Source organism: Triticum aestivum, chromosome 3B (genome assembly GCF_018294505.1).
Source record: "Triticum aestivum cultivar Chinese Spring chromosome 3B, IWGSC CS RefSeq v2.1, whole genome shotgun sequence".
Taxonomy (NCBI): Eukaryota; Viridiplantae; Streptophyta; class Magnoliopsida; order Poales; family Poaceae; genus Triticum; species Triticum aestivum.
In genome coordinates, this window is record NC_057801.1 from 552,855,117 (window position 1) to 552,927,205 (window position 72,089).

The 72,089-nt window shown below is 46.5% G+C and overlaps 1 protein-coding gene across 1 annotated transcript; it reads right to left on the reverse strand.

Annotated features, from left to right (window-relative positions):
* Positions 1 to 44,986: 44,986 nt before the first annotated feature.
* Positions 44,987 to 50,093, reverse strand: LOC123070853 (MICAL C-terminal-like protein). Its single transcript, XM_044494223.1, has 4 exons — positions 49,695 to 50,093; positions 48,889 to 49,290; positions 46,308 to 46,722; positions 44,987 to 45,586 (listed from the first exon to the last, which is right to left on the reverse strand). The coding sequence occupies exons 1-4, from the start codon at positions 49,924 to 49,926 to the stop codon at positions 45,397 to 45,399; spliced, it is 1,239 nt and encodes a 412-aa protein (XP_044350158.1). The 5' UTR covers positions 49,927 to 50,093; the 3' UTR covers positions 44,987 to 45,396.
* Between the last annotated feature and the right edge of the window lie 21,996 nt (positions 50,094 to 72,089).

Consider the following 72,089-nt stretch of genomic DNA (forward strand, 5'->3'; position numbering starts at 1 on the left):
CATTTGCAAGGATGGCATTGCAATGGCAATGGTTCCACCTGAATTTAATTCATTATATGTTTCATTATTGAAATGATTTACTTTATAATACTTGTTGCATTAAACTCACTTCATGTCATATTATTATTGTAGACAGTAGAGCTCATATTATATGCCATGATTTAGTATGATGCATTTTTTACTCATGTTCATGTTATCATGATCTCGTGCACCATATTGCATACTATGACTCGAATCATTTTCATCAGTGCAACCACACTTGCCTGGATAGGGAGGCCCTAATTCGATCTATTGTCATGCCTCTCACTGGTGCCTCCAATTAGGGAAGGTTATGCGCTCGCGCTACCCTGGCCCGTTAGGCGGTCATAACCTTGTGTGCCTGAGTTTTATGGTACCGATGTCCCTGTTTGGAATGATTATGTTTTAGTTTTGCCATGACAGTGGCTGCCACATAGGTGGCGGATGTCACAAGTTGACATCAGGGCCACCCATGACATAGCCCAAAGGGGAGTTTGTCGGAGTGGCCGGGAGAGTGTCATGCAATAGATTGGTTTTGTTGGAACGTGTTGGTCCACCCGAATGGGAGCATGAGGTCATGAGTTCCATGGTGTGTGTACGGTGTACTAACCTCTACAGAGTGTATAATATATCGATAGCCATGTCCTCAGTCATGGACACAGTTCGTAGTAGGTCACACTATGGGTCAACGAAAATAATTAACCTACACACTTAATAATGCCAAGATGGCACATGCAGAAGTTGGTGATCGGGTAAAGATCATTATGATTACTTTTGTTGTGATCGAGTGATGATCACGTTGGTAAGATACCGAGGGAGGTTACAAGGTAACCCCAGAATGGTAAGTTGGTCCAATGGAACGGAACGGTAATCCACGTGCACATCATGTCCATGCTCATGCTTTAATCTGTTAAATGCCTTGTTATTGTTTGTCGTATTTGCTTTGTTTGTTGTGAGCTAGCGAGTACATTCAAAGTACTCACCTAGTGTGCCATGCCAGATGCAGGAGAAGCAGTGCAAGGAGTTGATGTCGACCGGTACGTTGCATTCCGAGCCATGTCCTAGCAGTGTCCTTGTGGAGTGGAGTTCCATTGCCTCGTTCTTCCGTTGCCGAGTAGAAGTTTCCCTATTGTCGAGGCCTCTGACTTGTCTACTAAATAATGTACATAAGTGCAGTTGCACCATGTGTGCCTCTTGTCCTTGCTTGTTATGTAATCATCGAACCTATGTATCCGCAAGAGATCAATAAAGCAACTATTTTCTGTACCAAGTTGTTGGCGGGGAACCAGTCGCATCGCAACTATCGCTCGGTGACCATGACCATCAAAGCAGTCTTTTCTGCACCTACAACATTACCTTTGACATCTCTAGATTTTCTTATTGGTACTCAATTTACAAAGTTCACCCTGAAATTAGCATGACCATCTTGGCAAGCCTGAATTCATCATCGGCCATCCGCCAAACAAAACCATCACAACCATCTTCTATTTCATTGTCATTGTCTACAAACTTAGCAGCATCTTCATATTTAGTGCTAGTGATACGTCTCTGACGTATCTACTTTTCCAAACACTTCTAATCTTGTTTTGGACTCTAATTTGTATGATTTGAATGAAAATAACTCGGACTGACATTGTTTTCAGCAGAACTACCATGGTGTTGTTTTCATGAAGAAATAAAAGTTCTTGGAATTGGACGAAACTTTTTAGAGATTTTTTATGGATCAAATAAAAAATACTAGAGCAAAGACCCACTGGAGGGGCGCCCTGATGCTCACAAGGTACCAGGGCATGCCCTGGTGGCTCATGGGGCCCATGATGCTCCACTGACCCTAATTTGGATACTATAAATTCCTATTTCCCGATAAATAATAAGAGAGGAAGTTCCATCATGTTTTATGATACGGAGCCACTGCCACCTCATGTTCTTCATCAGGAGGGCAGATCTGAGTCCGTTTGGGGCTCTGGAGAGGGGGATTCATCATCATCATCATCACCAACCCTCCTTCCTCACCAATTTCATGATGCTCACCATCAAGAGTGATTAATTCCTTCATAGGCTTGGTGGAGGGTGATGGGTTGGATGAGATTTATCATGTAATCGAGTTAGTTATGTTAGGGCTTGATCCCTGGTATCCACTATGTTCTGAGATTGATGTTGCTATGACTTTGTTGTGCTTAATGCTTGTCACTAGGGCCCAAGTGGCATGATTTCAGATCTGAAGCTTTTATATTTGCACCAATATATTTGTGTTCTTGATCCTATCTTGCAAGTTATACGCACCTATTACATGTTATGATCTGCATACCCCAAGGTGACAATAATTGGGATTCTTTCCGGTGATTACCGTAATTTGAGGAGTTCATGTATTCACTATGTGTTAATGCTTTGTTCCGGTTCTCTATTAAAAGGAGGCCTTAATATCTCTTAGTTTCCTTATGGACCCCGCTGCCACGGGAGGGTAGGACAAAAGATGTCATGCAAGTTCTTTCCATAAGCACGTATGACTGTTTACGGAATACATGTCTACATTACATTGATGAATTAGAGCTAGTTTTGTGTCACCCTAGGTTATAACTATTAAATGATGAATGTTATCCAACATAATTATATATCACTAGTCCAATGCCTACGAGCTTTTCACATATTGCTTTTGCTAAGTTACTACTATTGCTACTACTGTCACAATTTCTACAAAACCATTACTTCTACAATTACTGTTGCTATCGTTACTATTGCTATCAAACTGTCATACTACTGTGCTACTAATTCCTCCAATGCAGATATTTAGTCTCCAGGTGTGGTTGAATTGACAATTCAACTTCTAATACTTGCAAATATTGTTTGGCTCCCCTTGTATCAAATCAATAAATTTGGGTTGAATACTCTATCCTCGAAAACTGTTGTGATCCCCTATACTTGTGGGTTATCACTAGCGTAATATTCTTTGTGTACTATGGCAACTCTGAGATTAAGTGGCATCCCAATTTTGACTTGCAATATTATCCCATACTCTCAATAGTATATGAATCTTTAGATGCCTCGGTACAATTGGTATCACACAATTGTTTGCATACTTTCTACCCTATATAGATTTAGACTCTTGGTGTGGCTATATTCTCTGTAGAACTTGGCACCTTCTTCGCAGCCAAGAGAGGAAATGAAGCAGGCGGTGGCTCGGCTGCTTTCTGCCATAAATGCGGTGATATAGAAATGCAAAATACTCGGGTTCTAGGGCACCTTAGTTGAAAACGAAGGTTCTCATCTCTTCTGCCAAAGGTACATCTGACGGACGATGGGCTTCATTTGTGGGAGCGCCAAATCTCTATGTGTGGTAATGCAGAATTTATTATCACTTCAGATCTTTATTCGTGTACCAAACATTGTATTAGAGTATAGAGATTTCGGGGAGGTGGGGGGGCAATGCCCCCATGTTGACCGCATAATAGTGTTCAAGTTTTGTTATGCAAATCACTTTTTTTTATTTAATTAGGTATGTATATGTATTGGGTACTTATTTGATATGGTCCCTAGGCCGCCGCACCTTTTGCAGTGGCGTAAGACCGACCATGGTTGCATGCTCATAGGCTCTGGCCAGCTCTACCTAGGAAGGACCTGAGGTCCGTTCGTGAGGGTTGCTTACTCGGGTGCTCCTTCAGTAGTGTTGTCCTCCTCTCTCCGAGGGTGGCCATTACGGAGATCTCATACTCAACAAGGTATGTGACTTATAACTCTTGCATGGTTACGAGGGATGTGATAGAGATAAATGAGTAAAAAAATAAGAGCAGACATCCGCCAAACAAAACCATCAGAACCTCCATTGTCACTGTCTACAAACTAAGCATCATCTTCATAGTGTTGGAAAATTTCTTCGTGTACGATGGTAGCCCCCAGGTTAAGTGGCATCTTAGTTTGCACTTGCAATATTGTCCCAAACTCTCAATAATCTAGGTATCTTTAGATGCCTCGGTACAAATGTTATCACACAGTTATTTGCATACTTACCCATCTTATGCATATTTAGACTAGGTATGGTTATATTCTCTACAGAACTCGGCACCTTCACCGCAGCCAGGAGAGGAATGAAGCAGGCGGCAGATCTGCTACTTTCTACCGAAAAGGAGGTGATACACAAATGTAGAATACTCGGGTTCCAAGACACCTTGTTTGACAACGAAGGTTTTCATCTCTTCAACCAAAGCTACATCCGATGGACGGTAGACTTCATTCGTGGGGGCGCCAAATATTTTTACGAGGTAATGGAGAATTTATTTTCAGTTCAGGTCTATATTCGTGTACTCAGTGTTATGTTAGAGTATAGATATTTTATATACATGAACTTAGCCATAAACAACTATTGAATAAATACAACATGGTGAAGTGGGGGGCAATGCCCCTCTGTCCATTCAAGTTATGTTATACAAATCACAATTTTTGTAATTTATTTAGGTATGTATATGTATTGGGCCCTAGGCCGCCGCACCTTTTGCAATGGCCTAGGACCGACCCTGGTTGCGAACTCACAGGCTCGGGCCAACTCTACCGGGGCTGAACCTGGGGCTGTTCGTGAGGGTTATCTACTCGGGTTGCTCCTTCACCAGCATCGTTCTCTCTCAGGCGTGGGGCACTATTAAGATATATATGTGACTTGTAACTCTTGCATGGTTACAGGGGATGGGATAGAGATAGACGAGTGAAAAAATAAGAGTGTGCCACCACATCCTCTCCTTCAAGCTAAAAACACACACCAAAAAAGCCCTACAAAATTGGAGTAAAAATGTATCCCACACAACAACCACATAATCTCCCTCCTTAACCACCTTTTGAAAGGACAACCTTATCAAAGCAATCCAACTACCATCCATGGTCATGTGATTCATCACATCTCCCTCCCAATCAACAGGAACAACCATAGCATCTCCCTCCATGACTGCCTCATGTTTTACTGGTAAAGGGAACACTCTCCGTCTTTGGCATGATAACTGGAAAATGTTACTCTCTACTTCAAACACAAGTTCTCGTGGTTCCCCTCCTCTGCTATGGGTGTTAACATTTTAGTCACCCAAGCCCTAGGGCAAGGGGGCCTTCTCAACCTTTTCCACCCCATGTCGTCCCAAGCCTTTGATAAATTCCAAATCTTCTAAGATGTGATTGATGGATAATGAGGGTATGACATTCGGGCACCATAGTTCATTCCATGTCTGTCAGGACCCCGATCCTAAGTCACACCGATCTAGCATGTAACACATCATATCACTTTGCGGCCTCACGCACGGTATTCCCACGGGTGCCACCTTACCTGGCCCGGGACCATTTGCACCTTTTGGCTCACGTATATGATAGTGCCGCTAGCATCCATATGACAAAGAACCCGGGCTGACATGGCTAGTCATGAACCCAAAGTGGCACTAACTTATAGGGATAGGCATACATGACCCAACAACGAACGTGTCGGTCATCAGCGAGTGAATCCAGGCTGTAGCACTGGGCTAGCAGGACTCCGGTGAACCGGGCTGTAGCGGGCTAACAGGACTCCGGAATTCATCGCGTGACATTTCCCCGAGGGGACAGACATAGGAACGAAGAAGGACACATGCCGGCCAGCCTAAGTGTTCCGGAGCAGTAGCAAGCTACCATGGCTCAGTGGAAACACTAGGAGACATTTCCCGGTAAGAGAGGCTACTAAGGATAAACAACTAGATAGTCAGATCCCACACATACCAAGCATTTCAATAACATACACACAATATGCTCGATATGTGCAAATACAACATGGCATCACAACATGACTCTACAACTCAAGTATTTATTCAATAGGCTCCGAGGAGCGAGATATTACAACATGGGTCACTCGACCTAGCATTCAGAGCATACAAACAACAAGCACACAGAGAAGCTTAACATGTCTGAGTACAGACATTTACAAATGAAAAGGCTGAGAAGCCTGTCTATCTACCAGATCCTGCTGAGGGCACAAGATCGTAGCTGAGGTAACAAGCTAAACATCGAAGTCCACGTGGAACTACTAGCGAGACTGAAGTCTCTTTGCAAAAACATAAATTAAGCAACGTGAGTACAAATGTACCCAACAAGACTTACATCAGATCTATCTACATATGCATCAGTATCAACAAAGGGGATGGTGGGGTTTAACTGCAGCAAGCCAGCTTTGACTCGGTGGCTATCCTGAACTACGACTGCAAGTAACTCTTTGAGGTGGCGCACACGAGTCCACATATTCACCATATCAATACACCACTATGGATCCGCTCCCGTCTCCCTACGAGAACGCCATCCATAGCACTCACGCTTATCTTGCGTATTTTAGAGTATCCACTTTCACTTGTCTATGAACTGTACATGCAACCCAGAAGTCCTTTACCACGGACACGGCTATTCGAATAGATCATATTAACCCTGCAGGGGTGTACTTCTTCACACACTCTCTCACCACTTACCGCCGTTTACACGACATGTACTCGGCAACCTTCAAGCGGAAGCCCAGCGAGGGTGTCGGCCATGACCTGACTAACCACACAAGTCTCTCGTCCAGGTGTATCGCCTATTCGGTTTCCATCCGCAAGGAGATCCGGCCGAGGTGTCGCTCATGGCCCCAAACGATGTGTGTAGGGTTCCCAATCCCACCTCGACGGGTGGATCTACGCTTGGTACACCGTGCCATGGTGCCTAGTCTGTCCCAAGCCCACCTGTACCGGGTGCCACTTGGTAGACTATTAACACTACCTACAAACACCAGAAACTAGTTGCAACTCCTGGACAGAGATCATGTTGATTAATAAGTCGAGAGAGTCAATTAAGGATCCCAATGTGTGGTAGTAGCTGTTCATGGATCACAAACACAGAACTCAGTTCCTGAGGACGGCTGCGATGAGACAACCCACCATGTACTCCTACATGGCCTCTCACCGCTACCTTTACCAAATCGTGTTCACACACTTAGCTCACACACAGTAGGACATGTTCACACGCCTTTGATTCATCCCCGATGAATCAGACCTAACTCAACTCTAAGCAGTAGCGGGCATGACAAACAAGCATGAATGAGTAGGCACAACAGGGCTCAAACAACTCCTACTCATGCTAGTGGGTTTCATCTATTTACTATGGCAATGACAGGTCATGCAAAGGATAAAGGGGTTCCGCTACCGTAGCAAGTAACAGATGAATCAATGTTGTCCTAATGCAGTAAAAGAGAGCAGGAGCGAGAGAGTAGGATTGTATCGGAATGAACAAGGGGGTTTTGCTTGCCTGGCACTTTTGAAGATAGTAATAGTTCTTCATCGGTGTCATCAAACTCATCGTCGGAACCACGTCTATCGAGAGGGAACAGTTACCGGCAACAGGGAGGAAACACAATCAATGCAATGCACATTATGATGCATGATCATGACATGGCAACATGCTGGTGTTTTGAGCTAATCCAGCTAGCAACAAAGTTAAATGAAGTTGGTTTGAACCCTAAGTTCAAATCCAAACTCCATATGTGATTTCTTAAATGCCATTTAATTGAATTGTCCTAAACAGTAGTCATAAGTTGTTCTAACATGCATGAAAATAGTACAGATGGATAGATTTGATTTTTCTGATCATTTTTCATATATAATTTGTTTGATTTGGAGCTACGGTTGATTTTCTATGATTTTTAGAAGTTTGCAACAATTTCTGGAATTTTCTATATAAAAATAAATCCAGAAATTAGTTATTGCATCAGCAGTGCGTCAGGGTGACGTAAGCGGTCAAAGGGGACGTCCAGGTCAACCTGACCAGTGGGTCCCGCGTGTCAGCAGTTATTTAAACTAACTAAATTTAGTTAGTTCTAATCTAAGTTAATTAGCAAAGGTGGGTCCCACTTGTCATGGACTCAGGGAGTCAACCTGGGCCCACCCGGTCAAGGTCAACGGGTCAAACCCGCCGGCGTTTAGCCGCCGGCAAGGCCAGACGCGGTGGTGAGAGTGAATTAGCGCGTTTCGGTGACCAAATGAACGGCGGAGGGCATCTACGGGTAGCTGGGAACAAGCCGCAGCGTTTGGTGGCGGTGGTGGAGCTTGGGGTGGCCGGAAACGTCGCCGGTGACGACCTTGGCGGTTGTCAGAGTTCGGCCGAGGTCGAACACGGCGCTAGGGGGCACGGCGAGGCGCGTGGAGTGGTGCTACAGGTTCCTGAGAGTGCGATGAGTGCGTTGGACATGGTGGTGTGGCCAGTGGGTGGCCGGGGTCACGTTGGCGACGAGCTCGGCGGTGGCGCGTGCGGTGAAGCTTCGTGCAGTCGCTACGGTGCTCGAGAGCGAGAAAGGAAAGGGGAAGGACGTAGCTGGGCTCACGGAGGTCACGTAGGAGCAGACAGCACGGTCGGGGACGACCTGGTGCGGCAGCGACGGTGAAGGGGATCTTCGGCGGTGCTCGGTGAAGATGAGCTCGAAGAAGACGAAGCAGGGCTCGTGAGCGCTCGGGGCTCGGGCTGCTCGACGGAGTCGACGACGGCAGAGCTCCTGGACACGGTGGCTCAATATGGGGAGGATGGTGGACGCGGTTTCACAGTGGCGCGGGCGCAGCAGCGTCGGCCATGGTGGAGGGAGAGCCAGGGAGAGAGGCAGGGGGGCGAATGAGGTGTCCACGGGGTCGGGTGGAGATCACCTAGGTGTCCAAGGGCACGGGCGGCAAGCAGGTGGCGCCGTGGCGAGCTCGCGCTCGTCGGTGTCACCTCTGTGCCTGCCTGGCGAGGACGAAGCAGCTGGCTGGCATGGGCCAGCACAGTGCTGGGCCTGCCAGGTGGGCTGCGGCCAGGTAAGTGGCCCAGGTAAAATCTCTCTCTCTCTCTCTTTTATTTATTGTTTCTGTTTTCTATTATTCTGTAGTCTTTAGGGCTTTATATAAAATGCTTAAACAGATCCAAAAATCATGAAACTAATCATGGCTACTGTTTAAAATATATCCAACAGTAAACATTTTAGTTTATGATTATTTGAGCATTTAAAATATTTTATAGTATTTAAATGCCCAAATGAAAATACCATATGATTTAATTCAGAGCCCAAATATGTCATGGAAAAATGTGCAACACCTCTGGTTACTGTTTCCAGCATTTTCCAGAAATGATGAACATTTTTTAAAGCCATTTGGATACACTGAAATTATTTTAGTTGAACCTAGTGAATTCCTTTGATGCTAGGGTTTAGGCAATCCCCATTTCAGGTTTAAAAGAAATTTAAACATGATGCAACGCAAGACTAACTAGACCAGAGCATAACAGATTTAGGGATGTGACAATGTCATCCCTGCACATGCCAACTCAGGCCTCGGGACCAGAAGACAAGAAGGAGCCACACCTTCTTAGGTGACAAGGCAGAGCTAGCAAGGTGGAGCACGGTGTGGTCCAGTCCAACCAGGTGGAGCGTGCCCACCTTTAGCCTAACTCGAAGCATGTTACCTTCCAGGATGGCCCAAACTTGGGTAAACCTTGTGTCTCATGTGCTACAACTTGGACTCAACACTCGCATCCCCCTCCGAGCAATCAAGTCATCTGTCGAAGATATCACCATTCTCAAAACACTGAAACTGACACACTTGACAATTCTGACAACACTTGGAGTTCTTCTCACAACCCTAGGTGTTTTTCTTAAGCATCTTTCAATATTTTCTCCTTTGCCCATGAGCAATGACCAACTATCATTAAATGGATCTCGGCTTCTAAATGCACATCTAAATTAAAGGCCTTTGCCTGACTCCTGATTTTTTTACAATTAAAGGAGCTCTCTCAAATAAAGAGTTACATTCAAACATCATACATAATGAGACTTGGGACAGAACAGCAACTCGCCACAACCTCAGGTCACTTTCCAAGAGGAGTTTTACACAAAGATGTGCACCACACATTAGCCTCTCTATGAACAAAGGATGAAGTAAAAGAACAGAGAAATGGTGACTTAGTTCTCCTATTTGCTTGAGCAGACATGTGATCTCCAACATGATTTGATGCCTAGAATTCCACAAGTCCACAGGCACCTGACAGTCATTTTCAAACGCAAATATGTGTCTGGCTCTTGATTAATAACATACCAAACATATCCTTAAAAGGAAGAACTTTAATGTCTCTCATGATAACTGATGCTTTGTCTGCACTAACAATGTGTTTGAATTGTCTGGCCAATTATTTAGCTCTTTCATTTCAATCATGATTGTTGGCGCAAGATCAGTTTCACTCTCAATGATGGTAATGATTTCTGCCAAGCCCTCCATTCTTATAAGATCAATTTTGTAAAACCTTTCTCCATGGAAGTATGTTGTTATTGTCTGGTGCATTTCAAAACAAAGTATCGCCTGGATCTTCGTAGGCATTAGGCCCAATGCCAATTCATGCTTCCTTGTCTTTTAAAGATAATGTGTCTCAATGTACGTTGTCAAGGCTGGTGCTTTTTGTATTTGGATTTGCTCTATAATATATTTTCTCCCTTTTCTCCCCTCTCTAGTTATACATCCCTTCGACCCTGCCCTCTCTCTTTATTTATTTCTCGGATTCTCACTTTGTACTTATGTTTTTGTTTCAATAAAAATCTATTGTCAGAGCTTCCCCTACAACTTTTTTGTCAAAAAAAGGCATGCTAGATTCCTAAGAAAGATCTAAGTGAAGATATGTGTTTAGTAGATGAAAAAGAAATTGACTTCGCCAAGCAAAATAGGCTAAGGGTTTGTTTGATTCAAAAGATACCAGATGGGTTAGGGCGACTCATTGATTGCTGATTCGGGGAAATCTTTTCGGTCCAGTTGGTAGCTAGTAGAGTTGGTCTTCTGTTTGGTTTTGTTGCTAGATCCTAATTGTTCTCGATTATTTCTTCACACGACATTGTTACGTGTGGAAATAAGGACCTTCTCATGAATCATCAGTTGGTATGGGCTTATGCCTTGCTATTTTTTGTTGATATAGTGACTAGCCTGTGAAACTTTCAATTTATGATATATTTGTCATGTCTTTCGGTAAATTCTCTTTCATATTAATTATGGTATTTATTGGGGTGACCTCACTGCATCTCACAAAGGGGTCATCACAAGCCGCTTGGTCATGTTCATTATTCCAACCAAACAAAGATTTGACCCATCTCATCCAAATCTTATCCCCCCCCCCCCAGTCAGAAAAAAAAACAGGCTCATCCCACACATATAAACTAACACGTAGTCTTGCTCATCGCATTCCCAAAAAACAGGATGGGCCCAACCCATCCATACATGGTTCAACCAAATGCGCCCTAAGTGGACTAGAAATCCTTGCCTCACTAGGACGTCTAATTTGGCTCTCCTCTAGCAAAAAGTAAGAAAATTAGAGTAGAACTACTACCATATTATTAAATTTAGAAACTACGTTTAAACGTGCATAGGCTGGTATGGTGTTGTAGTTACTAGTAGCTAGAAAATAAACTAAGTGGGTAGCTTTGGGTCAAACCAACCAGTTTAGCCATTTGGCTAGTAAAACGACTAGTCTTTTTATACTAGAGGGGGTAATTTACTAATACCCACAACAAATTTATGACGTACTAATGGAATTTTTTTTCGGTAGCAACGTATTCTGTTGGGAGTTCAACTGTACATGTCCTTGCTCGAATTTGAGTCACCGGGTTCCATGTGGTACATGGACTAATTGAGGATGAGATGGAGTCGTTCTATGGGTACCAGTTCATCCATGAGGATGATTAGTTGAAGCTCAACTGGTATGAAATATAATGCTCCTATCATCACTTTGTAGCTATGAGAGTTTTTCCATTTTAGTTGCCAACAATTCCTCTTGCAAGTTGAAAACTTGAGTTCTCTGTAGTTTCAAGATTGCATCTGTAATGATTTAACACTAGCATTAGGCATTCTTTAGAGCTCTAAATTGTAGTTAACTAAAAATATCCAAAGGCACTCGTATGGATGCTTCACTATGTTAGTGAAGCGAAGTCAGATGCTCGAGGGAAGTCTGTTAGCAAACCTAGCACCTGCTCGCCTCCCACCCCTGCAGTTGAGGGAAGAAGGCCCTGCTCATAAACCTTCCACATGTCTTTCATTGAGAAAAGCTAAAGTTCATTCAGCGACAGGAAAGCCCTCCTAATAGGGAGAGAACGCCCCCTCCCTTTGTATTCATGGTGCAAACGATTGTTCGCTCTAGGATGTCTCACTCGAGCGAATGGTGCCACCATAGAGCGTTGCCTCAAAAAAACTCTCCTAGGGAACAGTTCAACAATTTTCATGTTATAACAGAGATAGCGGTCATGTTATAACAGAGAGATTAGTTATGCTGAGAAGAAATAATTGCAGTGCTACAGTAGAAAAAATGTTGTACTGCAACACAGAAAAATGCTGTGCATTTGAGGGATTTGCCATGTTGTAGAAAAATGAGAAGTTGCCCACATATCTAGGATTTTCCATGATGCAGTAGGGCGAATAGCCATGCTACGCAAAAAAGATGTCATACATGCTTCCAGTTGCTACATCATATGAGAGTGTCGTGCTAAACACGGGGTCGCTCACTCGGGATGGTGCGTGGGAGGGAACACTTGCGTCATTCTCTCGGGATGGTGCGTGAGAGGGAACGCTCGTGTCATTTTCTCGGGAGGGTGCATGAGAGTGAATGGTGTGGCAATGGGAATTGCCACATGTCACCGCTTTGAGATTCGCGCATGGGATCGGACGAATTACGCAATGTTCTCTTAAAAACAGAAAACATTCACTCTATATGATTTCGGTTTCTAAATAGTCCTCCTAGGATTGGAGGTAGATGTTTGGCTCTTGGGTGCCAGTGCATCGGATTTTCAATTTTTTTTAAATAGTAACTACAAAAAAAGTCAAAAGATCCTGAATTTTTTTGCAACAAACATGATCAAGCGGTGCACTCGTGTTAAAAAATTCACCGAGGAATAAGTTTGTTATTGTGGGCGAAAAAAGGTAAATTCAACAATATATACTCCCTCTGTTCTCTAATGTAGTGCGCATAGATTTTTTTGATAAGTCAAACTTTGCCAACTTTGACTAAGTTCGTAGAAAAACTTCAAATACTAGTATGCTTGCACGCGCAATGTGCGTCTTTACGTTATGGTGTGATTTTGGCCCCATAAATTAAGTCATTGAGTGCCCGGAGAAATGATTCAAGACAAACGAACATTGTGCATGTAGAAAATGAGAAACAAAACACTTGTAATTAGCATAAGAAAGCTTCTTATGTTCATACACAGTAGCTATCATATGCAAAAAAAATGTCATTTTCACAAAATTGGGGTACCCGTTGCTATGTTTTACTAAAGGAATATTTTAGCTTCCACCCAAAAATGCACGCGAGTTATGTGGTTTGATTTGTTTAATTCTATATATTTTCACTGCTTGTCAGACTTGGTAGTACGGGGCTACTTATTTCTCCAGCCACATGCCATGTACATATGATGTTTCTTGCTTTGGTAAAACAATTTTCACAACTCTAGGGGATGCGACAGTAGCGTGCTGACTTAGGCTCCTGAAACAAACAGACATGTAGTGGGGTCCATAACTGGTGCTAACCCGTGGATGGGTGCTCCTTATATAAAAAACAAAAAAACATATAGCGGGGTTCGTGAGTCAGTGCTAACTCTTGTGGATGTTTCTAGAACGACCCAGTTAACACCGAATGCTACTGTATCTGCGAATCCCAGCGCTCTAGGCCGTCAGATGCAACTCAATGAACGGCCATAAATGCATTTCAGTGCCTGAATTCAAACTTTCAAAATTGGTACACTATATAGTAGTATAGATATAAAATATGAAACTACGTCTTATCATGTATCTAATGACATATGTTTGGCATTGAAAATGTAAATGTATTTTTGCACAAACTTGGTCAAAGTTTGTGATGTTTGACTTGTCAAAAAAATCTACACGCACTACATTATGAAACTGAGGGAGTACAAGTTACTATTCACACTTTTTGTCCTAAAAGGATATTCTCCCTGGAAATTTTCCATTGACAATATTTTTTATACGGGTACAATAAAGGGTCAAGTTTATTTTCAAAAAGCTTCAGATTTTCAACTTTTTTTGAAAAAAATATTATATTCTTTTACAATTGCTAATATATATTTTGGTTTGACGAGGGTAAGAAGGAGGATAGGCGGCAAGACAAATATGATACCCCGTTAAAATAAAGGACGTGGATGGGTGGATCTATTATGGTCTTAAGTGACGGTTACTGAGTCAAGAGTGTGTGTCATTTTTCCCTTCCGTTACAAGGCACAGACTCTTTTGCTAATAGTACTCCAATACAACCACGTGCACCGTGGTGCGATTGGCCATCGGACCGATCGAGTGATGCATGCAAGCGTTTGGGCACAAAACGGCACCGATCAGCCGTTGTCCGTATGATTGCAGCATCCAAAACAGCATCGCTCGCTCGCGTCGGTACGTACGGCCGGCCGTTTCCGCTGGCATGCAGCTGCAGCCAGCCAATCCCAACACGTACGACTCGGTGTGTGTGTGTGAGCGCGACTCCTCTTTGGCTCGGCCACGCCAGGAGAGATGTCTTTCCATCTATCTATCCATCCCGCTCGAGGTACCACGTGCATGCCCGGCGTGCGCGCTGCCGGTGAGGTCATGCGGCGGCCAGGACATCGACCGACCCCGTAACAAACCGCGGCGCCCGTGCCGCCCACGCCTCCGGTGCGGTGCTCACACGTACGGCTCCATCTATGTCCTGTCCAGGTTTCTTTCGATCGGTGCACGCGTCCGCACCCCTCGTCGTGGAATCATATGGAGAGCTCGACGTATCAGGCGGTGTGTCTGGCCTATCCCGGGCGTTCGGCTATTGCGGGCAGGATTTGAATTTGCTGTTTTCAATGGCACTTCCGTCCGTACCACTCAGTTGTGCCGCTCTATAGTAGCTGAACTCGCTTCTTTTGGCCAGTGGTGACGCGCGTGGTTGTTAAGAGGCGTCTACTTTTGTGTGCGCATCTTAAGCTAAAAAGCTAGTCTTTTCCGAGACGCACGTTTTGGCTCTCAGGAGCATTTGCTTCTAGATGAGCAATATATAAAAAAGTGATCAGATGTTTTCAAAAAATTATGAACTTTTTTATTGATGATCATGTTAGTGTCGCAAGCATGCTTGAAAAATTTCATGCGAAACGGAGCAGTAGTGTTTCGTCAGTGAAAAAAAAGTTGCGTGACATTTAGGGGTAACATTTGGTGTTCGGATTTGTTTTTTTTTTTTTTGCACGGGCCAAAATATTTAACCTTTTTGCCTAAAACCTTGCATATACCATTTGGATGTGACTATAAAAACATAAAATTTTCTTGTGATTTTTTTGACATTTCAAAATTTATTTTTTGTACGCAGGAGCACGTGCTCCTGGGAGCCAAATTAGATTTTCGCTCTTTTCCCGCAGATGGTCCAGTTTGAAGCCATGAAGATATGTTGAAAGCACAAGTGCTCCGTGGATGATTTTGATAACTAATGTCAATATATCTTTTGTTGGACTAATGTTCTTATCTAGTGTATTTCAGACAAGTTCAACAATGACATGGAAAGGACAAAAGGATGTGGAACCCCCATCAAAATGCGAAGGACACATATTGGCAAAAGCTCAAAACTCTTCATTTATATTTTAGTGATCCAAGATCACATTGAGTCCATAGGAAAGCCAATACTATTAAAAAGGATGAGGTGTTGCTTAATGGTCTACTTGTTCAAAGTGCTTAGTGATACTGCTCCAAATCCCTCAACCACTTTCTCATTTCCAAATATGTCCAAAGCTCAAAGTCAAACTCGCCCCAACTGATTTGATCTATCCGTCCCCACCGAGTTTATTTGACATAGCCACTGCCAGAAACCCTAACACCTTGGTCACACCGATACGGATTTCGGTCTCACCGAGATGGCCCTGCAAACTCGATGTTTCCCTTCATAACATTTCGGTCTCACCGAAATGAGCAATCGGTCCCATCAAGTTTGCTTGACCAACTCTCTGGTTGCTCTTTGCTGAAATTGGTCTCACCGAGTTCACGCAATCGGCTACACCGAGATGAGTTTTTGCCCTAGCCCTAGCACATCGTCCCACCGAGTTGTTCCAGTCAGTCCCACCAAGTTGTTCCAGTCGGTCCCACCTAGATTCCTAACGTTCACATTTTGAACTACATCGGTCTCACCGGGTTTCTTTTATTTGGTCCGACCGAGTTGGGTCAAATGTGTGTAACGGTTGGATTTTATGTGGAGGCTATATATACCCCTCCACCCCCTTCTCCATTTGTGAGAGAGCCATCAGAACGTGCCTACACTTCCACTACTCATTTTCTGAGATAGACCCACCTACTCATGTGTTTGAGACCAAGATATACCATCCTACCACAAGAATCTTGATCTCTAGCCTTCCCCAAGTTGCTTTCCACTCAAATCATCTTTCTACCATAGCCAAATTTGTGAGAGAGCGTTGAGTGTTGGGGAGACTATCATTTGAAGCACAAGAGCAAGGAGTTCATCATCAATACACCATCTATTACCTTTTGAAGAGTGGTGTCTACTAGATTGGTTAGGTGTCGCTTGGGAGTCTCCGACAAGATTGTGGAGTTGAACCAAGAAGTTTGTAAGGGCAAGGAGATCGCCTACTTTATGAAGATCTACCCGAGTGAGGCAAGTCCTTCTTGGGCGATGGTCATGGTGGGATAGACAATGTTGCTTCTTCGTGGACCCTTCGTGGGTGGAGCCCTCCATGGACTCGCTCAACTGTTACCCTTTATGGGTTGAAGTCTCCATCAATGTGGATGTATGATAGCACCACCTATCGGAACCACGCCAAAAATCTTTGTGTCTTTAATTGCGTTTGCACACTCCAATCCCATCCCTTACTTTCTTGCAAATTTGCATGTTTTACTCTTTCCGCTACTCATACTCTTGCCATATATGCTTGCTTGAAATGTATTGTGAATGCTTAAACTTGTGCTAAAACTCCACCTCAACTTGAAAAACTTAAAAATTGCCACTTTTGCCTATTGAGGGTCTAATCCCCCCCCCCCCTCTAGACCCCTCTTCACGATCCTTTCGTATGTAAGCAAGATCTCCTCATCGCCACCCCAAAGATTTGCCTGAAGGTGTTCTTTTCAAGATTTCGGCGATGTCTCCTATTAGGTTCCCGATTGATTTACTCACTCGGAGATACACTCACTAGTTCATACCAATTACAGAGAGTGTAGTTTGTTCTTGGGAAGGAAGAAAGAAAGAAATATAGGCGAAATGTTGTCGTCGTGCCTTTCCTCGTCTATTAAATGTCCATCCCTTCGTGGCTTCTCCCTTATATAGTCGTTGACAGTGGTGGGGCGTGAACAAAATCCAAGGGGAGCCAGCAGAGCTATGGAGATTAGAGGGGTCAGATAATTAGCAAGGAGTTTAGGCTAGAGGAGGAGCTTATAACTGCAATTTTCTCATGGAAGAGGGGACCCCTGTTGGTCCCACTGATGCTCCGCCAAGTTAGGGACAATGTATCGCCTATTAGGTCGCATGATTTGAGCTGGCTTTGTGATGACACACCCTTCTCACTGGTTGGTCCCCATGTGTGGGATCCTGCCATGGTAGCGCTTCCTGTTGCCTGATCAGTCGCTTTCATTGACATTCTAGTGTCTAGTGATGCCATCGTAGCCGGGCCGCTGACATCCCCTCCTTGAGAATTGGCTTGTCCCCAAGCCAGGAATGTCTGGTGTATGCTTGCGGCGTATTCCCAGCTGGCGTCAAGGACAAATGAGTCGAACCACATGGTCAAGGAGTTGCTCACGCCTGCCGGAAGGAGTGTGGCACCATCTGTTGTTGAGGATCTCGACTGAAATCATGGGTTCAGTATTTGGTACCAGGAGGTCTGTGGCAGGAGTAGTTCCCAAGGCAAGGTCCTTGCGTAGTTGCAAGACGTGGAACACCAGGCGCACCTTGGAGTTGTCGGGAAGCTCTAGTTCATAAGTGAGCAGATTGACGGTGTAGAGGATCTTGAAGGGGCCAAAGTAACAGAATGAGAACTTGTGATTGGAGCGCTTCTCGACCGAGATCTGGATAAGGGTGCCACTTGACAAAGATGGAGTCTCCATGGGCAAAGGTATGTTTCGTGCGCCACTTGTCTGCTTGCACCTTCATGATGTGGCGAGCTCTGTGGAGGTGTTTTGTGAGAACTTGTTGCATTGGCTTGCGTTCCTCGAGCCATTCCTTGAGTGCAAGGGTCCATGTGGATGTTTCCTCAATTTCTCAATGACGAAGGGTAGTGGTCGTGGCGGCAAATGGAGAGGTGTTGAGCATCGAATGGTAGCTTGAATTGTACTAAAATTCTGCGAGCAAGAGATATTGACTCCAACGGTTAGGGCAAGCACAGATGAAGCACCACTGGTAGCTCTTGAGGAACTTATTTACGCGCTCGGTTTGGCCATCAGTCTAAGGTTGGTACAACATGATCATGTTCTGTTCAATGATGATAGTTTTGCATAGCTCGCACAAGAACTTGCTTGTGAAGACTGGGTCACGGTGAGAGATGGTCGCTTCTGATTGGTTCGCGGAGTCCTGGGTACTTGGTGCGCTCTAGTTGAAGCGCCCAAGCCATCTCATCCCAAAGGCATGTGCAAAGAGATTGTCCTCGGTCAACCTACAAGTTCAAGTCACCCCAAGGCAACTGCTGAAGCACCTTCTCCAATTAAGCGAGTCTACTATCCTATGTCAAGCATCGATGCCGATTATGAATATGTGTCAGACAATACAAATCCTTCATTTTTTTCACAAAAGAGTTAATCCCGAGCCTCAAACTAATTGTGAGATGCTTATGGAAGCAGGAGCTGGTGAAGCAGGAATATAAGAAGCAAAAGGCCGCAATGATGGCATAGATCAACATTGGCATCAATTTCATTAGGATCAACTGACACTCTGCATACGAGCAAATGCGTCGCTCCTGGGTCGCCGAGAAAGCATCATTTTGTCAAAGAACTCAAGAGGATGGGCATGGAAGAGAAGTATCACTGGACTGAAAACATTCCTTATGTATTTTAGCAGCCCTAGGCTCCATCTCCTTCAGACACAAGCCCGTTTGATATGTATGACATGGATGGCACTATTGCTTCACCACTAACTCTTTCAGTTCATCGCCAAGATGCACATTAAGGGCGTCCAAGTGAAAGCAAGTTTGAAGACTCTGTGTGTGCGCGCGCTCTCAACCCAGCCTATTTCTTCGAAGAGTGAAGACATTGAAATATCCTTTCAAGAAAGTTACTTAGCTTCAATGTCAAAGTTAAGTCTTCGGGGAGGCCTAAATTAAATTCCTCGCTTAGGAGTTAGAAAACTTGCCGACCAAGTTTGTCATTTGTTCAAAGTTTGAGCTTTGACTGTCTGCCACATGTTGCATGCACGTTGATAGTGCGCCTCCAATGGTCATATCAGCCCACATGGGTTTGCTCGCCGGCTATAAATAGCCTCCCTATCCCAAGCATTTCTGGTTGGCCCCTCCAAGTGAATTTGAGACAAGTGTTGTATGAGCAACCCTTCATCCCGCAGATTTGACACAAATCCCAATTGAGGGAAAACCCCAGAGCCAAAATTCCTAAACTGCTTGAGCATCATCCAAGAATTTGAACGAGCCTAATTGAATACGTGTTACTCTTGAGGATTTTGCATCCTCTATAGGGTTGGATTAACGAGCTGCTCGGTTTGTTTGGTTCTTTATCATTAAGCTCGTTATCGTTAAGTTTGTTATAATTTAGCTCGTTAATATTAACGAGCTAAAACCTTAGTTCAGCTCGGTTCATTATGGGCTCGTTATGCTCGCGAGTGTTCACACTAGTAGAAAAGGGGGCATTCATCCCGGTTCGTGAGGGCCATTTGTCCCGGTTCTCGAACCGGGACTAAAGGGTCGTTACTAAAGCCCTATACCTTTAGTCCCAGTTCACCCACGAACCGGGACAGATGGGGCTCCACGTGGCCGCTGCCCCTTGCCCGGGCAGGGGGGCCTTTTGTCCCGGTTGGTGCCACCAACCGGGAATAAAAGCCTTCCACGCATCAGTAGTTCAGGGGCTGGGTTTTTTGTTTTTTTCTGAAGGGGGGGGGTGGGGGGTTTTGGGGGGTTTTGGGGGTTTTGTAGGGTTAATTTAGGGGTTTCGTATATTATGTTAGCTAGCTAATAGAGAGAAGTGTCCTCTCTTATCTCCGTGCTTGGTCAACGCTACGTACTATATGTATAGAGAGGACTCGACACGCTAGCTAGCTAGTAAGTAAATGAAGGAAACTATTAAGTACAGAAGATCATCATGAACATATACAGAGAGAAGTGATCGACCTCTCCTTCTCCGAGAGATTGGTCGAACAACAAGTTTTTGTATATCTTACCGACAGTACTGGCTACATATATATATATGATGTGTAAGATCTCTTACAATACCCTAACATATGAACTCAACTTCCACATGCATGGTATTATCCGGCTTTATTGATGACGTGGTCAAGAAAGAATCTAGCCAATTCCTCTTGAATTTCTCACATGCGATCTTGTGGTAGGAGTTCATTCTGCATCTCCCACATCTAATTTGAATAAGGAGGTCAATACATATATAATAATGAAACTCAACATAAATGATGGTAATAAAATAAACTTGTGAATATTTTTACTTGCGCACTTCATATTGTCTTTTAGAGTAGCCTCACATATTCTTGGCCGCCGCGTTGTAGACGAACTCGCAGACGTAGTATCCATAGTAATTATTCCGGGCTTCCTGCCACAAGCACTTTTTGAGAAATGAGGTCAATAAAACTAATAATGAAGCATTATAAATGGCATTGATGAAAGTAGCTAGCATCAACGGGAGATGCGCGGAACTAGCTAGCTAGTAGTACTTACTTTCGGGTATTTCCATCACAGATCCTGCGGCAGTCCCGAAACTTGTGCGGTGAATACTTTCCAAACCCTATGAGACAAAGAAAACAATTACTTGATATCATGAAATGAACAAGTTTCTGATATGGTGCGATAATGATCGATTCAACTTCCTTCTCGAGCATTTTAGACATGTCTGCATAGTCCTCGGGATCTTTTCATCTCGAGTCTAAGACGTTTACTAGTCCCTGCTCAAGCTTAATCTCTAGGAGAATATAGTGGAACCTACGCACGCATGCATAACTCATCAATTACATTAATTACTATAACTCGAGTAATAATTAAGGGAAACCGAATATGCACAAGACAGTAACACTCACTTGAAGTTGTAAGGAACGAGTATTGTATCTTTGTTTTGATTTATTACCAACGATCGTAGCAAGTTGTCCTTGGTTTCTTTGGCATGAAATGTAACCGTATATTGATCTATGAGATTTGTGTTAATGAACCCAATATCATACATTTCAGCTTTTCTGCATTCAACGATCTTCAATCTGCATAATATAGTGAGGATAATTATATATACATGCAATGAAAGAGTTGAGCTATATATAGAGACTTAATGACAGAAGTAGTACTTACAGATAGTAGAAAGTGACCGTTAATTTATCGAGGGCCTTTAGATTGAACTGGAAGAACTCCTCAAATAGAACAGACAACTCCTCAATTCCAACGAGGTCGTGTTGATCCTCTTTAACTTTCAGCGTCAAAGTATCAATTTTCTTCCCAGCCGACTTTGTGCAGGTTTCCATGTACCAATCATGGAATCTTTGGATCATTGTTGTTAGAGTAGTTCCATCTTTGACGAGAGGCTTCCCGTACTCGTATTTGAATTCGTCCACCTCCATTATATCAAAATGTGCACCGTCGTCATGCATGTAATCTGCAGGATTGGTACCGAGCAAGATCCCTTGGATGATTAGAGACGATATCGCTAGACACTTGAGCGGGGGCACGATTGGTTCGCTTGTTCGTCGAGCTGGGGAAACTTTTCCCCACTTCTTCGTTCTTGTAACCTTTTGTCACTACAAGTACTTCCCGACCGCTTCACTTCCTTATATGTCTTTTCAGTAATGCGCTCATAGTTGGTTTGCGGCGGAGATGGTGGTGGTCGCTGCAAGGCATCCAAAGTGCGCTTCGCTTTGACCGGATCTATCTTCTCCTCCGAAGGTGGTTTTCTCTTAGCTCTTTGCGTTTCGAAGTAGTCCTTCACTTGGGCTTGACAGATCTCCTCGTTTTCCTGTTCGGTCATTTCGTATGGTAACTTCTCTGGAGTCTTGAGAGATGGACCGAATCTGCATTGCCTCCCGCCTCTGGCTGTACTGCTAGACGCCGGAGCAGGTCGAGCGGCTGCCACTGTCTTCTTTCGTTGCTTACAAGGCGGAGGAGAAGGACTACAACGCGCCGAAGCATCCGGAGCGGTGGCTGTCGGTGTCAAAACTGGCGGATTTCGGCTAGGGGGTCCCTAACTATGCGTCTAAGGCTAATGGTAATAGGAGGCGGGCGACACGATGTTTTACCCAGGTTCGGGCCCTCTCGATGGAGGTAATACCCTACTTCCTGCTTGATTGATCTTGATGATATGAGTATTACAAGAGTTGATCTACCACGAGATCATAGAGGCTAAACCCTAGAAGCTAGCCTATGATTATGATTTTCCTTCTCCGGACTAAACCCTCCGGTTTATATAGACACCGGAGGGGGCTAGTGTTACACAGAGTCGGTTACAGAGAAGGAGATCTACATATCTGAATTGCCAAGCTTGCCTTCCACGCAAAGGAGAGTCCCATCCGGACACGGGACGAAGTCTTCAATCTTGTATCTTCATAGTCCGGCCAAAGTATATAGTCCGGCTGTCCGAGGAACCCTTAATCCAGGACTCCCTCGGTAGCCCCTAAACCTAGCTTCCATGACGATGAGTCCGGCGCGCAGATTGTCTTCGGCATTGCAAGGCGGGTTCCTTCTCCAAATACTCCATAGAAGATTTTGAACACGAGAATCGTGTCCGGCTCTGCAAGAAAAATTCCACATACCACCGTAGAGAGTACAACATTCCACAAATCTAATCTGCTGACAGCTTTTCACAGCATGACATCACGCCACGGTTCGGTCACTATTCAAACCATTTTTCACAACCAGCCACTACACGCGCTGCGAGGCGGTTTTATTGGCACGTCTTGTCGAAGCAGAGATCGTGTCCCCCTTATCACGGTATTCCCATCAATACAGGTATGGGTAACCCAACCGTGTTTGTTTAATATGACTCCTCGATTTTAGGCAAGTCCCAAACGGTCACGCGGGAGACGCTTGATATTCGTCCTCTTTATAAGGGGGGCCAAGGCATGTCCTTTTCTTCCCACGCTCGATCCTTCCCCTCCTGCACCTCAAGTTCCAACACCCAAGGCTCAAGCTTAAGCACTTCGGACCCTCGACCATGTCCAGATCCAATCAAGGCCGGTGGATGGCCTCCTCCATCACAGAGGAGGACACCAAGAAGCTTAGGGAGGCCAGGTATCTCACCGCCGAAATCCCACACAGGCTGCCTGCTCAAGGGCAGGTCATCCCACTCCCGAACCCAACGAGAGTGTCGTATTTATTTCCCACTTCCTCCGAGGGCTAGGTTTTAGTCTTGACCCCTTTGTGAGGGGGTCATGTTCTATTATGGGCTAGATTTCCATGATCTAGCTCCGGATTCCATCCTTCACATCTCGTCGTTTATCATTGTGTGTGAAGCCTTTCTCCGCATTACCCCCCACTTCGGCCTGTGGCTCAAGACCTTCAATGTGAGGCTGAGGGTGATAGAGGGCATCACGCGGAGTGCGGAGGTGCTATAATAAGAAAAGGCGCTGACGCCCCATGGCCAAAGGGTTCTTTCGCAGAAACATCTGATTTATGGCAGCAAGAGTGGTTTTACATCACAGCTCCTTGAGGTACAAAGTGGGCGGCTGCTCCAGTGTTCCGCTCGGGCCCCCCGACACAACTGGCATCATGGGTCAACAAGGGGCTGGATTGGGGGCCGATTAACGACGTGCTGACACTGCAAAGCTGCATCCGAGACCTCCTTAAGAGGGATGTCAGTCTTGTCAAGATAATGCAAGTGATGTTGGTTCGTCGAGTCCTGCCCTACCAGCGTCGTCCTCTCCGTATGTGGGAGTTCAACCCGGAAGGACCTCAAACCATTCAACAATTCTTCGGCATGACGCTCAAAGAGATGTATGGGTCATTCTTTGGATCACGAATAAAGTGTCCGGACACCACCGAGGACGTGGGTCTCAACTGCAACCGTCCGGATACCCAAGTAAGTAATTCCGCTACCGAACACACCATCCTTTATGTTTATTATAACATCATTCTGAAAATTTGCTCTCTGCCAGGACTGGCTAAGGAAGGCGGAGAGGATTAGGTGTTCGGCCCCTCTTCCCGAAGGCTCGTCGGATCCTTTGTTGACCAGGATGCTTTAGCGCGCGCCATATCAGGTGCCATCAGGAGAAGACGAGGCGAGGAATAGAGAAGCCACAGGTGGGCCTCATATTTTACACATCCAAATTGGGGGAGTAAGTACCTCCACGAAGGAGGATAGTCGGGGAGGGGAACATAAAATCCCCTCTCCTCAAGGTAAGAAAAGTGCCGCCTCCGAAGATTTGGAAACGGAGGCTTCCAAATGAGGGAAGAAACCCTCGTCAAGGGGCCCTGCCCCCGAGGGCGTTCTTGCCGCACAACGCCCGCAAGGGGGCCATCCCTCCAACAGCCGTAAGTAAAAGAGAACTTTGGTAAATATATCCCGTTTTTTCTCTGAGGATAATAACCGAAACATATTTTTTGCAGTCCGGCTCGTAGCCCTTCTCCATAGAGTTCGTCTTCGGGGGATCTTCCTCCGGGGATGATGGAGAGCGAAACGCCTCCCCCTGCCTCCCCGTCACATGGGGCGGACGACCCCGAGGTGTCGTCACAGAGGATCTCTCCCGATCCGCTGAGGCCAGAAGTTGACACTTCAGCTGCCCGAAGTTTGGACTATTCGGCTCTCAAGGAGAACGATAGAAAGAGTCCGGGGATTTCTGGCATATAGCCGGACACACTGATGGGTCTGCAAGGGCGAGCGGCCATCTCAGAGACACATCGTATTTTAATGGGTACGGTAATTGAGAGGATTTCATCCGTCAAAAGCGGATTGAACGAAGCCTTTACAAGTCTGTTGAGCGGCTTTGAGGTACACAAAATAATATATGTATTTCTGACAGTACTGCACACGCTAGGTGTGCTCTATATAGATAGTAGCCCCTGAGACCCTGGTTGCCACTCGGAGGTGGCAAATAGAGGATCGTAATCGCAGGTAATAATCGCGCTGCTACGTGTGTGCAGGCGGCTGATTGTCCGGCGGCTGACCGGACTGCTGATTTTGCCGAACTGAAGCGGCAGCTGGACGTGGCGGATGCGGACATTGCGCTTGTTAACAGGCGACTTGACGAGGCCCACGGTATGTATGTTCGGCTTGTCTGTAAATTGTAAGAGGAGCATTATGCTAGTATCTTATAATATATTGTGACTGCAGATGGAGTTGCTGCCGTAGAGACCCTTCGGGCGGAGCTTGCCCGAGCCAAGGAACAAGCTCGAATAAGTGATGCGGCCGCCCTGAAGGCGGTCGAGGAATTGAGAGCCGAACATGCTGCTCATCGCCAGAGCGAGAAAAGGATAGCCGAGATGGCTGTTGAGCTGAAAGATGCCGCCGACCGCTATGAGATCCTTGAAAAGGACAGCCAAGCGAGAGCGCCGACCTGAAGAAGGCCCTGGATGCAGCCAAGGAAACCCGCTCTGAAATGAGAGGGATAAGGGAGGAGCTTCGGGAAGCCGGAGATATCACGGCTGGAAGGCCCTATTTGTTGCGGATGAAGTTTGGAGATCCAAAGTATGCCCCTCTAGATCAGTTGTGGAGTGTTGCAGACGCGTATGCAGACTTGGCAAAGAGTGATGCTGATGCGACTGAGTTTTACAAAGATCGGAAAGACCATCAGGTAGAGAGGTTATTCTGGTCGCGGTTCAGTGCCCCGACGTGTCCGTTGCCGTTGAATGAAAGGATGGCTGCGTGGGCCGAACTCCACAGGTTGTCTGGGCTTTCTATGAGGTCTGTCGTGGATCATCTTTGGCCACGTGGACCAAGGCCGGACAGCTATTTTGGATTGGTGCAACAATTCCTTGGTGCTGTGTTGCATATCAATGTTCTGAAGAGGTCGGCATGCATAGAGGGTACGCGGATGGCTCTTGCCCATGTTAAGACATACTGGGCCGGGATGGAGACCACCACTATTGCAACCCGGGGTGCGGCAGAAGGCCAGGACCCGGCCGAGCACTATTTTGAAGAAGTCTTAGAAGGCGCCCGTTTAATAGAGGCTCAGTGCTCGAAGAGTGCCATGTTCGAGTGACATGTATCTCAATTGTAAAGACAATGCTATTTTGATTATAAAGGTTGTGTTTATACTTTTGCCCGGAAGTATAGTAGTGCCTCCTATGCGGCTGTTTATGTATGTATATAACCTGAAAATTAGCAGTCGTCGGCTTCAGCCCCCACGCATATAATGCGGGGGTGTTCGGGAAAACGCATAGTCACACTTGATCCAATGTCTTGGTCCGTTAAGGAGGTGGTAGCGCGGCGAACCAGGCAATCGGACTATATAGCTTTAACACTTTCACTTAGCCATAGGAGTTTGACAATGGGGCTACTATATAGCCCCTAGTACTTCCGCGCTCATCCGAAGATGGTGCGCGTACGTGCATGACCGGGAAACCGGTCCTTCGTTAATGCGGAGGAATCGCGAAGATTCCGCTGAGTCATCGAGTGGTTGACCAGTCTCGCGTTGTATCATGACAGTCAATTTTCGGCTTTCTCTACTGAGGTGCTCACCCAACTGAACCAGGGCACAATCGCAGTAGTTCTCCCGGTGCCGCCTTAGCCGATAGAGCGGAACGTAAGGTAGCAAAACACGGGAGCCAGGCAAACCCAACATTTGACCAAAGACATGATTCGGAGCTGATGCATATAAGGCCGAACTCGCGACGCCGAACACTCCCTAAGGTATTCGGACTTTACAACATATACTGGGCTAGATAATGCCCTCGATAATAAGCCCTGAGTTTCCAGGTACGTACATTAGTCTGGTGTGACAAAAATGCCGAAAACGCCAGTATTCCTCCTGGTTATATCAAGTTTCTGGAGGGGAAGAAGCAACAAGAGACATTAAAAAGGTTTACGCAGGGTGTTAATCTAGAAAGAAACCTTTGAGCGGGGCCCTACTGCACGTCTGCGCCTTTATCTCCGTTGTGCCGTATCCTGGAAGGGTGTAACACGATGTCACGCCCAATATGCGACCCTATCCAAAAGGAACTCGAAGGTCCCACCAAGGATAGACCCGCATATTGAAACGCTTTTGCAAGGTGGATATCATTACATCAACATTACATAATAGATGGGGATACATACATAAGCCATACAATGCCACACGAATACAACATCATCATACATAAGAGCACCATCCGACTACGGATGAAACACAAACAGAAACTCAAACGACATCCACCCTGCTAGCCCAGGCTGCCGACCTGGAACCTATCCCCTGATCGAAGAAGAAGCAGAAGAAGAACTCCAAAACAAGTAACCATCGCTCTCGCATCATGATCACCGCATAAACCTGTACCTGCAACTGTTGTTGTAGTAATCTGTGAGCCACGAGGACTCAGCAATCCCATTACCATGGGTATCAAGACTAGCAAAGCTTAAAGGGAAAGGAAGGGGGTAAAGTGGTGAGGCTGCAGCAGCGACTAAGAAAGTATGGTGGCTAACATATGCAAATAAGAGCGAGAAGAGAGCAAAAGGAACGGTCGTGAAACTAGCAATGATCAAGAGGTGATCCTGAACTCCTACTTACGTCAAACATAACCCAGAAACCGTGTTCACTTCCCGGACTCCGCCGAGAAGAGACCATCACGGCTACACACGCGGTTGATGCGTTTTAATTCGGATCTGGTGTCAAGTTATCTACAACCGAACATTAACAAATTCCCATCTGCCACATAACCACGGGCACGACTTTCGAAAGATTATACCCTGCAGGGGTGTCCCAACTTAGCCCACGATAAGCTCTCGCGATCAACGAAGGATATACCTTCTCCCGGGAAGACCCGATCAGACTCGGAATCCCGGTTTACAAGACATTTCGACAATGGTAAAACAAGACCAGCAAAGCCGCCCGATGTGCCAACAAATCCCGATAGGAGCTGCACATATCTCATTCTCAGGGCACACCGGATAGGTCAGCCTACAAGTAAAACCAGCCCTCGAGTTGCCCCGAGGTGGCCCCGCAGTCTACCCGTTTTGGACCAACACTAGAAGGAGCACTAGCCCGGGGGGGGCTAAAATAAAGATGACCCTCGGGCTCCGGAAACCCAAGGGAAAAAGGGCTAGTGAGGCAAATGGTAAAACCAAGGTTGGGCCTTGCTGGAGGAGTTTTATTCAAAGCGAACTGTCAAGGGGGTCCCATAAATCACCCAACCGCGTAAGGAACGCAAAATCCGGGAACATTAACACCGGTATGACGGAAACTAGGGCGGCAAGAGTGGAACAAAACACCAGGCATAAGGCCAAGTCTTCCACCCTTTACCAAATATAGATGCATTAATTAAATAAGAGATATTGTGATATCCCAACATAAACCTGTCCACCATGGAGCAATCTTCAACTTCACCTGCAACTAACAACGCTATAAGAGGGGCTGAGCAAAGCGGTAACATAGCCAAACAATGGTTTGCTAGGAAGGGTGTCAAAGGTTAGAGGTTCATGGCAATTTGGGAGGCTTGAAGAGTAAATGATAGGTAGCGCAACATAGCGATAGAACGAAGCAACTAGCATAGCAATGATAGTAGTGAGATCCAGGGTAGCGGTCATCTTGCCTGAAATCCCGCAAGGAAGAAGAACGAGTCCATGAAGAGGATGAAGCCACGAAGACGAACCAAGCATAGACGAACGAATCCTCACGATCGCAACGAAACGGGAACTATCGAGAGGAAGCTCACAACATGGTAAACACACCACACATAGACAAGACATGATGCACAACCAAGCATGATGCATGACAAGGCTACATGAAGCTACTCATGGCAAGATATGATGCAAACAAGAGCAACACATCAAGGCAAGTTTAAATGAGGCCGGGAACAACATATAACAATTCCGGTAAGTCCTCATATGCAAATTTCTAAATTGGTCCAGATCTGAATAAACCTTATGTTCAAGTTTTTAAATAGCAAGTTAAGATGCACCAAGATGATCTACACGAGATTCTAGTCAAGTTACATATAAAGTTCATTTAATTCGGAGCTACGGCCTAGAAGATATGAGCAAAACAAGGTAAACATGGCATTGATGCATAATGCATACAAACATCAAGCAAACACCTCAAAACAAGGATTCAACATGATAATATGAAACTACATGCAAAATCAAGCAAGTTTCATATAGAGCACACTCAAAACGGAGCAACGGTTCAACACACACACGCTATACAAGTTATAGCAACAATCTATCCAAAACAGCAAATAGGCATCTTGCAAGCATCAAAACAACATGCTACAGCATCTGAACATGAAAACAAAAGGCATGTGCATGATGTACAGGTAAAGCATGACAAAACATGAACACTGAGCTATCTCTAGAAATCACTAGAACATGCTCAAAAAGACATGACAAGATTGCAAATAATATCAGTTTCAGACTTTGCAGAAATAACATCAGGTTGCAATGTTTAGAGCTATCAAACCACATGTTACAGGAACTTATCATGGAAAACAAAGGCATGGCATGAATCTACTAATTTCATAGAACAAAAGTCCTTTACTGATCATGAGCCAAAAAGGATCAGAAGATATGATGGCACCCATGTAAACATGGCAAGTTATATGACAGATTCATACATGGCAGGAACAACGATAAGTAGGCATGTTGGTGAGCTTGTATCACTCACCACAGAGAAATACATGGTATGAAAAGGTAACCAACAGTAAGAATACATGTTTATGAAGCTAATCATGGCAAGAGAAAGTTCATAGCATGCTTGGATCACTAACAATAATCATGGCAACATTGAACTTAATGTTAACAGGCTAACAGCAACATTATTTAGCAACTTTAGAGCAAGATTACAACAAGCTACAACAGGCTATAAATTCAACCAGGGGCATGGATGGATAGATCATGACATGTATAACAAAACATCCTTAGTGAACATCTCCAGATTATGCATAGAATGACTTGTAGCAACAGGTTTACATAGCATCACAAAATAACAGATTCAGCCTAGCAAAACAGTAACAGCAAGTACCCTACTTAACAAGCTTGGTGCACTCACTACATAACTCACAAAAATACATGGCATAGACCCCTGTAAAGATGGCATGATGTAGTACAAAACACAAGTAGAGCTCATGCTCATAGGATGCACACATCAAACATGGCAAAAATGACAAATGGGCATGTTCTGATAACAGACAGCAGACAACATTATATAGCACTCTTGCAATGATGATTCAGGCATCAATATGGACTCAAATGAACAAGGTGCAATGGAATGAAATGTAGAGCATCTCACAACAAACATTTTGACATATTACACTCACAAAACGAAGCTACGGATGCAGAGCTATGATGCGATGAGCAGGGGCATAAAATGCTGAAATTAAAGGGACTTAGTGGAATAAAACGGGGTCAACCTCCGATTGGATCTAGATCTGGGGTTGCACGCGGATCGAGGCGGGCCGGGCTCGCCGGAGACGGGTGGCGCGGTGGACGGAGGAGACCGGGGAAGGCGGGACCGGCGAGGGAGGCGGCGGGATCCGCGGCCGGCGGAGGGCTCCGGCCGGATCCGGGGCCGGCGGCAACGTGCGGCGCGCGGGGCGGCGCGGCGTTGGTCCGGGGCGACTCCGGCGACGAGCTGGGCGGCGGGGTTGCCGGTGACCGGCGCGCAGGCGGCGGTGGACTTCATCGGCCGGGACAGGGGAGGACGGTGACAGAGCGGCAACCGGGAGGCAGAGCGCGCGAGGGCGCGGGCCGCGGCGGCGGCGCTCGGGCTCGAGGCGGCCTGGGGCGGGCTCGCGATGGGCCCCGGTGGGCCTGGCGGCGGGGTGGAGAGAGAGAGAGGCCGGCGGGGCTGACGTGGCGGCGCGGGAGTGGTTGGCGGCGGCGGCGGGCGACGTGGCACGACGGGATTGGCTCGGGCGACGTGGAGGCTGGACATGTCCAGCGGGGTCCGGACGTGTCCGGCTGCGGGAGGAGGACGAAGCTAGGGTTGGACTGCGTGAAAATTCGGGGAGGGCACATATTTATAGGTAGAGGGAGCTAGGAGAGTCCAAATGAGGAGCGGTTTTCGGCCACGCGATCATGATCGAACGACCGAGAGCATGGAAGATACTTAGATGGGTTTTGGGCCACTTTGGAAGGGTGTTGGGCTGCAAGACAAAAGAGGCTTTTATGGTTACCAGGTTAACCGTTGGAGTATCAAACAACCTCCAAATGGCACGAAACATGACAGGCGGTCTACCGGTGCTATACCAAGGCCGCTTGGAAAACCTCGGGCCATTCCGAGAATGTTTAACACCCACTCACAACAAGAGACAAAAGGGGAACGCCGGATGACATAGGAGTGCTGGATTGCAGAACGGACAACGGGGAAAATGCTCGGATGCATGAGACGAACATGTATGCAAAATGAGATGCACATGATGACATGGCAAAATGCAACACGCAAGCAAAGACATGGCAACAATGATGAATAACTAGCAGACACCTAGCGCATCGAATCCGGGGTGTTACACACGATGATCATCTGTAAAAAGGAAAAACCCAGGTGAAAGACTTTGTGCGAGGAGTTCGTTAATCTGAACGATGAAAATGCAATATGTTATTGTATTAATAGGGTTGGGCCAAACTATGGGCCCTCTTTTTTTTGCGAGTAGCCCCTAGCACCATTTACGGGGATATCCCAGTTTGGGCGGTTACATTCGGTGGGGCGCCGAATTTGTCTAATCGTGTTTGTGGTCTTAACGGTCGTTTATTCTTGTAGGAGGGGCCGCTTAGTGTTCGGCTGCTAGAGCTTCCACGTATTCTTCCGCGCGCAAGGAACGCTCTGTATTTCTGCTAACTGTGATGACGCCACGTGGACCGGGCATCCTAAGTTTAAGGTAGGCGTAGTGCGGTACTGCATTAAAACAAGCAAAGGTCGTTCTTCCGAGTAGTGCGTGATAGCCGCTTCAGAATGGAGCGATGTCGAAGGTTAGTTCTTCGCTTCTGAAGTTGTCGGGAGAACGGAATACAACCTATAGTATTAGAGGGCCCGTAAGCAGGCCTCGACGCCTGGTATCACTCCTTTAAAGGTAGTGTTGCTTAGGCTGATTCTTGACGGGTCTATCCCCATTTTGCGGATAGTGTCCTGATATATCAGGTTTAGACTACTGTCGACGTCCATAAGGGCTTGAGTGAGATGGTATCCATCAATTATTGGGTCGAGCACCAAGGCATCCGACCCTGCGTGCCGGATACTAGTCGCATGGTCCCTACGATCGTAGGTGATCGGGCAGGCCGACCAGGGATTGAATTTGGGGGCGACGGGCTCCACGGCGTATATGTCTCGGAGTGCGCGTTTGCACGTTCTCTTTGGAATGTGAGTTGCGTAAATCATATTCACTGTTTTGACTTCTGGTGGGAATTTTTTCTGTCCCCCAGTGTTTGGCTGGCGAGGCTCATCCTCGTCCTCACTTGGTGTCTCCCTCCCCTTGTGTTCGGCATTTAGCTTGCCAGCCTGCTTGAAAACCCAGCACTCTCTGTGGGTGTGGTTTGCAGGTTTTTCGGGGGTGCCATGAATCTGACATAATTTGTCCAGAATTTTATTTAGGATGGACGGTCCATCTCTGTTGCCTTTAAATGGCTTCTTCCGTTGACCGGGACGAGAGCCCCTGAATCTGGCGTTTACCGTCGTGTTATCTGGGCTGCTTTCATTATCTCGATGCTTGTTTTTGTTGTGTCGCGGCTTCCCATTGCCATCTCTGACTTCGGATGTGCCTGGGTCGCTGGTGCCACTACGGGCCAGCCAACTGTCTTCGCCTGCACAAAAGCGGGTCATGAGGCTTGTTAAGGCTGCCATTGTCCTCGACTTTTCCTGGCCGAGGTGACTGGCATCCGGGCAGTCGATGATTTGATTCTTCTTAGTAAGAAATATGTTCCAAAGTTTTTGGGCTGACTCTCAGGGCTGTTGAATTATGTGACTTAGGTCGTCTTCGTCCGGAGGTCGGACATAGGTCCCTTGAAAATTGGCCCTAAAAGCATCCTCAAGTTCTTCCCAACTTCCGTCAACCAGTATCGAGCTGGTCCTTTCAATTTGAGGGGTAGGTATTTAATGGCATGGAGATCATCTCCACGAGCCATGTGGATATGAAGGATAAAGTTCTCAATCCAGACCCCAGGGTTTGTCGTTTTGTCGTATGCCTCTATATTCACGGGTTTAAATCCTTCTGGAAATTCATGGTCCAGCACCTCATCGGTGAAGCACAGGGGGTGCACGGCACCCCTGTATTTGGACGTGTCGTGGCATGCTGTCGACGGTTGTTGTGTTCGATTCTGATTCCTGGCTTGTATTCGATCAATGTGATCATTTTGGTAGCTTTGATCCTGTGCCGAAGCACGCTTCCTAGATCCATAGATGGACCTACCCATACCGGAATTTTTGTCCAGGAGCTCGCGTAAATTGTGTGTTGACTTGTGTGCGGCATCCTTAGCCGTTCTGTCATGGCCGCGGGGTGGTCGGTCCGGCTTATCAGCCGTTTTCGGCTGAATGGGCTCTATGGCCTCGTCATCGAATTCTGGCAGCAGCTTGCGTTTTGGATAGCTCTTTGTGTGATGATCGTTGCTGTGTTTTTCTTTGGTGTCTAGCACTTTGTTCCACCTGCGGTTGACCGTATCCTGCGTGGCTTTGAGCCTTTGCTTCTGCTTCTTTAGGCTCCTCACGGTGGCAATAAGCCTTCTGTGGAGGTTCTCATGTTCCAAGAGTTTTTCTGGGATGAATGCATCATCGTCCGGACCGTTTTCCTCTCCGGAGACAAGTTGGTGAATTTTACCCTCGGGATCAGCGTCATCTGACGTTGGCTCTGGACTATGTTTATCGTCCCCTGGCTCATCGTGCTCCATCGCAGGGTCCATGGGGTCGTCGTTTCCTTTGGAGTCAGCCGGGGTATTGTTATTTCTTGCGCTACTGTTGCTGTTTTTACTGTGGCAGGATTTAGAGCGGCGCCTATGGCGCTGCTTTGGTGGCTTATCAAGGGGATTATCCTTCGTTGCATCGTCACCATCGCCTTCTTTTGGTGTGTCCACCATATATTTATATCATATGATGAGGTAGCAGTCCAGTGCCCAGTGGGCGGTGGTTCCTGTTCTTCTCTTGCGTCGTCGTAAATACCGTCGACGTCTTCGGAGTCGAAATCGAGCGTGTCGGTTAAGTCATCGATGGTGGCTATGAAGTGGGTGGTGGGTGGGGAACGAATTCCTTCAGTGTCCGCTTCCCATTCGAGCCGGACGGAGTTCGGCCAAGAATCTCCCGATAAGGAAAGAGACCTTAAATAATTTAGCACATCACCCAAGGGCGAGTGCTGAAAAATATCCGCGGAGGTGAACTCCCTGACCGGTGCCCAATCAGATTCGATAGGCACGGACGTACGCGGTTCGGATCCTGTAGTCGGAGGCGAGTCCGAGGGTCCGATGGCACCACCCCCACAGGAGGTGGGATCAGTGTTCGGCTCCGACGCCGATGAGTGTGCGGCCTCCGTGGTGGGGTCTATCCACCCGTCCCCGGAAGGCACGATCTTCTCCGGATTGATTCCCGGCCCCATAGCAGGCGCGATCTCCCGAACACTATCCGATGGCAGATCAAAGTCATGCCCATCGTGACCGTTCAGCGCTCCTGACATGGGCTTTAATCCGTAGAAGATCAAGTCTCCGTGGATGTCGGCAGAACAGTTCAAGCTTCCAAACCTGACCTGATGGCCAGGGGCGTAGCTATCGATCTACTCCAGATGGCCAAGTGAGTTGGCCCGCAGTACGAAGCCGCCGAATATGAAGATTTGTCCGGGAAGGAAAACCTCCCCCTGGACCGCATCGTTGAAGATGATCAAAGGAGCCATCAAGCCTTACCGTGACGACACAATGGAACTCTCAATGAAAGCACCAATGTCGGTGTCAAAACCGGCGGATCTCGGGTAGGGGGTCCCGAATTGTGCGTCTAAGGCTAATGGTAACAGGAGGCAGGGGACACGATGTTTTACCCAGGTTCGGGCCCTCTCGATGGAGGTAATACCCTACTTCCTGCTTGATTGATCTTGATGATATGAGTATTACAAGAGTTGATCTACCACGAGATCATAGAGGCTAAACCCTAGAAGCTAGCCTATGATTATGATTTTCCTTCTACGGACTAAACCCTCCGGTTTATATAGACACCGGAGGGGGCTAGGGTTACATAGAGTCGGTTACAGAGAAGGAGATCTACATATCCGAATTGCCAAGCTTGCCTTCCACGCAAAGGAGAGTCCCATCCGTACACGGGACGAAGTATTCAATCTTGTATCTTCATAGTACGGCCAAAGTATATAGTTCGGCCGTCCAAGGACCCCTTAATCCAGGACTCCCTCAGCGGCGGGTCTCTTCCGCCCTTGCTGACGAGGCGAAGAAGGAGGAGGCTGGCTGGTCGGGTGCGCCGGCGCAGGCGGAGAGGGAGGCGGAATGCCACCACGCATCAAAGAAGGAGGCGGAGTGGCCTGATCACTTGCCGGAGGAGTAGGCGGAGGAGGAGGAGTAGTGCTCTGACTCGCCGGAGGAGGAGGAGGAGGCGGAGGCATCCAGTTCGGAAGGTTGATGAGCTCCTTCCGCCATAGGCATGGAGTCTTCAGAGCAGAACCCAGTAGAGTCTCCCCTTCACCGGTAGGGTGGTTAAGCATGAGCTCCTCAAATCCCTCCGTTATTTCATCCACCATCACCCTAGCATATCCTTCTGGAATTGGACGACAGTGAAAAGTTGCGCGGGGTTCAGGAGGTCGAACAGAGCTGACGGCCGCCTTGACTTTGTAGTTCTGCCATTGCGTCATAAGGTGGCAATTGAGATTCCGTGATAGCATCCACGGGGTAACTAGAAGAAGCCGTGAACACAGGCTCCTGCTGAAGCAGCTTGGTGGAAGCCACGCTGCTTCTCCACTGAGATGGCGGGGTAGCGTCGGCAGGTCGCTTGCTTCGAACTGCATCTCGTTCCTCTAGCTTCCGTACCCTTGTGTGCAGCTCCTCCAGTTGGCTCTGCTCCACTTTCCTCCTCCTCTCTTGTCATTTGTAACCGCCTGCGTCCGGAAACCCAGCCTTCCACGGAACGGAGCCTGGCGTGCCTCATGTCCGTCCAGGGTGCTTAGGATTCCCGAGGGCCATTGTGAGCTCGTCCTTCTCTCTGTCTGGAACAAACGTCCCTTCCTGCACTGCGGCGATATAGACCTGAAGCTTCGTGAGGGGTATTCGCAGTTGCTCCCTCGCCAAACGCACTTCCCTATTACAGGGTCCAAGGTTCCGCCAACCCCGAAGAACCAAGTCTGGCAATGGTCTGGCCAGTTCAATGTCTCTGGTTCGACCCCTTTATCAAGCAGGTCGTTCTCAGCCTTGGCCCACAACGCCCGGGCTTTGAGGTAGCCACCTGACCCCGTGCGATGGTGATGCTCCTTCTTCGCAGCATTTATCTTGTTTGTCATTGACATCTTCTTACTCCTCTCCGATGTCTTGTTGGCCACAAATGCGTCCCATTGATCTCTGAGCTTCTCAAATCGGCCGATGAATTCTGGTGTCTTTTATTTGTCGACAAACTTTGCTTTCAGCTCATTCTTCCACCTCCTGAATAGATCTGCCATCTTATTGAGAGCAAAGGAATTGATCAATGGCTCCATAACTGGATTCTCCGGATCCTCCTCTTTCGGTAGGGTGAAATTTACCTTCAGCGCTTTCCAAAGATCCTCTTTCTGTCTATCTTCGACAAAAGAAACTTGAAGCTCTTCATCCTTAAGCTGATTCCATAGCTCGATGTTGATCGGGATCATGTCCCTAACAAGAACCCCGCACTGAGGAGTAAATGCGTCCTTGGTCCAGAGGGGTTCAATCAGTTGGCCATCGCGCGCAATTGCTGTGATCGTGAACCTTTCATCCGAGCGCAACTTTTTCTTTGGGCCTCGTCTCTTTACCGAAGTTGTGCTCGATCTGGAGGGCTAGAAAAAAGAAGAAAGACGAGAGTTAATATGTGTGTAGATACCAAAACAACGAATGCATCAATTAGCTATTCAGCACAGGCTTAATTAATATATATACCTAGCCGGACTCTGTTCGGTCACCGGAGCCGTCATCACGATCTCCTTCTTGCACCGGCATTCGGTCACCGGAGCCATCATAATCATGTCCTTCCTTCCCTGTTGTTCGATAACCGTAGCCTGCTTCACCCTCTCCTTCTAGACCATCGGTTTCGTTGAGATACGACATGACATCACCTCCGGCTGTGATTATGTCCCCCAATACCCGTTCTGCTTCCTCGTCTCGGTCGTGCTCCATAATTTCTGCAAATATTACAACATGGCAATTATTATACAAACATGACAGATGGATATATTAGTGGCAAACGTAGACCTAGCTATAGCTAATCACAACAAGGAATTATATTAATTAATGGCCTCGACGCTTCCCTAGGGTTTGGGGTGGCCTCGGCAACGCTTAAAGGGTTCGGGGTGGCCTCGACGACAATGCTCTTTTAACTTGGTAAATTTCGGTGGCCTCGGCAGTGCTTCTAGGGTCTAGTGTCAAAGGATTCAATAAAACCATGTCTTCATCATTAGGCGAAAGTAACAGGCGCATGATGGTACGAAGCTCTCCAAAGTTATTCTGGAACGGAATCCCAAATAGGATAATTCGCTTTTTGTTACAAAGTACAACAAGAGCCTTCCGAATATCGCTATTTGGAAGGCCTTTGCTGAAATTTGTACCAAAAGGCGGATCATCCTATCCGGGACTCCGTTCTAGAATAACTTTGAAGAACTTCGTACCATCATGCCCCGGTTACTTCCGGTTAATGATGAAGCCATGGATTTCTTCAATACATTGACACTAGGCAACCTCTCGACCCCTCGGCGATCCTCGACCCCTCGACGACCCTCGGGCCCTCGACGACACTCGAACCATCGACCCTAGAACCCTCGAACCCTCGACCCTCGACCCTAGAACCCTCGAACCCTCGACCCCTCGACGACCCTCGAACCCTCGGCCCCTCGACGACCCTCGACCCTCGAACCCTAGAACCCTCGAACCCTCGACCCTAGAACCCTCGAACCCTCGAACCCTCGACCCATCGACGACGCTCAAACACTTGAACCCTCGGCCCCTCGACGACCCTCGAACCCTAGAACCATAGAACCCTCGAACCCTCGAACCCTCGACCCTCAAACCCTTGACCCTCGACCGGCCTCGGCGATCATCCTCTGTGACCCTCGCGACCCTCTAGCCTAGTTCCCGACCCTCGACCCCTCGGTGATCCTCGACACCCTCGTTCCCGATAAAAAGAAGAATAAGAAGAAGAAGAAGAAGAAGAAGAAGAAGAAGAAGAAGAAGAAGAAGAAGAAGAAGAAGAAGAAGAAGAAGAAGAACAAGAAGAACAAGAAGAAGAACAAGAAGAAGAAGAAGAAAAGAGGAGAAGAAGAAGAAAAAAGAAGAAGAAAAAGAGTTCTTCTTCTCCTCTATTCCTTCTTCTTCTCCTTTTTTTCTTCTACTTCCTCTTCTTATTTTTTTCTCCTCTTCTTCTCCTTCTTCCTTCTCCTTCTTCCTCTTCTTATTTTCCTTTTTTCCTATCCTTCTTTTTCTTCTTCTTCCTTCTTAATATCACTTAGCACTTTTGCAACGATAGGGGGGGTGCTCCCGTGGTCTAAAATCGGTCTATGCACAATAAAAATTCTGAAAAAATACATCTATGATCCCTCATACATACATACAAACAAAAAATACATCTAAAAATACATATATGATCCCTCATACATATATACATACATACAAAAAATACATCTAAAAAAACTAATACATATATGATCCCTCACACATACATAACTACATATAAATTTCTTTTATGAACAACTAAAAACATCTGAAAACAGCATATCAGAACATCTAATATATATATATATATATATATATATATATATATATATATATATATATATATATATATATATATATATATATGAAAAATTCATCCTACCACCCGATCGTAGTTACCCCACATATCTCATATACTACAATGTGGTATTATATGTACTGTTTTATTATTTTAAATATGTTCATATACTATATCTAAGATATTTGAAAGCAAGTTACATGAAAAAATTGCATATGAGTCCATAGTTTTTGTTATGTTTGTGAAATACATACATATTTGTACGTAAAAAAAGAGCATACTCAAAACATGGTACATACTACCTAAAAATTAGTATATATACTACCTAATCATTGTTATATACTACATACTACACGTACATACTCTCGGTTTCGATAGATACTACATACAATATACAAAACGCAAGTGGTGGTAACTACCACTGCTTGTAGGAAACATTTGTCATATATATATATATACACACACACACACATGGTCTATTCTACTAATATTAGCAGAATAATTATTCTGCACACCACTTCCGCACTGCACGCTGAACGCAAGTGCACGTCATTCTTTCAACCAAGTGTGCTGCAGTACTCACACGAGTGAATTTCTTGTCGGAAAAAACTGTACGCGTTATTTTTTTGATACTGTTTTCACTCTAATTTTTTAACCGTGTTTATCGGAACGAGGCATGTAATATACCATTGAAAAGCTATGGATTAGGCGCAACTTCGACATGTTGAACACTTTTCAAGATTTCACACGGTTTAAGAGCAGTTTTGAAAATGGTGCGGCCCATGATGAGTGGCAGCGAGCGTTTTTTCGCGATATCTTCTAAACCGCTTGTCAGAATGAAGCAAACGATACGCCGTTGGATAGATATCGTCGAGGCGCATCTTTTTCATATATACATTTTTCTCTAATTCCTTACGGTTTAAGAGCAGTTTCAAATTTACTAAATCGCGGAAATCTGTTTTTCAATTTTTTTTCAAATTTTCGGTACTGTTTTTGCTCCAGTTTTTGAACCGTTTGTCGAAACGAGGTGTGTGATATGCTGTTGGAAAGCTACGAACGAGGTGCAACTTTCATATGTTGAAATATTTTTGAGATCCCTTACGGGTTTTAGTTAATTTTAAAAATCATGCGGCGGATGACGAGTGGCAGCGGCCGTTTTTCGCAAAAAATTTGCAAACCGCTGGTCGGAATGATTCAAACGGCACGCCGTTGGAAAGATATCAATTGGGCACAACTTTTTCATGTAGAACACTCTCTCTAATTCCTTACGGTTTAAGAGCAATTTTAAAATTACCAAAAAGCGGACACTCTGTTTTTCGCGACACCAAAATCGACGTGTGTACTGCATGAGACAGACGAGCGCACTGCTTCATACTGAAAACCGCACTGCAGCAGGCGGGCAACTGAACTTCATGGTTTTATTTTTGTCAGACATAAATTTTCCAAGACGAAGAAGTAGACCGCACTTCACGTCGGGAGTAAGTGAACCGCAACACTATCGAGCAGTGAACCTCATTACTTTTTTTGTCGTTTCGGTAACTTTTTTTTCTTTGCACTTACGAGATGAACAACATCAGACGCCCGACCGCACTGATTTTGGACTAAAAATCGCACTACACCAGACGGACAACCGAACTGTATGGTTTCTTTTGTCAAAAGGAAATTTTTCCAAACGTTTTGCAACATGTTTGACAAGTACTCCCTCAATTGTTATTACTGCACGCGTGGGGTTGTCAAACTGCATTTGTTTTTTCTCGAAAAATTTAATAACAATTTGAAATGCCACTCGGGCATGGGGCTGCCGAACTGCATGGCCACGGACCAGCGCACTACATGAGGGAGATAAGTGCACTGCATAAATCAGGCAGAAGGTTCTCTAACTGCCTGTTTTTTCACTAACGATACCGGCCTGCATGAACGGGTAAGTGTACTGCAATTTTTTAATTTTTACATAATGAAGCACACCGATTTTATATGGCGGACTACAATAGTTTGAAAATATATACTTCTTCGGTTCACAATGCGCACTGCTTTTACAAAATGAGTAACCCGCCAATAGTCCTTTTTTCTCTCCGATTGATTCTCTCCAATATAAAGCACAGAATAATTGATCCAATACATGGTATCATCACAAAATCACCAGCCAAACTACACAGGAGATACAAACGAGTAACAACCTACACTGCGACACAACAAAACATATTTTTTCCAAGGAAAACATTACCGAACTGCACGACACGGCGTCAACCAAACTTTTGCATTGTACACCGAAGTGCACTACACGCAACAGAGCTACTCCGCCCAGATCTTCATCTTTGCTTTTTGCACGTATAGAATTGCAAAATCACATAGCAAAAATATGGTGAACTGAATGCTCATGTCGCCGGTGAGGAGTGGAGGGCACGTGGGCGGAGCAAGCGGACTGCACGCATATGCGCCCCGCACCGCACGGGCGTGTCGTGTGCACTGCAAGGGGGCTGGGGCGGAGGCACTCAACTCCTCTTCTGGCCTGGAGGAGACCATCGGTCAGCTGCACGAAGCCGCCGACGAGCACTAACATGCATACAGGTGAAACTCCATCGACGGTCATGTGCACCCGGTGGCAGGAGGTGGCGCAAGAGTTGGACCTCGATTTTGGTGGAACACCCATGAGAAGATGAGTCAATGGAGCTCACCATCCACTGATCTGGTCGCCGGGGGTCTGGCTTGCCGCATCGCGGGGAGCCATTGTTGCCCGGATTTGGTCGCGTGGGGCCTGCGACGGTGCAACAGGAGGTCGACTGGATCCAGGGGTGGCCGGATCCGAGGTCGGTGCTCGGTGTGGGGTAGGTGGGCGGCGTGGTGGTCGACCTGGCATGCCGGCTCGATGTCGCAGCGGGGCGTCGCGCGAGGCCGCCGCGGCCTGGCTCCGGCAACGGGGCGTCACCGAGGAGCGTTGCAGCCTAGATCCACCATCGGGACGTCACGGTGGCCCGCTGCGGCTTGGGCGGCAGCGGTTGCCGAGAGGAGAAGATAGCCGCGGGGGATCTGGGTGGTAGCGATTTGATTTGGAAGGTGATATCCTTGTCGATGGATCCAGGACGAGGGACTGCGGCGACGGGCACCCTATACCACGGGTGGATGTCGGCGGTGGCCGGGGTCAGGATCCTGGCGGTGCGATGCTGGAGGTGGGAGGTGGCGGCCTTCTCGTCGATTGGGTGGGGGCGTGGTAGCGAGGGGAGGTCGTCGGGGGTTGGGTGGTCTTTGGTGGGCTGCTGGGTGCGGTGGGGCGCCGAAGGGGTGGGTTGGTGGGGCGCCGGAGGGGTGGGTTGGCGGGGCAATGGGTGGTGGTGGTGGGGAAGATGGTGGGCACGCGGGGCGGTTGGTCTGCGCACACTTTGTTTTGTCGGAGAGGTGTTAATAAGGTCTTAAGGGGTGTTATCATAATAGACCCACCCTATATATGTATATAAAAAAATAAAAGAAAGCTTGGGGCCGGGCAAAGGGGCATGGCGGCGGCGCCGGTGGGGCAGGGCAGGGGCGCAGGTGCGCAAGGCAGGGTAGGGGTGCGGGAGCGAGGCAGGGCAGGGGCGCGAGGTAGGTGCTCACAGGGGGTGGCGGGGCACGACGGGCGGCGTCGGGGCGGGCGCAGGGGCGCGGGGAGCGGCGCCGGCGTCGGGGCAGATGGCGTCGAGGGCATCGACGGCGGCGAAGTTGAGCAGCCTGACGGCGTCGGCGACGGCGAGGTGGACCAGTCTGACGGCGTCGGGGCAAGGCTTGGCGGCGACGGCGACGAGGAGCAGGCGGCGTCGGGCGGAGAAGAAACTGATGAATTTTGGAGAAACTGCTAAGTGCTGACTTATATAGCAAAGACATCGGTCCCGGTTCGTGGCACCAACCGGGACTAATGCCTACCTTTGGTCCCGGTTCGTGCCACCAACCGGACCAAAGGTCTTTTTTCGGCAGCCCAAAGGGCGGGAAGCAGAGGCCTTTGGTCCCGGTTGATGACACCAACCGGGACTAAAGGCCCTGTGCTGCCCGCGTCGCGGCCAAAGTTTAGTCCCACCTCGCTAAGTTGAGAGAGCTCGAGAGTGATTTATAAGCGCTGCTGCGCCCATCCTCTCGAGCTCCTCTCAACTGCAGGCTTTCGCGCCTAACACTGTTAGTGTGTGCGTGTGGGCCTACTAGGCCTTCTACGGGTCTGAATCATGTCCCATGATTGGGTTTCTAGTCGTATTCAGGCCGTGGTGGCCCAGTAGGTGGCACTTTTTTGGGCTTTATTTATTTTATTTTGTTTCTACTTACTGTTGCTATTTTTATTTATTTTATTAAAGTTTATTTATTTTACTTTATTAAAGTTTATTTTGTTTCTACTTATTTATTAAAGTTTATTTTGTTTCTACTTATTTATTAAAGTCTATTTTGTTTCTACTTATTTATTAAAGTTTATTTTGTTTCGACTTATTTATTTTCTTTTCTTTTTTTCTTTTTTATTTATTTTATGAAAATTCTTTTTTTTGTTTCTACTTACTGCTGCTATTTTTTTTTTATTAAAGTTTATTTATTTTACTTTATTAAAGTTTATTTTGTTTCTACTTATTTATTAAAGTTTATTTTGTTTTTACTTATTTATTTTATTTTGTTCCTACTTATTTAGGCATCTCATTGGTCCCGATTCGTGAAATGAACCGAAACTAAAGGGCAGCCTTTGGTCTGAGTTGAAGTCACCAACCGAGACCAATGATGGTGGGCCAGGAGCGAGCCCATTGGTCCCGGTTCGTCCCAGCAACCGGGGCAAAGAGGCCAGACGAACTGGGACCAATGCCCCCACGAGGCCCGGCAGGCCCCCTGGCCTCACGAACCGGGACCAATGGACCCATGGGTCCCGGTTCGTGACTGAACCGGGACTAATGGGCTTATTTGGCCCGAACGTAAGCTATGTTTTCTACTAGTGTCACGAGTGCTTGTTAAGGTAATAAACAACATAGAAGAATCCCATAATACCATCAAAAATTCACAAAAGAATAAATTAAACAAGGACATTAAGGCAATAAACAACAGAGAGGAATTCCATAATCCCATTAAAAATTCACAACGATATAAATTAAACAAGGACGTTTGGTTCCTGGCGGTTGGCTCCTGGTTTACTCTAGGGTCTCCTAGCAGCTAGCTCCTAGGTCTAGAGGAGAAGTGCCGAAGTGGGTTGGGGTGCTAGGCTTCAAGGCTGGGCTAACTAGCAACTCTTTTGTTAGTGGGATGATTTGGACTAGAGGTCTCATGTGATACTTTTGAAAATTAGCGAGCTAAACGAGTTAGCTCATGAAACTTGTTTGCTTGCTCATTATGCTCATTAATTTTAACGAGCAAAAATCATTGTTCGGCTTCGTTCATTAACTAACAAGCACGAGTCAAACTATCGAGCGCTCATTATGCTCGCGAGCTTCGAGCTTTTCGTCCAGCCCTAATCCTCAAGATGTTTAAAAGTCGATCAAGAGCATCCGAAGTGTGGAACTGCCAAAGAGCAAGTTTGTATCGGTTTAGAGATCACCGCAAGATGTACCACGAGTGATCAGTCGATTTCCAAGGACTTAGCTCAATAAGAACAAGGCGAAGACTTGTGTATCTTCATAGCAATGTGATCATCCTCTCCAGCCCAGACGTAGAACTGTGCCGGCAGTTTGACCTGGGGTAAACACACGGCGTTGTCATCTTCGAGGAACATGTTCTAATTCCTCTGGAGCCAAAACTGCTTATTCCTTTTTCAAACTCATGAAGACATGTATCTTATTTTACAAGCAAAAAATTGTCACGGCACAATGTCATTTCTCATCATTTCAAGACAGAAACAAATTGCGGCTTCCTTGCCAAAACAGATTGTCACCATCCCACCACTACCAAGGACAAGTAATAACGGTTTGCCAAATGACAGAGCTGAAGAAAAATTTACTACAATCAGCGAGGCGTAGCTTTCTTATTCCGGGACAATTAATAGTTTCTTCACTAATCGCTTGTGCAAAGTGGTTTGCACGGGCATGGTATGTTCGGAATATAAAATATAGTTTCCTTCGGAAGGAGCAAAATATACAGTAAACCTACAAAATAGTGCAAAGAAGGGCAGCAAAATGAAGTGCAGGACACATCTTTCTCCTTATCCATGTATTGCAGATAGCCGTACAAATATTGAGCATGACGATCTCCATAATTGATAACAAGGGAGATGAAATATTCCAACCGGAAGCTCCATTCCGCAGCTTATGCAGCTTGCCTTAATTTTTGAGTCTTCATCTTCAGCCGGTCCATGAACTGAGAGTTAGCCTGGAGCCTCCCCTTAACATAAGCATCTCTAGCAGCATTGGCCAACACGTCGGCTTTCATCGCATCTTCCACTAGAGCATACAGTGTTCTCAAGCAATCTTTTCTGTTCTCTTCTCGATGATCAAACCTGCAGCAGTAATTCAACTATTATCTACAAGTAGCACCAAGTGATGTTTGTAGGAATACCATCCTGAAATCTGCAAGTATAATAAGCCAAAGAACGAATATAGCATATAAATTTAAGAATACGCAAATGCTACCCCTACTTGGGTTGTTCGCCATAAACACATCCAACCAATCATTGAAATGCTGAAATTTTCTAGCATTCTTCGATGTTTCAATATACAGTTTATGTTTGCCAAACCACAAACTTTAAGCATACCTAACAAGCACCCTGAATAATAAGCAGACGAAGGCTGAAACTTGTCAGCAAACTTTCACTGTCAAGTGCAGATACAAAAGCACAATACAGATCAAACTTAACTGACTTGCATATTAGATAGTAGAGCGCTTAATATGGTAACCAGAAAATATAGCATTTCAGAACAGATCGTTTAGCAAACTAACAAAAGATGTACTTGTTTAATCATGCTTTGTTTTCATCTGATAATTAACAGTTGCAACCTTCATCTAACGGGTGTTCCAATTTTACTATCTGGATACATAATCTGCCCTGAATTTGAAGCATGGACTGCCGTCAAAGTACTTATATTAAGACGCAAGAACTACTGCATCTACAGAAAGTACAGTTCTGCAAACAGCAAAAAAAATCTCAGCAATATTAGTGTTACATGCAACAAACTGAGCGATACTAATATGGACGATGGAAGCAGGAACATTTGGCATACCTTTCACTGATTATTGTGAGCTCATCTTTTCCTGAATTATACCTCTTTCCAACAACCTCACGTAATCGACGGAAAGCATGCCGTGAAAGTCCCAGTTCCTTGACGGTTACACTGAGTTTAACTTTCCTATTTTTGGGATGCCATGCATCACCACCAGGAGCAAAGACAATGCGTGACTCCCACCTTAGAACAGGTCCCTCACCAGGTGGATCATTCAACTCGGCGCTCTTATTATCTGCCTCAGAAAGTTCATCTACAGTCAGCGGCTCTGCTTCCATCAGTTCTGTGCACTCCGAGACCATCTTATCCTCAAAATCTTTAAATAGCTCATAAGCCTGCTCAGGTTCAAGCTCCCCCCTCTCACACATGTCCCCCAACTCGTTAAATTTGGCCTCCACCTTTTGCTTTATCTCATCTGGATGTAATATAACAGGATATACAAAATGAGTCAAAATACATCAACCACAGGAAAAAAATACAGGGAATATCAAAAGGACCCTGACAGTCTATATGGATATAACACCCTCCTAAGGTATGCATGAAAAAAAGATTTTCATATCTAAGTAATATCATGTGCAAGTCAATAGCTAGGGTGTTTGCAAATACACACCCAATAGAAAGCAAACCAGATAGCATGTAAAAAGGGCCACAATCAGGTAAAGATGTACATTCGGTTGACATGATCAGTATCTAAACCCAAATGAATACCAACTGTATAGTAATAAGTTCAGCGTATTAACATATCATTCATAATCACTGCATGTGCAACTTTATTAGCTAACAGCAGTATTTTTCTTCAGTACTAACTACTAAACTGCTGCCTTGTGACCAAGAGGTCACGGGTTCAAGTCCTGGAAACAGCCTCTTACAGAAATGTAGGGAAAGGCTGCGTACTATAGACCCAAAGTGGTCGGACCCTTCCCCGGACCCTGCGCAAGCGGGAGCTACATGCACCAGGCTGCCCTTTTATTCGAGGGCAGGCCTGGCGCAGTGGTGAAGTCCTCCCCACTTGTGCCAAGAGGTCCTGGGTTCGAACCAGCCTCTCTGCATTGCACTTTGCAGGGGTAAGACTAGGTTCCTATAATCCCTCCCCAGACCCCACCTTGTGTGGGAGCTTCTATGCACTGGGTCTGTCCTTACTAACTACTAAACTGATGAATAAAGGTTCATTTCAAAAAAAAACTTCTATTAGTGGGTACTTATACATCCATGCCAACAATTTCTTCAAAGACAAGCATGCTGTGCATCCACTTACAATGCATGCCCAGCGACGCATAAAAGACTAACAACCCTCCCAATATGGTGCCTAAGATGTCCAGGAAACTCACAAAGATTCCATATATATAATTTTATGCAGTAAACAAACACATAAATACTAGGTAGCAAGCGGGAAAATCATAAGGGTATCAGTAGAATGAATACATAGGCGATAAGGACATGGTACTAGCTGAATTTTGTTCACGGTATTGCTTGCTAGGGTAAGGGCCAGGAATGCTGGACAAACAGGAGGCTATCATTAGGCAAGATACAAATGTGCGCCTAAGCGATGGAAACAATGTAATGAACTAAATTGAAGTGAACTAATTATGGAAAGCTAACTCTAATAGATGGAATCCAATTATCTTGTATTGCTACTGGAGACAGAGAGATGTTGCTTCACTATTGCAGGGGGCTTGTGGCAATAGAGATGGCCTCAAACAGATGAAACATAATATGACTGTGCTACAGGCTTCTAGATCTGAATCAAGAGTCTATGCAGAAGTCCTGTATCTTCGATACTTCAAATATACTTATGACAGCCATAAGAGGTACTTGCAATAAAGACTGGCGTGTACAACAAATCGTCCACATACAAGATAATAGAGACTGAAAAAGCTCACAAGAACTGATCAGTTAAGTGAAAAGGACAAAGGAGAGACAAGCAATATTCCCTGCTGCATATGTAAGGTGGAAATATTATAGGTCCATCTAGCTGGTTGACCATAACTTATCTTTGAAAAGGTCAGAGAAAAATAGACAGAACGCCTACTTCCCTTGAAGACAAATCAGTCCAAATCTTCTTGATGGCAATACAAGACCATAAAGCGATGCATCACCCAACAAAGACAAAAGGAAGCATGGTCACACTAACTTCATTTGGGTTCGTATTCTTCTAGAGGTTTACAATACTAACAGTGCACATACATACTGAATGAAAAATTCTACACTTATTACTGGGTCCTTCGTGGCATAAGCAGTTTAAGTTACATATGAACCAAAATGAAAACAACTCAAACCTCATTAAATTTTATTTTAAGACATACAAACAATCTCATTAAACCTGAGTTTTTTTTTAAATTTCACCACGACTAGCAAACCTGAAATACCATGCCAAAGAAATCTAGCTATCATGGAACTAACTAATATGGCAAACAAATTTTAGTTCTCACCATTTTATTGAAATAATAATCTGCCTCGTCCAATCTTTAGCCCCAGTTCGACCAAGGCACTACATTCAACCCATGCAAAGTAAATTGTATTTGCGAAAGATTTACTTCCATTATAGCAATTACAGAAAGAGGGAGATATAGATTCCACTAACCAGGTAGTAACTTGTCCCAGTGGAGCATGTCCTCGAGGATATCCTCACACTCCTTCATGTTACTCAGCTGGCCCTTCTCTGCTGCTTTCTTGATCTCCTCATCCCACTTGGTTTCATTCATGTTATTAGATGACTTATCGTCCTTCATCTTTTTCTCAACATACTGCCTCGCGTTGTACAGGTCAGTAAGCTCCTCATCAGTCTCATACATCTCGTCAAAGTCAGCCTCAAAGTCCCGATCATGGACCTGAGGAAGTGGCCTGTCGCGCAGCTCCTCGATAAGTTCATCATCGGTCTCACTGTGTGCATCTGCAAGATTCCGCTCGAGAACAGCCACAGCCACAGACGATAGCTCCGACTCATCCTCCACCTTATAGTAAGCTTCCAACCTCCGCTTCAATTCTGCAATCAGAGGAATCATCAAGAACAGATGCAGAAGAACGATTCAATATGGTACACATGCCGTGGCACACTGGCACGGGAAGAGCACACATTTTTCCCGCTTGAGTGCGAAGTATTTTTGGGCGCGGCATTTGGTCGAACAGATGAAAACCTAGCAACAGTATCCTTCCGCACGTTGCTATTTGGCTCGGAAGTGAGGGATGCGGGCGGCAGCAGCATTAGTATAGGTGGTGCATTTAGTCGAGCAGGAGGTGTGGGCGCGATCTCTCCGGAAGATGGTTATGTTCGAGTGTGGACAGGCAAAAACGCACGTCCTTCCACTCTGTGGCAGAGCATTTGGCCGAGCAGCTAGTGTTCGTTCGTCCGTTGGGTCGAGGGAGCGAAAATGTTTGAGGAGAAAATACCTTCGTTTGGGACGTCGATGGCTGACGGCGGAGGGGGAGGCGGTGGCGCGGCGGCCGGAGGAGGAGGAGGGGGAGGCGACGGCGCGGCGGCCGGAGGAGAGGCGTCGTCGGAGAGGAGGCGACGGGAGACAAGGAAAGGGAGGTTGTTCTTGGTTGTGGGGATACGAGAGAGTGGTGGGGATGGGCGGAGGCGGTGGGAGTGGTGGTGGAGATGGGTGAGAAAGCGCCTCATAGCGGCGGCCGGGAGAGGGTGAAGAGGACGGTCACTGGAGCTTCGGCGGTCGCCGGAGATTTAAGTGGCGGAGGCGGAGCTGGTGCGGCGGCGGGGGATAGAGAGGGATGGGCCGAGAGCTAGGTCACTCGCGGAGTGTCTTCCTCCTTTCTTTTTCACGAAAAAATTCTCCTCTTCTTTGTGATGGGCCTTTAACAAAAATACGGGCCGGGATGTAGACTGCTTGCTTACGCTATTCCAGTTGGGAAAAACTTGCATTTCTCAAAAAAAAAAAAAGTTGGGAAAAACTTGTGGTCACCCGGCAGATCTTTCAACCCCCATCCGCCTCATCACGCTTGCGACGCGTGTACTCGTGGGGCCAGCTCGTTCTTATCCTCACGCCAACGTCCACGCCTCCCATTCCTGAAGCTTCTCGGTGGAATCGTTTTCTTCTCCTTGCATCCACCCCGTCTGCTTCCATCTCCCCCACTCTCTCCTTGAGCCGGCGCTGCTCATGCATCTCTCTCATCTCCCCTCTCCTCCTTACTATGTTACTGCATCGGGGACAAGCCTCATGCATGGGACACGCCTTATTGGCCAGATCCATTGCATGCCTACTTCAAGGCTCCGCCGTTGTAGGCTAGGCCCCGGATGCTACATGTGTGTGTTACTCACCATCGAGGTTTGGATGAAATTCACTACATATACTACAAGTGCTTCAGGCGGAATTTTCACAACAAAGGTCTTGTTGCAGGAATACGGAGAAGAGCTCGTAGATGTTGTAATTTTTGAAACAAGGGTCTTGTTGCGGGAATACATAGAAGTTTTTTTTTGCAACAATGGTCTTGTTGCAGGAATGCATAGATGAGGCCGGAGATGTTGTTGCAATTTTTGCAACACGGGTCTTGTTGCAGGAATCTAGGGAAGAGGCCGGAGATGTTCTTGCAACTTTTGCAACAATGATCTTGTTGCAGGAATACGACAAAGGGAACAAGGATTACTTGCCCCTGCGCGCCGGCGGCAACTGATTTTTTTGCGATGGTTTGGGGCAGCATCGTGCTGGGTGCAGCTCTGTCGGGGACGGTGGACAGGGGAGTCTGTTTTTGAAACAGAGCTGTTGTTGCGGGAATTAAAGAGGGGTCAGTCGACGCGAGGTGGTTACATCGAACGGCTGTTAGCGCTCTGATCAAACGGTTGTCCAACTGGCGGATCATTATAACGCGTCCGTCGGCCGACGCATAGCGCCGCCCATTCCAGTTTCCAGTTCTAAAACCCCTAGAAAAAAGTTTCCAGTTCTAAAAACAAAAAATTGCTCATTAAGAAGTTCTAAAAACAAAAAGGTTATAGTTCAACTAAAAAAAGTTATAGTTATAAAAAAAGGTTATAAGAGCATCTCCAATACGTGCCCTGTTTTAGGGCATTAAAATGGGCTTTGAGCAAAATTTATAACACCAAAAAGTACTTTTTAAGGCAAAAAAATACCATCTCCAATAGATGCTCTAAAATAGGGCACTAGTGCTTCAACAGATGCCCTAAAATAGGGCGGCCGCATCAATTTTTGTTGTCTCCAAATGCATATGTACATGTAAACATAAAAGTATCATAGCCTACCAAGTTTCATTTTCTCCATTGTCACTTGCCACATTGTCAACATTGGTCTCGTTGTGAACATTGGCCTCTAATGGTGATCATTGACTTCTTTCTCTTCACTATCACACGGTGCACCATAGATGTCGCGACCCAGTCCACCAAAGCTGACTCTCACGGCACCCATGGTATAACTAAAACCATCTCACATGCTACCCATGCCACCCCAGTCTCCTCCCATAGCACCCATTATACTACCATAGCCACCTCCCATGACACTCATCATGTTACCAAAGCCACCTCCCATCATGCTCATCAAACCACTCATAAGTTCTCCCATGCCATCATCCATGCCACCATGCCTCATCCCTTGTCGCCACCCATACCGACACTCATCATGTTCCTCACGAGCGTGGTATTATTCGCCAACAATTCATCGCGAGAAAGCTCAACATATGTTTTTGCTTCGCGTTGAGACCACTTTGTGTCCATGAACATAAGTGTTTCTGCTTTTTCTTCGGTCGCCTTGAGCTCGTCGGCCTCCACCTTCCTATGCTCAAGCTCTAGCTTCCGCTCCTCAGATGCAATCCTCTTCTCCTTGACGCCGCCTTGCGCTTCTCGACGTCTCCCTCTCCTCTATTTCTTTCATTCTCAAAAGCATTTTTTCTTTGGCATACTACTTTATCGCAATGACAATGACTTCAAAACCTTCCTTAGGATCATTGTCTTTTACTTTTGTTCCCTTTTCTTTATTTTTTACCATCAGGCCTTCTCGATTTGGCAATGGAGTGGGGAGTGGGGATCTTTTCCCTCATCGCCACTTGATGCATAATCATCATCATCACGATCAACAACCGAGATCTTCCTCCTAGGAACTTTAAAGAACTCCTGGTTCTTCCACTTCTACTCATGTTTAAGCTTTCTGTAACTATGTAAGAAATTGAATGGTCTTCCTTTCTTCTTCCTCTTGTCCCATTTATTCCCTCTTTGTTAAAACAAACCTTGAGCAAGCAAGAGCTACAGCACAATTAAGAAACATAGTTAGACACCTATGCATACTTAAAAGAGAAAGCACTCAGATGTAGCAAACAATCACCTTATCACTTTCATTGCAACCACTTAAGTACATGCGATTGACATTGGTCAAGCAAGCCGACCATTTTTTTACATTCGGTGGATATTGTGCTCCATCGGTGGCAGAGAGAAGGGGTGATCGGTGATGACCACTAGTGTTTCTTTCAACAAAGAACTCTTTGATGTGCTTTCAATATGCGCTCATCGGTTGATGGGTTCTGATGGCAGCATCAAGGGAGATTTTCTTCCAAGCTGTACATATCAACACGTCTTCGGTGTTGGTGTAGATTCCGATTCTTCCCCGTGGAGCTTCAGGAAAACACTCTTCCTCCATGTCAAGATTGTGCTTATCATATTGTGTTACATCCTCCTAGGGAAAAAATCTTGAGAGACAAAATCTTCATTCACAACTTTTGTGTATTGCAAAATGTATCATCATCAACACTACAAATATGCACACAAAATCTAATGTAAGCGCACATCAACTCATCATTGATTGCATTAATCTCAACATTACAAAAAAATTGGAAAACAAGGGTATTTTTAACCTTTTTGACATTTTGTTGAACAAGTTGTGAACATCGGCGATGGGTGTCGACGACTCCTCCTCCATGGCCGGAGGCGGTGGGGGAGGAGGCACAAAAGCAGTAGTAGTCGTAGACAAAGCAAGGAGGCCATGGCGGCGCCCGCCTTTGTCTTCTTCGCCCGGGACAAAGACATGGAGGGTTCACACGATAGCCTCTTCCCGCCCCCACCGCCGGATTGATTGGTCATGGTGGCCTTCCTCCGCGCTAGAGGATCCTTTCAGAAGACAACAGTAAGTCACGGGGCCCCAAATCTGTCGCACTGAGGCGGGGGGTGTTAGGGTTGAATCCGGCGGATCTCAAGTAGGGGGTCCCGAGCTGGTGATCTTAGCTTGATGGTAACAAGATAAAGGGGGTCAGGATGTTTTATCCCAGGTTCAGGCCCTCTCGGAGAGGTAAAACCCAGTGTCCAGCTTCTGTTGTATTGTTTTTGGATGGGGTACAAAGTATAGAATGATCTACCTCAAGATCGTATGTGTATGTATCTAAGTTAACCCTATGGACTAAACCCCTCGGCTTATATTGGCACCGGGGTACCTAGGGTTACATGTAGGTCGGTTACATCTAGGGACAAACTTGTTGATGCTTCAAATGTGTCTTGAAGTATGCGCTAAGTCTTTGGAGGATTCCATCTTGAGTACGCCATGGGCCATGGAAAACATGGCCCATTCTTCGGTTGTCTAGGGGTCCTTGATGACCCACAAGTATATGGGGTCAATTATAGCCTTTTTGATAAGTAAGAGTGTCAAACCCAATGAGGAGCAGAAGGAAAAGACAAGTGATTTCAGTAAGGTAATGTCTGCAAGTGCTGAAATTGTAAGTAACAGAGTAGTTTGATAGCAAAATAATTTGTAACAAGCAAGTAACGATAGTAGTAACAAAAGTGCAGCAAGGTAGACCAATCCTTTTGAGGAAAAGGACATGACAAAATAGTCTCTTATGATAAGCAAGGTGTTCTTGAGGGTACACGGGAATATCATCTAGTCACTTTCATCATGTTGGCTTAATTCGTGTTCGCTACTTTGATAATTTGGTATGTGGGTGGACCGGTGCTTAGGTGCTATTCTTACTTGAACAAAACTCCTACTTATGATTAACCCCCTCGCAAGCATCCGCAACTCTGAGAAAAGTATTAAGAATAAATTCTAACCATAGCATTAAACTTTTGTATCCAATCGGTCCCTTGCGGAATAGCGCATAAACTAGGGTTTAAGCTTTTGTCACTCTCGCAACCCATCATCTAATAACTACTCCATAATGCATTCCCTTAGGCCCAAATATGGTGAAGTGTCATGTAGTCGACGTTCACATGACACCACTAAGGGAATCACAACATACATATCATCAAAATTTCGAACACATATGAAGTTCACATGATAACTTGCAACATGATTTCTCCTGTGACCTCAAGAACCAAAGTAACTACTCACAAATGATAATCATGCTCAAGATCAGAGGGGTATTAAATAGCATAATGGATCTGAACATATAATCTTCCACCAAATAAACCATATAGTAATCAACTACAAGATGTAATCAACACTACTAGTCACCCACGAGCACCAATCTATAGTTCCGGTACAAAGTTTAACACAAGAGATGAACTAGGGTTTGAGATGAGATGGTGTTGTTGAAGATGTTGATGAAGATAACCCTCCCCAAGATGGGAGAGTTGTTGGTGATGATGATGATGATGATGATTTCCCCCTCCGGGAGGGAAGTTCCCCCAGCGGAATCACTCCACCAGAGGGCAAAAGTGCTCCTGCCTAGGTTCCGCCTCGAGACGGTAGCGCCTCGTCCCAAAAGTTCTCTCCTCATTTTTTATAGGTCAAAATGACTTATATACTAGAAGAGGGGCACCGAAGGTGGGCCTGGGTGAACACAACCCACCAGGGCATGCCTGGGGCCCAGGCGTGCCCTGGTGTCTTGTGCTCACCAGGGTGGCCCCCTCCGGTACTTATTTGCTCCAGTATTTCTTATTTATTTCATAAAAAATCCTCATGAAGTTTCAGCTCATTTGGAGTTGTGCAGAATAAGTAGCCTGACGTAGCTTTTACAGGTCCAGATTTCGAGCTGTCAGAATTCTCCCCTTGTACCTTGCATATTATGAGAGAAAAGGCATTAGAATTACTCCAAAAAGCAGCAATAAAACAACATAAATAACAGTAGGTAAACATTATGCAAAATGGATGTATCAACTCCCCCAAGCTTAGACCTCGCTTGTCCTCGAGCAAAAAGCGAAATCGAAAAACATGTCCACATTCTTAGAGAGAGAGAGGTGTCGATAAAAACAAAAATACGGACATAGCAGCATCATGTAACTTATTATAACAACAACAAAATTTAGCATAAATCTTTTATCATAGAACTTTTATCATAGACTTCTCATGAACAAGTGACAATACATCACAAAATCGAAGTATAAAGCATAAACTATATTGGAAACCAACAAACTATGTTCTCGGTCAACTTTGCAACTAGAATTCATCATCTTTTCAGGAAGGGTCTCGTATCGGAGCCTTTAGGCAAGTTCACATACTCAACCATCATTTATTATTCTATGGTTGCTAACACTCACCGCGTTGAGCAAAATGTTTCAACCGGATACATTGAAAGATAGGGGCTTATAGGTTCGCCTCCCAATATATTCACCTCAAGGGTGATGTCAACAATAACAACTCATGCTACCTATATTCAACTGGATATATGTGCCTAGATCTTTCCCCGCCACATGATGCTTGCCAAAGGATAAAATAAAAAGGAATAGAAAGAAGAACTTTGACTCTTGCATGAAAGTAAATACATAAAAGTAAAATATAGACCCTTTGCAGAGGGAAGCAGAGGTTGCCATGCGCTTTCTGTTTGTATGCTCAAACCCTTAGTGCAAGAGAACGTCACGTTATATTGCCCCTTATGATGGCAACTTTTATTATGCAGTCTATCATTTTTATTCTTCGCCATCACAAGTTCATACAACGCTCAATTTTCCCTTACACTAAATGATCTCACATTTTTAGAAGCAATTTTTATTGCCTTATTGCACCGATGAAAACTTACTTGAAGTATCTTACTTAATCCATAGGTAGGTATGGTGGACTCTCAAACAAGATTTGGGTTTAAGGGTTTTGGATGCACAAGTAGTATCTCTACTTAGTGCGGAATTTTTGGCTAGCAAAGATAGGGGCAAGCACCACATGTTGAAGGATCTATGACAATATAGCTTCTATGTGAATATGAACAAACATAAATCATTAAGTTCTCTTCCTTGCCCAACGTCAACAATTTTGGCATATAATATTTTGATGGATGCTCACAATCATAAAAGATTACCAGGATAGTGTATTTGCATGTGAACCTTCTCTTCCCTTATTAATTCTTTCATGAGTTGCATCATTTACCAATTCTATGTTTGTCAATCTACAATAAAATTTTCTACTTATACTTTTCCTTGTGTAATGTCATCACTTACCATAAGATTAGCATATGATCCTTTTCATTTATTTCCTTTCTTTTATTGAAACAAGAAAGTAAAGAAACAAGACTCAAACTAAACTTTATTATATATCTCGCACGTGATTACAAAGATAGATCGCTAAGCAAACTCTCAAAAAGAAAGGATCAAACTAAACTTTTATTCATCTAAAGCAAAAGATAACTATGGATTGAACTAAGAAAAGTAAAGGCAAAAGATAGTGGGATGATACAATACCGGGGCACCTCCCTCAAGCTTGGCGAAAGCCAAGGGGAGTGCCCATACCCGATACTCAATTTTCTTTTGGTGATGAAGAAGGAGGTGGTGGTGATGAAGTAGAAGCGACCCGATCCTTAAGGACCAAGAGATTCTCCAATCTTCGGATGACGCTCCGGAGGGAGTTGATGTGCTCTTGATGCAGAATATTTTCATGAGTGAGGTACTTATTTTGCACACCAATCGTTTCAATGATCCTGAAGGCTGCAATCTCAATGGGAGTAAGATGAGCATAGTAAGGTTTAGGGATATCTTCCTCTTCCTCATCGGCAGGCAGGGCTTGCTCAATCACCGACACTTGGTATCCGGTGACCTCCTTGCTCTTGTCCTCTTGTCTGCTCCAACGGGATCTTCCCTCTTTAGCTCGATCTTCATCAACCAAGCATCCTCTTCCATATTGGTAGAGGAATAAGAAGACATGATGCCTGTCACAACAAATCTGACAGAAAACAACGAGAAAAGAAAACAGGAGATTTCTTCGTGATACGGAGGTCAATAGGTCTGGGGGGCATATAAAGATTTGTTATCTTGAGAAACAAGCAAAACGAAAGAAAAACGGAGTCCAGAAAGTACCCGAGGTGAGCACAACCCACCTGGGCATGCCCTTGTAAAAAGCTGAGAAGATTTGGTTTATGTCGTCATGCACACCCTTCATAAATCGAACCGTCATCGTGGAAGTTTCATGCTTTTGAGGGGGAAATCACCAAGATTGAAGGGGAATCCAAATTTCCATCCTAGTTTGTCATTTATTTATTCCAACGATCAACATAACCCTCCAATGCAATGTGTTCAAATTTGGCATTTTTTGGGCTCATTTACCATATTTAGGGGATTATGTGCATTTTATAGGCATTAATGCACATAATTCAAATTCAAAAAATTGGTGCATGAAAAGGTGCACAAGAACGGTCTGGAAAACCATGCTTGTGCTAATTAGTAAATTCTCATGCCTTTTAGAAGGAATGGGCAGAGATTTCAAGGAAATGTGTGGTAATAGTCAACCACAAACGCGTCATTTACTGGGTTAACAACTATAGAAAAATGAAATACATGCTTGGAAAACATGACGCCTGGCGTGATGCCATGGTATGGCCTCACCGTCCCCTGGTAAAAATTTGAGAATGTCTGCCTTATGTCGCCATGCATGCCTTTCATAAATCGAACCATCACTGAGGATGTTTCATGGTTTCGAGGGGGGAATCACCAAGATTGAAGGGGAACCCAAATTTCCTTTGTCCTTCGTCCATGAGTTTTTTCTATGATGAACATACACCTTGCAAATCACTATGTTCAAATTTGGCACTTTTCCGGGTTCATTTACCATATTTAGGGGATTATGTGCATTTCCTAGACATTAATGCACATAATTCAAGTTCAAACAATCAGTGCATGAAAGGGTGCATAAGAATGGGCTAGAAAACCATGCTCATGCCATTTAGTAAATTCTCATGCCTTTTACAAGGAATGGACACATGGTAAGGAAGCAATGGAATCTCACCGTGTCGAGTTCATCACCGCCGGTGGCCGCACATGTACGTGGGTGAACTTTGATGCTGCCATGGCTGAATGGGTGGTGGATCTAGAGGTGGCCAAAGCTGCACAGAAGGAGCAGAAAAGGCAGAAAACAGTCAAGAAAAGAGAGTCCCATCGCCACAAGAAAGAAGAGGCCGCAAGCCATGCTGAGGAGAGCTCGGCGGAGATTGGAGCACGATGGGCTGCCGCCTACAAGGCCAGGAAGAAGAATGATGGCGTCTGGCCAGCATGCCCCGATGGCATCATGTGAGAAGTAGTTAGTGCGTGTGTCACTCGTAAGTTTGTATAATTAATTACAAGCATATACCAGTACTACATACATACTAGTTTGAGAGAAAATTAACAGTAGTACTTTAAGTTGGTACTATCTAATATTAATGTACAATGTTGGTAAGCGCATCCTCTGAGGGATTTGAGCGTTGATTATCATGTGTTCACTGAAGTTTTGTAGCCGGACCCCGGCCCGAAATACTCCCGAAACATCCGCCCGCAGCCACTGGAAACTAGAGCTGGCCGCAACTTGTTTTTAGTCCCACCTCGCCGTGCAAGTTGGCCGCACACCGACTTAAATTGCCATGCCGGCGGATGGCAGCAAGATTCTCTCTTGTGTTGCATAGGATCAAATCTGGCTATGCGAGCAAGGCAGGTTGACACTTGATTGCATTTCAAAAACCGATGATTGTTCATCGGGTGTCACTTTGCCTCATTCATGTACATTGAATAATCCTGATACAATGAAAGAGATTTTTGAAATTAGGTGCGGTTGGAGATGCTGATAGATATAAGAATTATTAGAAGATCACAAAACACACGGTTTCTATGGCGTACCCTTGTGCGTTTTTTTGCGTTAATGATCCATAAGTCAGTTACATGTGCGATGTTTCCGAATAAACCAAGCGTACCATTGACCAAAAAAATCAACTACACGTGTACATTTTTTGGAGACGGAATCTGCCAATTTTCTCTTTTTCTCACACACGAGTATTTTACGTGCTTCATCAGAGTTGTGTGTTCCCCCCGCCCAAGTTTGAAGTTTCGCAGCGAAATTTTCATTAGGCGCATGATTTCAGAATTTGTTCCTCCCACCACATCTCCACCCATCAAATTTCCTCAGTATCCCCCCTTCCCCCTACCGGCAGCTCAAACCGTCACCACCGCAACCACGACTTCAACCACATCTAAGTTTTGCTCGAGCATCATCGATCCAGTCAGGTAACCTACCAATCTCTATCATGGCCCCGGCCTGATTGCTTAAATGGCGCCTGCAAAACACCCTCATGCCTCCAAATCACCACTGCCCCTACCTCCAGAGCATCGCCGTGCAAGCCAACCACATATCACATGGAGGTCGAGGAGCTGATGGCGGTCGATGGCGCGATGGCTGCTGTGCATGTTGACCCAGAGGAACACCTTGCCTCCACCGCCGCTGACTTGGTGCAGGCTCTAGCCCAGATGAAGTGCCCCAGCGACTACCCCATAGGACTTACCAAGTATGATATGACCAGCTCAATCTTACCAATACCACTTGCAATGGTTGTGTTTTGTATGGTTCATGTATTAAGTATGTTCATGCCTTGTTTATTTCAGTACTGCACACTTTGTGATATTCAAGTACATGACTAAGGATATCACTAGAGATGATGCCCATTTGCTATTTTTGGTGGATGCTAACCCTGTTTTACTTAACATGCATGTGCATGTACTTACACAGGGTCATAACGGGCGATGCTATTGTTTGCCATCGAGGTTAGCTACATTCCATGTCTTATAGTATTTCACATCATTTGTGCAATTGCAGTTTAATTTCTACCATTTAGTGGTTGCCTATAGGTACACATGTCAGCGGCACTGATCCACGCTTCGACACACAGGAACAGCTCGCCTTCGCGGCCGCTGACTTTGGGCGGGCTCTGGCCAAGATGAAGTGCCCCAGCAACTACCGCTCAGGACATACCAAGTATGAACTCACCAGTTCAATCTTACCATTACCTTTTGCAATTAATGGCTATGTTTTGTACGCTTGATGTATTAAGCATGTTGTATTAAACATGCCTAACATGTTTTAGCTATTTTCCCTACCTTCTTATAGACAATTGGGCCATTCTCTGCTCTGGCAGCACCTGCCTTGTGATGTTTAACTCTGCCAATTGCATTTTTATCAGTATCGGTTTCAATGGCTATTAAGCCTATTGCAATTAACAGTTGTATCCATTTTTAAACAGTTGTATTTCAATGGCTATAAACTTACAAAACATGACTTATGATGTTGTTCAGCCTGTTGCAACTAATAGTTGTATCCATTTTTTAATATTTCCATTTGCTACTGTGCTACTCTCTGCAATGAAGATATACTAGAGATGTTGCCCCTTTCCTCTTTTTAGTGGATGCTAACTCTATTGTACTTAACATGCCTTTTCATGTACTTACATAGGGACTTAACGTGTGATGTTGTTGTTTGCCGTCGAGGTTAGCTGCATCCCATGTCTTACAGTATTTTACATCATCTGTCCAATTACATATTGGCTTCTAACATTTAATTGCTTCTTGTAGGTACACATGTCGGCAACACTGATCCACTCTTCGACCTGGAGGAACACCTTGCCTCCACCGCGGCCAACTTGTAGTGGGCTCTTGTCCATATGAAGTGCACCAACAACTACCCCTCAGGACTTACCAAGTATGAACTCACCAGTTGAATCTTACCAATACTAGTTGCAATGGCCTTGTTTTGTATAGTTCATGTATTAAGCATGTTGTAGTAAACACGCCTAGCCCGTCTTATCTATTTTCCTTACCTTTTTATAAACAACGGGGCCATTCTCTGCTCTAGTAGCACCTTCCTTGTGATGTTTAAGTCTGACAATTTCATTTCTATTAGTACCAGTTTCAGTGGTTATACTAGGTTGTCTATTGCAGTAAACAATTCTATCCTTTTTAATCCGTCCCTTTGCTACCGTGCTTCTCTTTCACAATGAAGATATCACTACAGATGTTGCCGTTTTATTACCATTTGCTATTTTTGGGGGATGTTAACCCAGTTGTAGTTAACATTGGCTTTCCATGTACTTACACAGGGCTACAATGGGCGATGTTGTTGTTTGCCATCGAGGTTAGCTGCATCCCATGTCTTATACACCATTTGTTCCTAACTATAAGTATTTTTAGAGATTCCAATATAGACTACATAAGGAGCAAAATGAGTGAGTCTAGATTCTAATGTAAACTATGTCTATAGTTCTATATACATCCATATGTAGTTCATATTGAAATCTCTAAAACTACTTGTACTTAGGAACGTAAATAGTTGTATTTTACATCATTTGTGCAATCTTAGTTTAGCTTCTAACGTTTACTGGTTGCTTGTAGGTACATACATGAGCGGCACTGATTCACGCTTCGATCCCTTTTGCGTATGGGGCAATGAGATATTCATGAACAAGCGTCAAGTGAGGAAACTAAGAAAGATTGTTAGGCGAAAGAAACGGGTGATGGGAATTAAGCTCTTTATTTACACTTTGTGCAAGACACGAGTGAACTTTAGGATGGTAAGTACTAAGTAATGTGTTGCCTTTTCCCCCTACCCACAAGAAGTTACTCTATTAGACCTGAGTATCTGAAATTTTTCTCTTTTTAGTGGTTTCTGAAGCTATTTGCTGATGATTACCTTGCAAACTACATGACCAGAGTGGAGGCAACTAAGTTTAAAGTATATAATTCATGCTACCATGATAATGCTCTACAAGTCTTCCTAAAGGCGGTGAAGGATGGCCGGGTGATCGTCACAAGGGGTTGGACAAAAGTTGTTCGTGCCTATGGCATGCAGGAGGGCACATTATGGGCATTCCGCTTCTTCAACACCATCGGCAGCCAAAATGATTTACACTTGTCTCTTCACCTTTACCGCCTCTAAATATTGCGGTTCATCATAGTTATCTGTTGTCTAATCCTGTAATTACTGAACATATTGTACTGAGAATTTTATTTATGGATTCATTGTTGAACCATTGTGTTGAGAATTTGAATTCCACATTTCATATTTCAAAATTTCCAATCCAGATAATAAATTACAGGTAAAAATAAAATTGTACAAGAGCGAATAAAATAATGTGCACATGGTTAGAAAGAAAACAACATGTGCGATGAAAAATAGAGAACATACGGTTCTTTGATGTGAAACATTTGCGATGCCCGACGGACGCACACACGGTTTCATATCATATGCATGTGAGATTCATGGTAACACGGTAAACGTTTCAAACATGTGTGCTTGTGTGATAGGAATACCTATTGCACATAATTATGAAAATGGACACATTGGCGTTAGTAGAGGCACCACACACATTTTAGATTCTTGAACTGTGTGTGATAATGTACCTATAACAAACACATCGGTAGATTAAATGTTGATGTCCACCTTTTCACATGACTATAGCGGCGTAATCGTTTGGGATGTCTCTCGGATCAGAAACATAACATCGAGATGTAACATGTGGGATTGGGACGACTTGTCATACGTTTATTCTATGGCGATCGTCAGTAGCCGCTCGCCTATCCCCGACGGTTTCTGGGTCATGTGGGAAGGACCCCCCCCCCATCGCAGTCACTCACTTGGCGATGGTTCAGAATGTCATTGCGGAAAGGGGTTAAAAACCGTTTGTATAGCACGTTACGGTACCAGTGTTGGGTCCATTCGCATTTTACTTGCTTATGCCAATCAGCATGATATCACTTTATATCGACATTAAGAGTGCTTTTCTAAATGGTGAAATTGAGGAGGAAGTTTATGTTAAACAACCCCCCGGCTTTGTTAATCCCAAGAAACCTGATCATGTGTACAAACTTCACAAAGCTCTTTATGGTCTTAAACAAGCTCCTAGAGCATGGTATAAATGCTTAACTAAATTTGTCATTGAAAAAGGCTTTGAAATTGGGAAAACTAATTCTAAACCTTTTACTAAATGGGTTAAGGAAAAGGTTTAATATCCACCGACTGATTTTCTTATCGCGTAAGCCGCCTGGTGCGCCGTCGGATTAGCGACCGCACATGGTGCACTAGTTGAGCGTGATGCACATCTTTTGCATGTGGCTGGTCCCCACACATAGGTTGTCTTGATTACTTTTTCTTTGTTCCTTTTTCCACACAAGTTGCTACTAGTGTATGTGTTTTTTCTGCACTTACAGTATGGCTCTCACAAGGCGCAGCTAAATCTATTTCAACAGAGTACCAATTTAACTTTTTTGGAGAGCAAGAGATCCACTTGTCTTCTTCCTGTCTCTTCCTTCATCATGTGGCTAAGAGGGAGAGGGCCGACCTCCCATGGCGACCACCATCCATCACTTTGCGAACCAAAGGGTTGACAACGATGACTTCCTGTTACAGCCCCCCTCCCCACATGTAACAACCGTTGTTTGTAATGGAAATTAGAGTGCAGCGGACCACTACGTGTTGTTGCATCTGCCGTGGTCGCAACTAGGTTTGCAACAAACAGGGAGGCGATATCGTGGCAACAACGTTATTGCCATAGCTGCGCATGAGCGGTGTTTTGCTGAGGCCCACATGTTTTTGCAACGTCATGTAAGGTGGAGGTGATCGCAAAATGGTCCATGTTGCAATGGGTGACAACAACATGGTGCATGTTACAACAAGTGATCAAAGGCCCACGTGGTTGCAATGTCATGCAAGGTGGAGCAGACTGCTATGTGGTCCATGTTGCAATGGTGACTGCAACATAGTCCATGTTGCAATGGCTGACAACAACATGGTCCATGTTGCAATGGATGATCAAAGGCCCACGTGGTTACAATGCCACACAAGGTGGAGCTGACCGTAACATGATCCATATTGCAATGGGTAACCAAAGGCCCATGTGTTTGCAATGTCCTACAAGCTAGAGGTGACGCAACATGGTCGATGTTGCAATGGGTGACAAAAAGCCCACGTGTTTGCAATGTCATGGAAGCTTGAGGTGACCACAACATGGTTCGTGTCACAAACAGTGACCACAACATGGCCCATGTTGCGATGGGTGAGCAATGACTCTTGTGTTTGCAATGTCATGCATCATAGATGTGACTGAATCATAGCTCATGCTGCAATGGGTGACCACAACATGATCCCCGCCACGTAAGTTGGAGATGACCGCAACATGGTTCATGTTGTAAATGGGCGACAAAAGATCCACGTGTTTGCAATGGCATTCAAGCTTGGGGATGACCACAACATGATCCATATTTTTATCGTAACATGGTTCATGTTGCAATGATCCGACTCTACTCAAGACAGATTCAATGAATTGTGACCTGGTCGATCTTTTGGCAAAGATGTGTTGCGCAAGTATTTTTTAATGGAATAGATTGCTTGCTATGTACTCCCTCCAGCCGCGAGTAAGTGTACTTCTATCTTTTGTCTTAAGTCAAAGTTTTAACATTTTGACCAAGTTTATAGAAAAGAGAAGTGGCATATATGACATCAAATTGGTATATTATGAAAGTACATTTCTAAACTAATCAATTGATACTAATTTAATGCTATAAATGATACTACTTTTTCCTATAAAGTTAGTCAAAGTTTTAAATCTTTGACTTAGGACAAAAGCTAGATGTACACTTATTCATGGACGAAGGGAGTAGCATAACTAACAGTACTGGCTAGCTATTTTTAAGAACGAGTAGTAGCTAGTTTGTTTAGTCAAAGTAGTAGCTATATTTTTTTAGATAAAAGTAGTAGCTAGTTGTCAACGGTAGTTAGTCTTATACATGCACTAAGGGCCATGTACCATCCTGTATGCACTAAAGCCCATGTAGCATCTTTGTCGGTGTTCTAGGAATGGGGGTACGCAGACTTGCCTACCTGTGGCCCACGGTGTGGCTCCATCAACGGCCTGGTACGGCCCAGCTTCGACATCGACAACTCAAGACCCTCGTGAGGGGCCAAGCCTCGCGAGGCGGACGACACCAAGACCTCCAAAAGGAGCAACCTCCTCAGGCTGGCTCCCAGGAGCGGACATTTCCATGCAAGCCTCACGGGTGACGTGAGCCATGACGACCAAGGCCAGGCGGGCGCCAACATGCATAGTGTACCAGTTTTCTCTTTGGTGCTAAGGAGGCAAGCGCAGGCGCGGAGTCTCGAGGAATCAGCCAAAGGTTTCCATTCTCGTGCAACAAGACCAAGACCGCCAAGACGGTAGGACGGAGGTCATCACAGAGCCCACCACGGCGTCACGACCAGAGGCTTTTGCATGCGAAGACTACTTTCGTCAGGATAAGATGTACTAGTTTTCTCCCTTCGAATTTGGCCGTTGTGGGATCCATTCCCGCCTTCATTTGGGAAGAGGACCAAGGCCACTATAAATAGGACCTAGTCACCACCATAGGGGAGGATCAGATCCATTCCAGGTAGGAGTGCATCGGAGCCTCTCTTCCGCCGGTCGATTTGCCACCGCTCCACCACTTCCATGGCTAACGCACGCCGAGCTTGTGCTGAGCACCGGGCCGCTCTCGCCGCCCGTGTCGCTCAGACAGCACCGGCGGGCGATGGCTTCCCTCGCCATCCCCCGTCGCCAGTGGCGAACACCGCCATGGGCCCCGCGGGCCACAAGCAACATGCCTCATCACTGCATCCTTCCATGCACCGCGATGGGCGCACCGCCACTCCATCGCTGACTCCGGTTGCTTCGTTCTCCCATGCTCGTCGTGGCCCGGCGAACGCGTAGGCCGCGCTGCTCATGGCATGCGAGCTCCTGTGCTACCGCCCGGTCGACGACTTCTACGAGGATTGGCTCGACCGCATCGTCGAGCTTGTCAGCGCCGCCAGAGATCCTGCTGCACCGTCTCGCTCGCTACCTCAACTGCCGCCTGATGTGGGAGACGTAGCTCACGGAGCGCCTCCTCCACCTCCTAGGCAGGATGCCATCATCGAGCCTAGGTGGGAGGTCTCTCGACGTGATCCGCAACATCGGGCACTCGCACGCGATGAGGCAAGCTACCAGGTGGTGCAGCGGCCATAAGAAGATGCGTGTGCGCTCCCGGCACCGCCACACCAAGACCGTGTGCCGCTTGTGGTGGTGGAGCGCGAGCGCCAAGACCAAGCTCCACCTCCACGGCGGGCTCCCATGACCACAACAGGGTGCCAGGCGTTCACTCCAGAGCTGCGCAGCGTCGTCTAGCCAGGGAAGTTCAAGCCCGACCTGCCTCCACTCTATGACGACACCCCCGACCCTGCTGAGTTCCTGTAGCTCTACGAGCTGAGCATCGAGGTGGCCAACAGCGACGAGAAGGTCATGGCAAACTAGTTCCCCATGGCCCTCAAGGACGACGCGTGCTCATGGCTCCTGAACCTCCTCGTGGGATCGATCTCCTCCTGGGACGAGATGCGAGAGCATTTCATCGCCAACTTCCAGGGAACTCGTGACCGCCTGCCGGCCGTGCGTGACCTGCGGCGCATCAAGTAGAAGCCAGGAGAGACCCTGCAGAAGTACATCTAGTGCTTCAACAGTGTTCGCCTCAAGATCCCCAAGGTGTCGGACAAAGCCATCATCTCGGTGTTCACTGATGGCGCCCGCGACGTCAAGATGAAGGAGGAGCTCGCCATACACGAGGACCTGTGCATGGCCCTGGAGATGTTCAACATGGCAACCAAGTGTGCGAGAGCTAAGGAGGGACGCCTCTCCCTTCTCGAGCTCCCCTACGCGGACCTAGAACACAAGAAGACCAAGGCCAAGGACGTGAAGCGCAAGGGACCGACTGTAATCGCGGCCGAGCTAGATATGAAGCGTGACTGTGATCACCCAGAGTCATCCAAGGGCAGCCACCCGTTGCGTCTTCCACAATGTGCACAGTCACAACACCAACGACTGCCATGAGCTCAGGGCCATCCGCGACGGGCGCCTCAGTTGTCGCCCTAAGCGCAACGATCGAGGCTACGGTCACGGAGGAGGACGAGGTGGAGGATGCTGGGACGGCCGCGACCATTGTCAGGAGTGGCGCGGCCAGCCTCAGGAGGACCGCTGGCAGGGCCAGCCTCATGAGGGCGCCTGGAGGGATCAACCTCGCGAGGACCATCCTCAGGGCAAAGCTGGCCTTTCCCCGCTGCCACCGCCACCAAGAAGGAACAAAGACCACCACCAGGACGAGGGGGCTAGGGGCTTCCAGGAGCCTCGTGCCATCGCTTGCATCCTAGGCGGCTCCCAAGCCCCAGCCTCCCACCGCATCTTCAAGAAGTTTGCACGTGAGGTGAACGCAACCCTCCCCAAGCTCGAGGCAACGCGCCCGCTCAGGTGGTCCAAATACGCCGTCACCTTCGACTCCTCCGACCAGCTCAAGTGCGTGGCCACAGCCGCCGCCCTCCTAATGCTCTGCTCGCCCATCATCAGCAACATACTCGTCACCAATACACTCATCGATGGCGGTGAGGGGCTCAATGTTCTCTTTGTCCAGATGTTCAACAGACTCTAAGTGTCATACCACTAGCTTCAGCCTACCAAGCCCTTCTCAGGAGAGACCGGTGGCTCCACCACCCCATTAGGGCAGGTCCGCCTCCCTGTCACCTTCGACAAACGCGACAACTACTGCACAGAGCTCATCGACTTTGATGTCTCCAACATCCGCCTCCCATATAAATGCCATCCTCGGGTACCCGACCCTGTCCAAGGTCATGGCGGTCACCCACCATGGCTATAATGTCCTCAAGATGCCAGGGAGCTACGGCATCATCACGGTCGCCTGCGAGGAGAAGGACGCAGTGTGCTCTCTCGAGCGTGCCTACCAGGCTGCGGTGGTCGAGAACCCAGGCAACAAGGGCGCTGCCTACCCTCCTGAGGCCATTCCCAAGAAGAAGCTACTCCACCAAGGATCTTAGGAGGGTGGGGAGTCTGTGTAAGGGCATATTTATCCCTAAGTGTTTTGGTGATTGATGACAATGCTTTTGCGTACTAATCGTGTGCCTTGAGTTTCTCAGTTGCTTCATCGCTAGGCACAAGACGGTTCGGTGCCCCTCGAAGTCTATTGAAGACGGTGTTTTTCTATGTTTCTTTTTGGTGGATTTGAGTCGTAGGAGAGCCGTACTATTAAGAGGGGGTCCGCGTCGGAAAGGTTCGGGTGGAATCATCACGTACACGTTTCCTTCCTTGTCTCCACCTTTCCCTTGCTCTTTGGAGCATTCCCCGTTTATCCTCTATGTGAGTGTCTAGACTGCTGTTGCTGAGCTTGCGGTAGTACTGCTCCCTGGAGCGGTAGTACCGCAGGCACTTGCAGTAGTACCGTGCCCATGCGTGGTAGTACCGCAGGAGCCCACGGTAGTACCGCTCCTCTAGAGTCGTAGTACCATGGCTCCCTGGCCAAGTACCGCTGCTTCGCGGTAGTAGGGGCGGATGTAATTTTTTACATCCGCGCCTGCACGGTAGTACCGCACGTCGAGGGAGGTAGTACCGCAGGAGCCCACGGTAGTACCGCTCCTCTGGAGTCGTAGTACCGTGGTTCCCAGGCCTAGTGCCGCTGCTTCACGGTAGTAGGGGCGGATGTAATTTCTTACATCCGCACCCCCACGGTAGTCCCGCTCCTTGTGCATGGTAGTACCGTGACGGATGTTTGCATTGTCTCTTTGTCAGCGGAAGTAGGCACAGATGTATTTTTATTCATCCGTGCCCTTTCCAGGCTAGGACTTACCTGCCTCGCGGTAGTACCGCAGGTGGGAGCAGTAGTACCACGCTCGCGGTAGTACTGCTCTCAGTCAGGCATGTTCTAGTCTCTGCAGCTGCCGCAGTAGTACCATGGTCCCTCACGGTAGTACCGCATGGCCTTGCGGTAGTATCGCATTCCTGGAGCGGTAGTACCGCATGTCGCAGGTGTCCTCCACTATAAAAGGTGTGTCTCCTACCTCTAGTTGACCACCTCTTCCAACCCTAAACTCCATTGTTGCTCCAAGCTCCATTTTCGGCCGGTCTCTCTCTCTAGCCAATCAAACTTGTTGATTTGCTCGGGATTGGGTGACAAGGCCCCAATCTACACTTCCACCAAGAGATATTCGATTCCCCCCACTAATCTCTAGCGGATCTTGTTACTCTTGGGTGTTTGAGCACCCTAGACGGTTGAGGTCACCTCGGAGCCATAGTCCATTGTGGTGAAGCTTCGTGGTGTCGTTGGGAGCCTCCAATTAAGTTGTGGAGATTGCCCCAACCTTGTTTGTAAAGGTTCGGTCGCCGCCTTCAAGGGCACCAATAGTGGAATCACGACATCTCGCATTGTGTGAGGGCGTGAGGAGAATACGGTGGCCCTAGTGGCTTCTTGGGGAGCATTGTGCCTCCACACCGCTCTAACTGAGACGTACTTCCCCTTAAAAGGAAGGAACTTCGGTAACACATCCTCGTCTCCACCGGCTCCGCTCTTGGTTATTTCGTGCCTTTATTTTTGCAAGCTTACTTGTGTTGTATCCCTTGCTTGCTTGTGTGCTAGTTGTTATTGCATCATATAGGTTGCTCACATAGTTGCATATCTAGACAACCTATTTTGTTGCAAAGTTTAAATTGGTAAAGAAAAGCTTAAAAATTGTTAGTTGCCTATTCACCCCCCTCTAGTCAACTATATCGATCCTTTCAGTCTGGCAGTGCTGCCTCAAGCCCTGCGCCCACTAATGGGGCGCCTTCCCCTCTCGCATAGGAAGGCATGCCCGATGCCCCTCTCAGGCTGCGCTCGGGGGCTCTCCTCTAGAGGGACTCTGACCTGGCCAACGTCACGAGGGAGGCGCTCGGGCACCATCTGGAGGCATGCTTCAACGCGCGTTTCCATGAAGAAAGTGCAGGGCGCGAGGCACCAAGAGCTCAGGAGTTCATCACCAAGGCAATCAAGGAAATTCAGGAGGCAAGAGCTATGCAGGGCGATCGCCACCCACCACCAGGTGCGGCTCCCTGCCCCGGTGAGGACAAGGAGTTGCGCGTCTGCATCGACATTCCTGGGCTCAACAAGGTCGTGTCTTAGGAGGTCTTCTGGTCGTCTTGTGTTGGCTGATGTGAGGGCCCCCCTCACAGCTACGTTCGCATGCCCTTCGGTTTGCTGAGCACGACTGTCGCATTCCAGTGCCACATGCGGGGTGTCCTGGCAGCTCAGGAGGCCAGGCGCCAGGCGACCCAGGCGGAGATGGTGATGGATCCTCACGAGCCCCCTGGACCTCCAGAGCCTCCCGAGGTTCAGGACCAGGATGGCTCATGAGGAGCGACTTCCGCAGCGCGCGTCTTCAGCTACTCCAACATCTCTTCAACAACGGTACCAGGTGACATCTTCTAGTTCGTTTAGTTGGGGCGCCCCTCGGGCTGCATTATCCCCAAGTCACGTGGGTCCGTCCCTGTGACATGTATCCTTCTTGCATCCATCAGAACTGGCTTTACCTTCTTCCATGAGTTGCTTTATGATTATCATCTCTCTGTTCGGTCCTTAGTTGTCGTGAACGTCACACGCCCTTACAAGCACACTCACGACCGCCTCATGATTAAGGACTGGCACGGCGTCTGTGCTCGGGTCCATCCCTGCAGCATCGCTAAACCCAAGAGGCTGAGCTATGGCTCATGGGCCAGCTCCCATGCACATCATCTCCCATGGCCCTTGGTGCCTTGTTCTCGCATGAGCTAATTGCGGGCGGATGAGTGAGGGCGCGTGACCCGGTGCCTCATCACCACGAGAGCTGCGCGCCGGTTGTCTTTCTTCAGGACCTTCACATGAGAAGACTGTGCATGACATCTATGCTCGGGTTCGTCCCTGCATCATCGATAAACCCAACGGATGAGCTCTGTCTGGCGGGCGGGTCCCATTTACGTCACCTCCTATGGTCGTTGGTGTTTGGCCTTCTCATGCGATAACCTCAAGAGATTCACTCGGCGCAGGTTGCCTAACAATCTCGCAGGACTATTACAAGTGTTCCCAATAAAGTTCAGGTGCAACCCGCCTTGAGGTAGGGCCTCGTGAGCCACGCTGGCTCATGAGTGCCCAAACACACCTCCTCCAGCCCTGTCGTGCAAGCCACGTGTCAGGGCGGGGTTGTACACGCCCCGGGTTCTCTCCTCAGAGGGAGCCCCCACCCATGTACTAGTGGAAGCACCATGCTCCGTGCTGGTAGTCAACATGGTCGAGGAGCGGCTATGCCCGTGTAAGAGCGGAAGCACCATGCTCCACGCTGGTGATAAACAACTGAGGGTAGCCTCACGGCTGTAGCAACCTCAGGTGAGCTACCAGTCTCAATGCTTAGCCTCACCGCGTTGCTTTCCCTCGGGAGAGTAGTGCGAGGGGGCTTGGAGTGGGGGCTACACTCAGGTCACGCCTGGTGTACGCCACCTCGCCAGGTCCCATGGACCTGGTCTTCGTGCACCCCTCCCGAGCGAGAACCCGACGAGGAAAGGTATGATGGTTTGTTCATATGTCAAGGGGGACTCCTGAGCATCGTGACTCAGGAGCCTAACTGGTCATGTAGCCCCTCACCCCTTGGTCTCGTCCTGGCGATCCGGACGACCCAATGACAACTGAGGTATGCGCGGGGCCAGGCCCTGCCGATGCAGAATGTCAAGACCTACTACTGTATCTCCTTTCCAAGGGTTGTTTGTACGTTAAGGGGGACTCCTAAGCATCGTGACTCGGGAGCCTAACTGGTCATGTAGCCCCTCACCCCTTGGTCTTGT

What these genes read in the sequence shown, in the direction of transcription:
- LOC123070853 (XM_044494223.1), bottom strand. Translation starts at nt 49,926, where the DNA reads ATGAGGCGCTTTCTCACCCATCTCCACCACCACTCCCACCGCCTCCGC. An exon ending in CATCGACGTCCCAAACGAAG is followed by an intron (nt 49,291 to 49,694) that starts GTATTTTCTCCT and finishes CTCTGATTGCAG; the next exon opens with AATTGAAGCGGAGGTTGGAA. An exon ending in CTCACAATAATCAGTGAAAG is followed by an intron (nt 45,587 to 46,307) that starts GTATGCCAAATG and finishes TTACTGCTGCAG; the next exon opens with GTTTGATCATCGAGAAGAGA.